Source organism: Rhinoderma darwinii, unplaced genomic scaffold (assembly GCF_050947455.1).
Source record: "Rhinoderma darwinii isolate aRhiDar2 unplaced genomic scaffold, aRhiDar2.hap1 Scaffold_43, whole genome shotgun sequence".
Taxonomy (NCBI): domain Eukaryota; kingdom Metazoa; phylum Chordata; class Amphibia; order Anura; family Rhinodermatidae; genus Rhinoderma; species Rhinoderma darwinii.
This window is the reverse complement of record NW_027463817.1, coordinates 114,571-186,659: the sequence shown is the minus strand read 5'-3', so window position 1 is coordinate 186,659 and position 72,089 is coordinate 114,571. Positions and strand designations below refer to the sequence as shown.

At 46.7% G+C, this 72,089-nt stretch overlaps 1 protein-coding gene across 1 annotated transcript; it reads right to left on the bottom strand.

Moving 5' to 3' along the window:
- Positions 1 to 21,646: 21,646 nt before the first annotated feature.
- Positions 21,647 to 33,630, bottom strand: LOC142711566 (kazal-type serine protease inhibitor domain-containing protein 1-like). Its single transcript, XM_075848590.1, has 4 exons — positions 33,247 to 33,630; positions 23,105 to 23,265; positions 22,487 to 22,634; positions 21,647 to 22,375 (listed from the first exon to the last, which is right to left on the bottom strand). The coding sequence occupies exons 1-4, from the start codon at positions 33,575 to 33,577 to the stop codon at positions 22,269 to 22,271; spliced, it is 747 nt and encodes a 248-aa protein (XP_075704705.1). The 5' UTR covers positions 33,578 to 33,630; the 3' UTR covers positions 21,647 to 22,268.
- Positions 33,631 to 72,089: the final 38,459 nt, after the last annotated feature.

Sequence of the window (72,089 nt, the reverse complement as noted above, 5' to 3'; positions counted from 1 at the left end):
CTCATTCCCAAACCTCATAAGGATCATACAGATCAGGCTAACTACCGCCCGATATCCCTTCTCGATGTGGATCTTAAGATTATGACAAAAATTCTGGCGGTTAGATTGAATTCCTTCCTCGCCACATATATACATAAGGACCAGGCGGGATTTATACCCCTCCGCCAGGCGGAGGACCAGACGAGACGGGCTGTGGATATTATCTCAGCAGTCCGCTCGGGGTGGGATGGCACTTCCGGACATCAAAGTATGTTATTAAGCCTTGACCTCCAGAAAGCCTTTGACTCGCTATCCTGGGACTATTTGTTTTATGTCCTTGGAAGGATGGGCTTTGGTTCCGGCTTTTTGTCTATTCTTAAGATCTTATATTGTCTTCCTACAGCAAAAATAAATTCTAGGGGATTTATGTCGGGAGCTTTTCCAATATGCAGAGGAACGCGACAGGGGTGCCCGCTATCGCCTTCCCTGTTTGCGCTGGCTATTGAGCCGCTGGCCAATCTCATACGAGATTCTCCCGACATTAGGGGGGTGAAGGTGGGGGGAGTAGAACATAAATGTGCCTTGTTTGCGGATGACATTCTGCTTTTCATATCGACACCTCTCACATCATTGCCGAATCTCTTTCATATTCTTGATCAGTTTGGCAAGCTGTCTGGGCTTAAGGTCAATCACTCCAAGTCGGTGGCAATGAATCTTACATTGCCAATAGGGGTAGTGAAGCTCCTAAAACTTAACTTTGATTTTCATTGGGATGCACGTAGATTGACGTATTTAGGTATCAAATTGACGCCCACCATAGAGTCCCTCTACAGGGACAACTTCCCTCCACTTTTTCAACAAATAGCTACAGACCTCACTAGATGGTCCCCTCTTAATCTTTCATGGTTTGGCCGCATTGCCTCCATCAAAATTACGATTTTGCCCAGATTGCTCTATTTTTTTCGCACGCTCCCTATCGTGGTCCCTCAGAAGGCGCTTAGACAAATCCAAGGGCTCATTATGTCGTTTATTTGGGGTTCTAAAAGACCGAGAATACAGAGACAAACATTATTTACCCCTAAAACTGCGGGGGGTCTGGGGGTTCCCAATATCCAACATTACTACCATGCAGCACATCTGGCGCAGTTTACAGATATTTATGTGAGGCCGCACTGCCCCCAGTGGACGCAAATTGAGACGGCCGCATGTACCAGTTTCCCGCTGGAAACGCTACTGTGGATGGAGTCCTCGGACAGGCCTCCGGTTCTCTCCCCTGTGCTTTCTCAGATGTTACAGCTGTGGGACTCGCTTAGAAAGAGATTTCATATTAAATCACCCCATAATCCGCTTATGACTATCACGGGTAATTCTGCCTTTCCTCCGGGTCTGCGTAGAATGGAATTCCGGTGGTGGCTCAATAAGGGGTTTTACAGGATTAAGGACTACTTTATAGGGGGGGACATTAGAACTTTGGATTACTTTAAGGACTCACACTCGATGCCCCCATCGGAGCATTTTAGATACATCCAGATACACCATTTCTTGTTGGACTGGAAATCCAGGCGGGGGGACATCAGTACATTGACCACTTTTGAACGGCTGTGCTGGCTCTCTGGCCTACGACGTAAAATATCCACGATATATTCCGATCTGGTTACTCGGGAAGGTAAACTCCCTTACATGACACGATGGGAACACGATTTAGGTACGGGATTGGAATTGGAGCAGTGGCGGGAGATGGCATGTACGACCTCAAAACTATCTATCAATACATCCTTGGTGGAAGCGGGTTATAAAGTATTAATGAGATGGTATATGGTCCCCACTCGTATAGCTCGATTTAACCCATCGGTGGATATTCACTGCTTTAGACAATGTGGCGCGGAGGGCACGCTAATGCATATTCTATGGGAGTGTCCAATGGTTGCCGCCTTTTGGAACCAGGTATACCAGCTTATTAACACAGTGATCCAAGTCAAACCCCACAAGGATGTGATTACGGCACTGCTATGTGGTCCTATACCGGAGGTTAGGGCCCCCGCACGTAAATTTCTCCGATATGTGTTCCTGGCAGCTAAAATAACTATTGCTAGGGCCTGGCGAACACCCACGTTGTCTATGGATATGTTGATCGCTAAGATCTCATGGATAATGGTTAATGACCGCCTAACACATCTGCTGGCTGGTACATTAGACAAATTTGGGACCCATGGAGGAATCGCACACTTTCGTGAATACATAGAGATGGTTATGAAACCCTTCTACCCTACACCTTTCCTTCCCCCCCTCCCTCTCCTTCTTTTGGTTATTGTGTGTGGTTTTTTTTTCTCTCTCTTATATTTCTTCCATAGAGGCCATGTTAAGGTACTCTATAAAGTAATGTGATGTCAAGGATAGTTACCTATGTTAGCAATGTAGACATTTATATACTATATATTTGGCAGGAGTGTTGACATCATGACAGATATATAATGTGAGATTTATTGGAGACCATGTTGGTCTAATACTTTGTTTAATCGTATTACTGAAATGCAAAAGCTGAGACTCTGCGAGTCTGTGTTATTATTATATTACAAAAAACTGTTTAATAAAAAACTATTGAAAACAAAATGATCACTAACACCCCAGGTATTTTTCATTATTACTTATATTCGCTTCTCTTGGACACAGCCGGGTCTTTGATGCTGGGAGCGCATGGTGTGTTGTTGTTTGGCATAGCAAGCAGGGTAGCCCGCTCTATGAATTATCAAGGCGGCACAAATAGGCTTCTACCTGGCTATACACGTTGCGCCTCATGACGTACACACTATCCCTCCATGTTTCACACACTTGTATCCCATTATTCATTTATTTCTATTGAGGCACTTCACTCATTACTGCCCCCTATAGTTCACTTATAGTATTACACTTGCACATACACTATTCTTTTCTTACTACACATCCCATGCACCACACGCCACTCCCCTCAAGACCAGTGGGAGTGGCTATTATTATTTAAAGCACCTGCTCACTCTCCTCCATCAGCGTTTCTGACCTGGCTGTGTCCATTTGTAAGTATGGCCTTTTTCGGTGTTTTAGTATAAGTAGTAGTAGTAGAAGTATTATTATTATTATTAGTAGTAGTATTATATTATTATTAGTATTATTACTATTATTAGTAGTAGTAGTAGTAGTAGTGCTGTGTAGTAGTAGTGCTGTGTAGTGAGTAGTAGTAGTAGTAGTGCTGTGTAGTGAGTAGTAGTAGTAGTGCTGTGTAGTGAGTAGTAGTAGTAGTGCTGTGTAGTGAGTAGTAGTAGTAGTAGTAGTGCTGTGTAGTGAGTAGTAGTAGTAGTAGTGCTGTGTAGTGAGTAGTAGTAGTAGTAGTAGTAGTGCTGTGTAGTGAGTAGTAGTAGTAGTAGTGCTGTGTAGTGAGTAGTAGTAATAGTGCTGTGTAGTGAGTAGTAGTAGTAGTAGTGCTGTGTAGTGAGTAGTAGTAGTAGTGCTGTGTAGTGAGTAGTAGTAGTAGTGCTGTGTAGTGAGGAGTAGTAGTAGTAGTAGTAGTGCTGTGTAGTGAGTAGTAGTAGTAGTAGTGCTGTGTAGTGAGTAGTAGTAGTAGTAGTAGTAGTGCTGTGTAGTAGTAGTAGTAGTGCTGTGTAGTGAGTAGTAGTAGTAGTAGTAGTGCTGTGTAGTGAGTAGTAGTAGTAGTAGTAGTAGTGCTGTGTAGTGAGTAGTAGTAGTAGTAGTGCTGTGTAGTGAGTAGTAGTAGTAGTAGTGCTGTGTAGTGAGTAGTAGTAGTAGTGCTGTGTAGTGAGTAGTAGTAGTAGTGCTGTGTAGTGAGTAGTAGTAGTAGTAGTAGTGCTGTGTAGTAGTAGTGCTGTGTAGTAGTAGTAGTGCTGTGTAGTAGTAGTAGTAGTAGTAGTGCTGTGTAGTGAGTAGTAGTAGTAGTGCTGTGTAGTGAGTAGTAGTAGTAGTGCTGTGTAGTGAGTAGTAGTAGTAGTAGTGCTGTGTAGTGAGGAGTAGTAGTGCTGTGTAGTGTGTAGTGAGTAGTAGTAGTGCTGTGTAGTGAGTAGTAGTAGTGCTGTGTAGTGAGTAGTAGTAGTAGTAGTGCTGTGTAGTGAGTAGTAGTAGTAGTGCTGTGTAGTGAGTAGTAGTAGTAGTGCTGTGTAGTGAGTAGTAGTAGTGCTGTGTAGTAGTAGTAGTAGTAGTGCTGTGTAGTGAGGAGTAGTAGTAGTGCTGTGTAGTGAGTAGTAGTAGTAGTAGTAGTGCTGTGTAGTATTAGTAGTAGTAGTGCTGTGTAGTGAGTAGTAGTAGTAGTGCTGTGTAGTGAGTAGTAGTAGTAGTGCTGTGTAGTGAGTAGTAGTAGTAGTGCTGTGTAGTGAGTAGTAGTAGTAGTGCTGTGTAGTGAGTAGTAGTAGTAGTGCTGTGTAGTGAGTAGTAGTAGTGCTGTGTAGTAGTAGTAGTAGTAGTGCTGTGTAGTGAGGAGTAGTAGTAGTAGTGCTGTGTAGTGAGTAGTAGTGCTGTGTAGTGAGTAGTAGTAGTAGTAGTGCTGTGTAGTGAGTAGTAGTAGTAGTGCTGTGTAGTGAGTAGTAGTAGTAGTAGTAGTAGTAGTGCTGTGTAGTGAGTAGTAGTAGTAGTAGTGCTGTGTAGTGAGTAGTAGTAGTAGTAGTAGTAGTAGTGCTGTGTAGTGAGTAGTAGTAGTGCTGTGTAGTGAGTAGTAGTAGTAGTGCTGTGTAGTGAGTAGTAGTAGTAGTGCTGTGTAGTGTGTAGTAGTAGTGCTGTGTAGTGAGTAGTAGTAGTAGTAGTAGTGCTGTGTAGTGAGTAGTAGTAGTGCTGTGTAGTGAGTAGTAGTAGTAGTGCTGTGTAGTGAGTAGTAGTAGTAGTGCTGTGTAGTGAGTAGTAGTAGTGCTGTGTAGTGAGTAGTAGTAGTAGTGCTGTGTAGTGAGTAGTAGTAGTGCTGTGTAGTGAGTAGTAGTAGTAGTAGTGCTGTGTAGTGAGTAGTAGTGCTGTGTAGTGAGTAGTAGTAGTAGTGCTGTGTAGTGAGTAGTAGTAGTAGTAGTAGTGCTGTGTAGTGAGTAGTAGTAGTAGTAGTACTGTGTAGTGAGGAGTAGTAGTGCTGTGTAGTGTGTAGTGAGTAGTAGTAGTGCTGTGTAGTGAGTAGTAGTAGTAGTAGTAGTAGTGCTGTGTAGTGAGTAGTAGTAGTAGTGCTGTGTAGTGAGGAGTAGTAGTGCTGTGTAGTGTGTAGTGAGTAGTAGTAGTGCTGTGTAGTGAGTAGTAGTAGTGCTGTGTAGTGAGTAGTAGTAGTAGTAGTGCTGTGTAGTGAGTAGTAGTAGTAGTAGTGCTGTGTAGTGAGTAGTAGTAGTAGTAGTGCTGTGTAGTGAGTAGTAGTAGTAGTGCTGTGTAGTGAGTAGTAGTAGTAGTAGTGCTGTGTAGTGAGTAGTAGTAGTGCTGTGTAGTAGTAGTAGTAGTGCTGTGTAGTGAGTAGTAGTAGTAGTAGTAGTGCTGTGTAGTGAGTAGTAGTAGTGCTGTGTAGTGAGTAGTAGTAGTAGTAGTAGTGCTGTGTAGTGAGTAGTAGTAGTAGTGCTGTGTAGTGAGTAGTAGTAGTAGTGCTGTGTAGTGAGTAGTAGTAGTAGTGCTGTGTAGTGAGTAGTAGTAGTGCTGTGTAGTGAGTAGTAGTAGTGCTGTGTAGTGAGTAGTAGTAGTAGTGCTGTGTAGTGAGTAGTAGTAGTGCTGTGTAGTAGTAGTAGTAGTAGTGCTGTGTAGTGAGGAGTAGTAGTAGTGCTGTGTAGTGAGTAGTAGTAGTAGTAGTAGTGCTGTGTAGTATTAGTAGTAGTAGTGCTGTGTAGTGAGTAGTAGTAGTAGTGCTGTGTAGTGAGTAGTAGTAGTAGTGCTGTGTAGTGAGTAGTAGTAGTAGTGCTGTGTAGTGAGTAGTAGTAGTAGTGCTGTGTAGTGAGTAGTAGTAGTAGTAGTGCTGTGTAGTGAGTAGTAGTAGTAGTAGTAGTAGTGCTGTGTAGTGAGTAGTAGTAGTGCTGTGTAGTGAGTAGTAGTAGTAGTGCTGTGTAGTGAGTAGTAGTAGTAGTGCTGTGTAGTGAGTAGTAGTAGTAGTAGTAGTGCTGTGTAGTGAGTAGTAGTAGTAGTAGTACTGTGTAGTGAGGAGTAGTAGTGCTGTGTAGTGTGTAGTGAGTAGTAGTAGTGCTGTGTAGTGAGTAGTAGTAGTAGTAGTAGTGCTGTGTAGTGAGTAGTAGTAGTAGTGCTGTGTAGTGAGGAGTAGTAGTGCTGTGTAGTGTGTAGTGAGTAGTAGTAGTGCTGTGTAGTGAGTAGTAGTAGTGCTGTGTAGTGAGTAGTAGTAGTAGTAGTGCTGTGTAGTGAGTAGTAGTAGTAGTAGTAGTAGTGCTGTGTAGTGAGTAGTAGTAGTAGTAGTGCTGTGTAGTGAGTAGTAGTAGTGCTGTGTAGTGAGTAGTAGTAGTAGTAGTGCTGTGTAGTGAGTAGTAGTAGTGCTGTGTAGTGAGTAGTAGTAGTGCTGTGTAGTGAGTAGTAGTAGTAGTAGTAGTAGTGCTGTGTAGTGAGTAGTAGTAGTAGTGCTGTGTAGTGAGTAGTAGTAGTGCTGTGTAGTGAGTAGTAGTAGTAGTGCTGTGTAGTGCTGTGTAGTAGTAGTAGTGCTGTGTAGTGAGTAGTAGTGCTGTGTAGTGAGTAGTAGTAGTAGTAGTAGTAGTAGTGCTGTGTAGTGAGTAGTAGTAGTAGTAGTGCTGTGTAGTGAGTAGTAGTAGTAGTGCTGTGTAGTGAGGAGTAGTAGTAGTGCTGTGTAGTGAGGAGTAGTAGTAGTAGTGCTGTGTAGTGAGTAGTAGTAGTAGTAGTAGTACTGTGTAGTGAGTAGTAGTAGTAGTGCTGTGTAGTGAGTAGTAGTAGTAGTAGTGCTGTGTAGTAGTAGTAGTGCTGTGTAGTGTGTAGTAGTAGTAGTAGTGCTGTGTAGTGAGTAGTAGTAGTAGTGCTGTGTAGTGAGTAGTAGTAGTAGTGCTGTGTAGTGAGGAGTAGTAGTGCTGTGTAGTGAGTAGTAGTAGTAGTGCTGTGTAGTGAGGAGTAGTAGTGCTGTGTAGTGAGTAGTAGTAGTAGTGCTGTGTAGTGAGTAGTAGTAGTAGTGCTGTGTAGTGAGTAGTAGTAGTAGTGCTGTGTAGTGAGTAGTAGTAGTGCTGTGTAGTGAGTAGTAGTAGTGCTGTGTAGTAGTAGTAGTAGTAGTAGTGCTGTGTAGTGAGTAGTAGTAGTAGTGCTGTGTAGTGAGTAGTAGTAGTAGTAGTAGTAGTGCTGTGTAGTGAGTAGTAGTAGTAGTAGTGCTGTGTAGTAGTAGTAGTAGTAGTGCTGTGTAGTGAGTAGTAGTAGTGCTGTGTAGTAGTAGTAGTAGTAGTAGTAGTAGTGCTGTGTAGTAGTAGTAGTAGTAGTGCTGTGTAGTGAGTAGTAGTAGTGCTGTGTAGTGAGTAGTAGTAGTAGTGCTGTGTAGTGAGTAGTAGTAGTGCTGTGTAGTGAGTAGTAGTAGTAGTGCTGTGTAGTGAGTAGTAGTAGTAGTAGTGCTGTGTAGTGAGTAGTAGTAGTGCTGTGTAGTGAGTAGTAGTAGTGCTGTGTAGTAGTAGTAGTAGTAGTGCTGTGTAGTGAGTAGTAGTAGTAGTGCTGTGTAGTGAGTAGTAGTAGTGCTGTGTAGTGAGTAGTAGTAGTAGTGCTGTGTAGTGAGGAGTAGTAGTAGTGCTGTGTAGTAGTAGTAGTAGTAGTAGTGCTGTGTAGTGAGTAGTAGTAGTAGTAGTAGTGCTGTGTAGTGAGTAGTAGTAGTAGTAGTAGTAGTGCTGTGTAGTGAGTAGTAGTAGTGCTGTGTAGTGAGTAGTAGTAGTAGTAGTAGTGCTGTGTAGTGAGTAGTAGTAGTAGTGCTGTGTAGTAGTAGTAGTAGTAGTGCTGTGTAGTGAGTAGTAGTAGTAGTGCTGTGTAGTAGTAGTAGTAGTGCTGTGTAGTGAGTAGTAGTAGTAGTGCTGTGTAGTAGTAGTAGTAGTAGTAGTGCTGTGTAGTGAGTAGTAGTAGTAGTAGTAGTGCTGTGTAGTGAGTAGTAGTAGTAGTAGTGCTGTGTAGTAGTAGTAGTAGTAGTAGTGCTGTGTAGTGAGTAGTAGTAGTAGTAGTAGTGCTGTGTAGTGAGTAGTAGTAGTAGTAGTGCTGTGTAGTGAGTAGTAGTAGTAGTAGTGCTGTGTAGTGAGTAGTAGTAGTAGTGCTGTGTAGTGAGTAGTAGTAGGTGCGCTGTACTGAGTAGTAGTAGTAGTGCTGTGTAGTGAGTAGTAGTAGTGCTGTGTAGTGAGTAGTAGTAGTAGTGCTGTGTAGTGAGTAGTAGTAGTAGTAGTAGTGCTGTGTAGTGAGTAGTAGTAGTAGTAGTGCTGTGTAGTGAGTAGTAGTAGTAGTGCTGTGTAGTAGTAGTAGTAGTAGTGCTGTGTAGTGAGTAGTAGTAGTGCTGTGTAGTGAGTAGTAGTAGTGCTGTGTAGTGAGTAGTAGTAGTGCTGTGTAGTGAGTAGTAGTAGTGCTGTGTAGTGAGTAGTAGTAGTAGTGCTGTGTAGTGAGTAGTAGTAGTAGTGCTGTGTAGTGAGTAGTAGTAGTAGTAGTAGTGCTGTGTAGTGAGTAGTAGTAGTAGTAGTAGTAGTAGTAGTGCTGTGTAGTGAGTAGTAGTAGTAGTAGTAGTGCTGTGTAGTGAATAGTAGTAGTAGTAGTAGTGCTGTGTAGTGAGTAGTAGTAGTAGTGCTGTGTAGTGAGTAGTAGTAGTAGTAGTAGTGCTGTGTAGTGAGTAGTAGTAGTAGTAGTAGTGCTGTGTAGTGAGTAGTAGTAGTAGTAGTGCTGTGTAGTAGTAGTAGTAGTAGTAGTGCTGTGTAGTGAGTAGTAGTAGTAGTAGTAGTAGTGCTGTGTAGTGAGTAGTAGTAGTAGTAGTGCTGTGTAGTGAGTAGTAGTAGTAGTAGTGCTGTGTAGTGAGTAGTAGTAGTAGTGCTGTGTAGTGAGTAGTAGTAGGTGCGCTGTACTGAGTAGTAGTAGTAGTGCTGTGTAGTGAGTAGTAGTAGTGCTGTGTAGTGAGTAGTAGTAGTAGTGCTGTGTAGTGAGTAGTAGTAGTAGTAGTGCTGTGTAGTGAGTAGTAGTAGTAGTGCTGTGTAGTGAGTAGTAGTTGTAGTGCTGTGTAGTAGTAGTAGTGCTGTGTAGTGAGTAGTAGTTGTAGTGCTGTGTAGTAGTAGTAGTGCTGTGTAGTGAGTAATAGTAGTAGTGCTGTGTAGTGAGTAGTAGTGCTGTGTAGTGAGGAGTAGTAGTAGTGCTGTGTAGTGAGTAGTAGTAGTAGTGCTGTGTAGTAGTAGTAGTAGTAGTAGTGCTGTGTAGTGAGTAGTAGTAGTGCTGTGTAGTGAGTAGTAGTAGTGCTGTGTAGTGAGTAGTAGTAGTAGTAGTGCTGTGTAGTGAGTAGTAGTAGTAGTAGTGCTGTGTAGTGAGTAGTAGTAGTAGTAGTGCTGTGTAGTGAGTAGTAGTAGTAGTGCTGTGTAGTGAGTAGTAGTAGTAGTAGTAGTGCTGTGTAGTGAGTAGTAGTAGTAGTAGTAGTAGTAGTAGTAGTAGTAGTAGTGCTGTGTAGTGAGTAGTAGTAGTAGTGCTGTGATGTGAGTAGTAGTAGTAGTAGTGCTGTGTAGTGAGTAGTAGTAGTGCTGTGTAGTGAATAGTAGTAGTAGTAGTAGTGCTGTGTAGTGAGTAGTAGTAGTAGTGCTGTGTAGTGAGTAGTAGTAGTAGTAGTAGTGCTGTGTAGTGAGTAGTAGTAGTAGTAGTGCTGTGTAGTGAGTAGTAGTAGTAGTAGTGCTGTGTAGTGTGTAGTAGTAGTAGTAGTGCTGTGTAGTGAGTAGTAGTAGTAGTGCTGTGTAGTGAGTAGTAGTAGTGCTGTGTAGTGAGTAGTAGTAGTGCTGTGTAGTGAGTAGTAGTAGTGCTGTGTAGTGAGTAGTAGTAGTGCTGTGTAGTGAGTAGTAGTAGTAGTAGTGCTGTGTAGTGAGTAGTAGTAGTGCTGTGTAGTGAGTAGTAGTAGTAGTAGTAGTAGTAGTAGTAGTAATAGTGCTGTGTAGTGAGCAGTAGTAGTGCTGTGTAGTGAGTAGTAGTAGTAGTGCTGTGATGTGAGTAGTAGTAGTAGTAGTAGTGCTGTGTAGTGAGTAGTAGTAGTGCTGTGTAGTGAATAGTAGTAGTAGTAGTAGTGCTGTGTAGTGAGTAGTAGTAGTAGTGCTGTGTAGTGAGTAGTAGTAGTAGTAGTAGTGCTGTGTAGTGAGTAGTAGTAGTAGTAGTGCTGTGTAGTGAGTAGTAGTAGTAGTGCTGTGTAGTGAGTAGTAGTAGTAGTGCTGTGTAGTGAGTAGTAGTAGTAGTGCTGTGTAGTGAGTAGTAGTAGTAGTAGTAGTAGTGCTGTGTAGTGAGTAGTAGTAGTAGTGCTGTGTAGTGAGTAGTAGTAGTAGTGCTGTGTAGTGAGTAGTAGTAGTAGTAGTGCTGTGTAGTGAGTAGTAGTAGTAGTAGTGCTGTGATGTGAGGAGTAGTAGTAGTGCTGTGTAGTGAGTAGTAGTAGTAGTCCTGTGTAGTGAGTAGTAGTAGTAGTAGTAGTGCTGTGTAGTGAGTAGTAGTAGTAGTGCTGTGTAGTGAGTAGTAGTAGTAGTGCTGTGTAGTGAGTAGTAGTAGTAGTAGCAGTAGTGCTGTGTAGTGAGTAGTAGTAGTAGTAGTAGTAGTGCTGTGTAGTGAGTAGTAGTAGTAGTAGTAGTAGTATTGGTAGTAGTATTATTAGCAGTAGTAGTAGTAGTAGTAGTATTGGTAGTAGTATTATTAGCAGTAGTAGTAGTAGTAGTAGTAGTATTGGTAGTAGTATTATTAGCAGTAGTAGTAGTAGTAGTAGTGCTGTGTAGTGAGTAGTAGTAGTAGTGCTGTGTAGTGAGTAGTTGTAGTGCTGTGTAGTAGTAGTAGTAGTGCTGTGTAGTGAGTAGTAGTAGTAGTAGTAGTAGTGCTGTGTAGTGAGTAGTAGTAGTAGTAGTAGTGCTGTGTAGTGAGTAGTAGTAGTGCTGTGTAGTGAGTAGTAGTAGTAGTAGTGCTGTGTAGTGAGTAGTAGTAGTAGTAGTAGTGCTGTGTAGTGAGGAGTAGTAGTAGTGCTGTGTAGTGAGTAGTAGTAGTAGTAGTAGTGCTGTGTAGTGAGTAGTAGTAGTGCTGTGTAGTGAGTAGTAGTAGTAGTGCTGTGTAGTGAGTAGTAGTAGTGCTGTGTAGTGAGTAGTAGTGCTGTGTAGTGAGTAGTAGTAGTAGTAGTGCTGTGTAGTGAGTAGTAGTAGTAGTGCTGTGTAGTGAGTAGTAGTAGTAGTGCTGTGTAGTAGTAGTAGTAGTAGTAGTAGTAGTAGTAGTAGTAGTGCTGTGTAGTGAGTAGTAGTAGTAGTGCTGTGTAGTGTGTAGTAGTAGTAGTAGTAGTAGTGCTGTGTAGTTAGTAGTAGTGCTGTGTAGTGAGTAGTAGTAGTGCTGTGTAGTGAGTAGTAGTAGTAGGAGTAGTAGTGCTGTGTAGTGAGTAGTAGTAGTAGTGCTGTGTAGTGAGTAGTAGTAGTGCTGTGTAGTGAGTAGTAGTAGTAGTGCTGTGTAGTGAGGAGTAGTAGTAGTGCTGTGTAGTGAGTAGTAGTAGTAGTGCTGTGTAGTGTGTAGTAGTAGTAGTAGTAGTAGTGCTGTGTAGTGAGTAGTAGTAGTAGTAATAGTGCTGTGTAGTGAGTAGTAGTAGTAGTAGTGCTGTGTAGTAGTAGTAGTAGTAGTGCTGTGTAGTGAGTAGTAGTAGTAGTAGTAGTGCTGTGTAGTGAGTAGTAGTAGTAGTAGTGCTGTGTAGTGAGTAGTAGTAGTAGTAGTAGTGCTGTGTAGTAGTAGTGCTGTGTAGTGAGTAGTAGTGCTGTGTAGTGAGTAGTAGTAGTGCTGTGTAGTGAGTAGTAGTAGTGCTGTGTAGTTAGTAGTAGTAGAAGTATTAGTATTATTATTAGTAGTAGTAGTAGAAATATTATTAGTATTAGTAGTAGTAGTAGTAGAAATATTATTATTATTATTATTAGTAGTAGTAGTATAAGTATTAGTAGTAGTAGTAGAAGTATTAGTAATATTAGTATAAGTATTATTATTAGTAGTAGTAGTGTAAGTATTAGTAGTAGTAATAGTAGTAGTAGAAGTTTTTAATTTTATATATATATATATATATATATATATATATATATATATATATTACAACCAGCCGCGGTTTGTAGATTATATCAAGACAACCATCCTGTATCCAGAGGAGAATAGGGACAGTTAGGACCATTCAGAAACCTTGGAAGTCCAGGTACAAAGGGGGGTTACTTATAAGGAGTAGCTCGTCTCAAGCTGGTGAAGAAATCCAAAACCCCTACCCGCCTGGTTCGAGTGGTCAGTGGTAGGTTGATAGGCAAGACTCAGGGATAGAATAATAATAATATTTTTAGGGGGGACTGTCAGGGATCATTACTATGTATATTGTTTGAAAAATATTATCCTTACACATATATATATATATATATATATATATATTCAGTATATTACACAAAGAGATTGGATTCATGGAGCACAAAGAGCCTGCATAACACGCCTATGGAAGACACCGCCCCCTGGAATGCAAAGAGGAGTGTGCAGAAGAATGTACAGGAAAACTTACAGCAGAGGAGCCAATGGGACTTAAGCAAGTCCCACATCTCGAGGGAGGGGCATGTGTCTCCTCTGTCTGTTTCTTTGTTCTGAATAAAGTTCAGTTCTCCTCTTTTCTGATGAAGGGAAAGTTGTGTAGCAAACATTTCTGACTGGTTCACTTCTTTCCAGGCATGCCTTCAGCTTTCAATTTACAGAGGTGTTTATTCGGTGTGAAATGACAGGGAGAAAGAAGCTTCCCTGATATACGGACCTGACAATGCCACACAGCCCCCTGTAGGTAATGCCACCCAGCCCCCTGTAGGTAATGCCACCCAGTCCCCTGTAGGTGATGCCACACAGCCCCCTGTAGGCGATGCCACCCTGCCCCATATATGGACAGTGTAGTCACTGACTTCTCCTGAAGAGGAATTCCCTGCCACAGGTTGGGAATTCCGCTTCAGAAGTGAGTGACGTGCATATATGGACAGTGTAGTCACTCACTTCTCCTGTAGCGGAATCCCCAATCCCCGGCCTGGGATTGGGGATTCCGACTCCTACAGGGAGCAAAAAAAGACCCTCCTCCTCCTCCTCACATGCACTCTGCACTGTGAGGAGGAGGAGAGAGAGTGCGCGAGCGACGGTAGACCCGGCCATCACTCGGGACATATTCCGGTGATGGCCGTGTATTACCCGGCCCCATAGACTTCTAGGTTTTCCCGGCCGTCAAAAAATCGGTCGTGTGAATAGCCCCATTAGGGGTCTATTATTCCTAATGCAGCCGGGTGTTGGCCGATTTATGTACGGCCGGCACCCGGCCGGGAAACCCTGTCGTGTGAATCCCGCCTCAGTGTATGACTCTGATGTTCTCATGTATTTACAAATGTTTATTGTACTAGTTGTCTTTACTATCTCATGCCATGTACTTCTCATATGTCTAACACCCTGAAATTAGTGGCACTTAAAAAAATAAATACAATACTATTATTACTTTTATTATTAGAATTATTACTATTATTATATTACTAGTATAATTAAAGTATATTATTATTATTATTATTATTATTATTATTATATTTATTGTATTATACGATAATATTTATGTGTATATTATTACTATAACTAATACTAATAGTGATATTAGGAGTATTTTAATATTATAATTATTATTTAGAAGTATTATTTTTATTACAAATCTTAGGAGCAGTATTAATAATATTCTTTGTATTACTATTAGCAGTAGGAGGAGTAAAAGCAGTACAAATAGTTTTTAGATTAGGTTTATTATATTATGATTATTATTACTATTAGTAGGAGTTTTAGTATAATTTGTATTATTGTATTATAACGATTATTAAGATCAGGAATTGTATTATTATTTGTTATTATTACATTTATGTTATTATTATTATTACTATTATTACTATCATTAGGAATGGTCGTATTATTTTCATATTATTATGTTGTCATTATTATTATCACTATTCACAGTAGTTAAAGTATTACTATTGCTATTAAAATAATCATCATATTAATAGTAATTTGAGTACTCATTTTATTATATATTTTTTTTTAATTTTGATTTTTATATGATCATCACTATTATATTATTATTATTACTACCAGTATTATTGCTATTTATAGTAATACAATTATCATCATCGTCCTTATTACATTATTATTATTGTTATTATTATTCTTTTATTATTATAATTATATCATCATTATCATTATCTTTATATTATCTTTTTTATCCTTATTATATTATCATCATTATTATTATTATTATTATATTATCATCATTATTATTATATTATTATTATTATTATTTCATCATTATATTTTCTTTTTTATCTTTTTTATCCTTATTATTATTATTATTACTATATTATCATTGTAGTCATTTAATGCTTGTGATCTTCTCCCGTTTCTCTTTCGGGCAGCGTGATGTTGTGCAGGTAGTGATGGTCTATAGACGGTTATCCCACCAGTCAGTATTCGGGGCTGTTGGCATTTGTAGTCAGTCTCATATTATTTACCCCCCTCCCCCCGCTCGGGGTCACCATGGAGGATAATGGATTCCTACTCTCCCTTCAAAAATGACCTCATGCAATGTAAAATAAACCATATATTTACCCCCTTAAAGTCACAGCATTTTTTGATTTTTGGTTTTTCACTCCCCGCCTTCTGAGTCAAACCTTTCTTTATTTCTCCATCTATGGAGCGGGTGAGACTTGTTTTTTTGCAGGGGGAGTTGTAGTTTCTATTGGCACCATTTAAAGGGCAATATAATGTACTGGGAAAAAATTCTATGTGGGGTGGAATTGGAAAAAACTGCGATTCCTCCATTTTCTTTTGGGTTTGGTTTTTATGTATTTCACCGTTCAGTAAAAACAACAAATGAACTTTATTCTGCGGCTCAATACGATTACGGTGACACCAAGTTTATTTAGGTTTATAATGTTTTACTCCTTCTACAAAGTAAAAATTGAGAGGCAGAACTTTTTCATTTTTTTATCGCCGTGTGAGGGCTGATGTTTTGCGGCACGAGCTGTAGATTTTATTGGTACCATTTTCTACATACAACGTCTTGATCACTTTTTATGAAAAAAATTTTTTTACCGCTACAAGATACAAGAGTTACGTAGTGCAGCATATCGTCATTTCTACAGAGGCAGAGTGAAGGCAGTCGTGGGGTCCTTCATTAGGCCCCTGGGCTGCCTTGACAACAATCGGCACCCCACAATCGCATCGTGGGGGGGCTAACCTCATCTTTATAACACCTCAGATGGTGCGGTCGTGATTCACTGTCCCTGACCGATAGTCCCATGTGTCGGCTGTAACGCACAGCTGAAACCCACAGCCCGTGAGCCCGCACCGTACATCACCCCCTGCACCAGTTACGTCATGGTGCGTTAGGAGGTTAAAGAGGCTGTCACCAGATTATAAGTGTCCGGTCTCCTACATAATGTGATCAGCGCTGTAATGTAGAGAACAGTGGTCCTAGTAATAAAGAGGCTCTGTCACCAGATTATAAGCGCCCTGTCTCCTACATAATGTGATCAGCGCTGTAATGTAGAGAACAGTTGTCCTAGTAATAAAGAGGCTGTCACCAGATTATAAGTGTCCGGTCTCCTACATAATGTGATCAGTGCTGTAATGTAGAGAACAGTGGTCCTAGTAATAAAGAGGCTCTGTCACCAGATTATAAGCGCCCTGTCTCCTACATAATGTGATCAGCGCTGTAATGTAGAGAACAGTTGTCCTAGTAATAAAGAGGTTGTCACCAGATTATAAGTGTCCTGTCCCCTACATAATGTGATCAGTGCTGTAATGTAGAGAACAGTTGTCCTAGTAATAAAGAGGCTGTCACCAGATTATAAGTGTCCGGTCTCCTACATAATGTGATCAGTGCTGTAATGTAGAGAACAGTGGTCCTAGTAATAAAGAGGCTCTGTCACCAGATTATAAGCGCCCTGTCTCCTACATAATGTGATCAGCGCTGTAATGTAGAGAACAGTTGTCCTAGTAATAAAGAGGTTGTCACCAGATTATAAGCGCCCTGTCTCCTACATAATGTGATCAGCGCTGTAATGTAGAGAACAGTTGTCCTAGTAATAAAGAGGCTGTCACCAGATTATAAGTGTCCGGTCTCCTACATAATGTGATCAGTGCTGTAATGTAGAGAACAGTGGTCCTAGTAATAAAGAGGCTCTGTCACCAGATTATAAGCGCCCTGTCTCCTACATAATGTGATCAGCGCTGTAATGTAGAGAACAGTTGTCCTAGTAATAAAGAGGTTGTCACCAGATTATAAGTGTCCTGTCCCCTACATAATGTGATCAGCGCTGTAATGTAGATAATAGTGGTCCTAGTAATAAAGAGGCTGTCACCAGATTATAAGTGCCCTGTCTTCTACATAATGTGATTGGCGCTGTAATGTAGATAACAGTGGTCCTAGTAATAAAGAGGATGTCACCACATTATAAGTGTCCTGTCTCCTACATAATGTGATCAGTGCTGTAATGTAGAGAACAGTGGTCCTAGTAATAAAGAGGCTGTCACCACATTATAAGTGCCCTGTCTCCTACATAATGTGATCGGCGCTGTAATGTAGATAACAGTGGTCCTAGTAATAAAGAGGCTGTCACCAGATTATAAGTGTCCTGTCCCCTATATAATGTGATCAGTGCTGTAATGTAGATAATAGTGGTCCTAGTAATAAAGAGGCTGTCACCAGATTATAAGTGTCCTGTCTCCTACATAATGTGATCAGTGCTGTAATGTAGATAACAGTGGTCCTAGTAATAAAGAGGCTGTCACCAGATTATAAGTGTCCTGTCTCCTACATAATGTGGTCAGCGCTGTAATGTAGATAACAGTGGTCCTAGTAATAAAGAGGCTGTCACCAGATTATAAGTGTCCTGTCTCCTACATAATGTGATCAGTGCTGTAATGTAGATAACAGTGGTCCTAGTAATAAAGAAGCTGTCACCAGATTATAAGTGTCCTGTCTCCTACATAATGTGATTAGCGCTGTAATGTAGAGAACAGTCATCCTAGTAATAAAGAGGCTGTCACCAGATTATAAGTGTCCTGTCTCCTACATAATGTGATCAGTGCTGTAATGTAGATAACAGTGGTCCTAGTAATAAAGAGGCTGTCACCACATTATAAGTGTCCTGTCTCCTACATGATGTGATTGGCGCTGTAATGTAGAGAACAGTGGTCCTAGTAATAAAGAGGCTGTCACCAGAATATAAGTGTCCTGTCTCCTACATGATGTGATCGGCGCTGTAATGTAGATAACAGTGGTTTTTATTTTGAACATTTTTGAGCAAGTTATGAGAAATTTGAGATTTATGCTAATTAATTTCAAAATAGACAACTGGGCGTGTTTTTACTTTTTACCAACTGGGCGTTGTACAGAGGAGTGTATGAGGCTGACCAATCCGTGACCAATCAGCGTCATACACGTCTCATTGTTCCAGACCATTGTTAGGGTATGTTCACACGTACACGTCCGATACGCCTGAAATCACTGAGCTGTTTTCAGGAGAAACCAGCTCCAGAATTTCAGACGTAATGGCGAGTGCAGGCTTTTTTCGCTGCGTCCATTACGGACGTATTTGGAGCTGTTTTTCTATGGAGTCAATGGAAAACGGTTCCAATTACGTCCCAAGAAGTGACAGGCACTTCTTTGACGCGGGCGTCTTTTTTACGTGGCGTCTTTTGACAGCGGCGCGTAAAAAAATGACCATCGGCACAGAACATCATAACCCCATTCAAATGAATGGGCAGATGTTTGACGGCGCTTTGGAGCCGTATTTTCGGACGTAATTCGAGGTTAAAACGCCCGAATTACGTCCGTAAATAAGGTGTGTGAACCCAGCCCAACTGTGTTATTGTGAAGTGAAAGAAGCTGGGCTGGAACAATGAGACGTGTATGACACCGATTGGTCACTGATTGGTCAGCATCAAACACTCCTCTGTACAACACCCAATTGGTAAAAAGTAAAAACACGCACAATTTTCTATTAAGAAACTAATTAGCATAAATCTAAAATTGCTCATGACTTGATCAAAAATGATAGTTTTTCAAAATAAAAACCACTGTTATCTACATTACAGCGCTGATCACATTATGTAGGAGACAGGGCACTTATAATATGGTGACAGCCTCTTATTACTTGGACCACTGTTATCTACATTACAGCACTGATCACATTATGTAGGGGATAGGACACTAATAATCTGGTGACAGAGCCTCTTTAAGGTTTTCTTACACGTAAGGTCTGCAGGGAGCTCCCACATTCCTTGCATCTGCAGGGAGCTCCCACATTCCTTGCATCTGCAGGGTGTTCCCACATTCCTTGCATCTGCAGGGTGTTCCCACATTCCTTGCATCTGCAGGGAGCTCCCACATTCCTTGCATCTGCAGGGTGTTCCCACATTCCTTGCATCTGCAGGGTGTTCCCACATTCCTTGCATCTGCAGGGAGCTCCCACATTTCTCGTATCTGCAGGGAGCTCCCACATTTCTCGTATCTGCAGGGAGCTCCCACATTTCTCGTATCTGCAGGGAGCTCCCACATTTCTCGTATCTGCAGGGAGCTCCCACATTTCTTGTATCTGCAGGGAGCTCCCACATTTCTTGTATCTGCAGGGAGCTCCCAAATTTCTTGCGTCGGTCTGCAGTCACCGTAGATCAGCACCTACACATTTATGTCCTTTGTTAGGCGGTGCTGATTATACACAATGTACCTTAGATGAATGGGGAGGTGATGAATGTGATGTGGGGGAATGGGGAGGTGATGAATGTGATGTGGGGGAATGGGGAGGTGATTACTATGTGGGGGAATGGGGAGGTGATTAATGTGATGTGGGGGAATGGGGAGGTGATTACTATGTGGGGGAATGGGGAGGTCATGTGGGGGAATGGGGAGGTGATGAATGTGATGTGGGGGAATGGGGAGGTGATGAATGTGATGTGGGGGAATGGGGAGGTGATTACTATGTGGGGGAATGGGGAGGTCATGTGGGGGAATGGGGAGGTGATGAATATGATGTGGGGGAATGGGGAGGTGATGAATGTGATGTAGGGGAATGGGGAGGTGATGAATGTGATGTGGGGGAATGGGGAGGTGATGAATGTGATGTGGGGGAATGGGGAGGTGATGAATGTGATGTGGGGGAATGGGGAGGTGATGAATGTGATGTAGGGGAATGGGGAGGTGATGAATGTGATGTGGGGGAATGGGGAGGTGATGAATGTGATGTGGGGGAATGGGGAGGTGATGAATATGATGTGGGGGAATGGGGAGGTGATGAATATGATGTGGGGGAATGGGGAGGTGATGAATATGATGTGGGGGAATGGGGAGGTGATGAATGTGATGTAGGGGAATGGGGAGGTGATTACTATGTGGGGGAATGGGGAGGTGATGAATATGATGTGGGGGAATGGGGAGGTGATGAATGTGATGTGGCGGAATGGGGAGGTGATGAATATGATGTAGGGGAATGGGGAGGTGATGAATGTGATGTAGGGGAATGGGGAGGTGATGAATGTGATGTGGGGGAATGGGGAGGTGATTACTATGTGGGGGAATGGGGAGGTCATGTGGGGGAATGGGGAGGTGATGAATATGATGTGGGGGAATGGGGAGGTGATGAATGTGATGTAGGGGAATGGGGAGGTGATGAATGTGATGTGGGGGAATGGGGAGGTGATGAATGTGATGTGGGGGAATGGGGAGGTGATGAATATGATGTGGGGGAATGGGGAGGTGATGAATATGATGTGGGGGAATGGGGAGGTGATGAATATGATGTGGGGGAATGGGGAGGTGATGAATGTGATGTAGGGGAATGGGGAGGTGATTACTATGTGGGGGAATGGGGAGGTGATGAATGTGATGTGGGGGAATGGGGAGGTGATTACTATGTGGGGGAATGGGGAGGTCATGTGGGGGAATGGGGAGGTGATGAATGTGATGTGGGGGAATGGGGAGGTGATGAATGTGATGTGGGGGAATGGGGAGGTGATTACTATGTGGGGGAATGGGGAGGTCATGTGGGGGAATGGGGAGGTGATGAATATGATGTGGGGGAATGGGGAGGTGATGAATGTGATGTAGGGGAATGGGGAGGTGATGAATGTGATGTGGGGGAATGGGGAGGTGATGAATGTGATGTGGGGGAATGGGGAGGTGATGAATGTGATGTGGGGGATTGGGGAGGTGATGAATGTGATGTAGGGGAATGGGGAGGTGATGAATGTGATGTGGGGGAATGGGGAGGTGATGAATGTGATGTGGGGGAATGGGGAGGTGATGAATATGATGTGGGGGAATGGGGAGGTGATTACTATGTGGGGGAATGGGGAGGTCATGTGGGGGAATGGGGAGGTGATGAATGTGATGTGGCGGAATGGGGAGGTGATGAATATGATGTAGGGGAATGGGGAGGTGATGAATGTGATGTAGGGGAATGGGGAGGTGATGAATGTGATGTAGGGGAATGGGGAGGTGATGAATGTGATGTGGGGGAATGGGGAGGTGATTACTATGTGGGGGAATGGGGAGGTCATGTGGGGGAATGGGGAGGTGATGAATGTGATGTGGGGCAATGGGGAGGTGATGAATATGATGTGGGGGAATGGGGAGGTGATGAATATGATGTGGGGGAATGGGGACGTGATGAATGTGATGTGGGGGAATGGAGAGGTGATGAATGTGATGTGGGGGAATGGGGAGGTGATGAATATGATGTGGGGGAATGGGGAGGTGATGAATATGATGTGGGGGAATGGGGACGTGATGAATGTGATGTGGGGGAATGGGGAGGTGATGAATGTGATGTGGGGGAATGGGGAGGTGATGAATGTGATGTGGGGGAATGGGGAGGTGATGAATGTGATGTGGGGGAATGGGGAGGTGATGAATATGATGTGGGGGAATGGGGACGTGATGAATGTGATGTGGGGGAATGGGGAGGTGATGAATGTGATGTGGGGGAATGGGGAGGTGATGAATGTGATGTGGGGGAATGGGGAGGTGATGAATGTGATGTAGGGGAATGGGGAGGTGATTACTATGTGGGGGAATGGGGAGGTCATGTGGGGGATGGCGGGATCAGTGATGACCCTGGTAGAGTAATAAACATAGTGATAGGTCTGGGCAGGCGCCAGGCACAGACAATCAAAAACAGGCAGAAGGTTGGTAGACAAGGATTCAGAAAACAAGACTACAGGGGCAGTAGGAACCAGTGAAGCTTGTCAGCAGCTGAAGCGAGGAGGAAGAGGGAGGACGCGTGGACCGGGACACCGAGGACAGGGGAGTATAGAGCGCTGGGGGCAGACGGAGGCCCTTACAACGATGAGGGAAATGATTATTGGGATGAGGGGGGGACATCGATGTTTAGTTTCTTATAATTGTCAGACAATCCTGTTCATAAGGTAAAAGCTCAAGTAAAAATCAAGCCACGCCCACCCAACAAATTTCATGCGATTCCATTATAATTCTGTTTATATATTTATTTGTGTGGATAGTAAACATTTTCTATATACAGCCCCTCACCCCACCCCGGAGAAGCAGCAGACGCTCAGTGACACCCCCAGGTGACGGACAGATGTACCTCTAGGGTTGTCCCCACGATCCTCGATCACAGTCGGGAAGAATGAAGGCAATTCTGTCTGTGATAGGATAAGACATGTGATAGGATAAGACGCCCCGCCCCTTTGGGTTCAGTACGCATTTAGGTGGGACGTTAGTTTCCGGTGATAAATATGGGGCCCATTTGACCCGGTATTTGTGCCCCTTTCAGTTGTAATAATATTGATATATGAACCCCAATATGTGTTAAAACCCCCTGCAGACTGGCGGAGCCGTGACATCATCGGTGCATCCGGTCTGTTCTCTGATTATTTACAACATAATACATCAAATCTACAATCCTCCAGTTATGTCACGTGTCCAGCATTAAATGCCACGGAGAAGAATGGGTCAGTGGCTTCTGAATGAACCGGCTGTTCACCCAACGCTGGAGCGGCTCGTCCATTAATGGTGACATCACTGACCCATCTCAGAAGCTCCTCCCCACTAACATGATGGACACACAACGTGTCAGGATGTTCATGTCCTCTGCCCCTCTTCACTCATGTGACCCTGAAGGCCCCTCTCTAGACGGGTCATCTTCATCATCTGACACATCAAACACCCCGACCAGGTGGTGCGTGACTTCCGAGGCCAGTGGAGAATCTGAAAAACAAATATTTTCACATTTCTATAGCGATGAATGACCATTGTGTCCCATGTGTACGGCCAACGCTGGTGACATTCCCATCCTGTAACCAGCAGGGGACCTCTCACCTGGTGAAATGACTCGCAGTCTCCCTGAGCCGGACACCTCTCCAAACATGTTCCAGGCCCGGCACGTGTATAAGCCGTCATCCCTCTGCTTGACCTGATGAATCTGCAGCCAACCGGTCACCTGACGCCGCTGGGGACCACCTCGAGACTGCACAGAGAAAAGGTCACATCACGAATGAGGCCAGAGTATATAAGTAGGCTATATGTGATGGTCATGTAGGGTGGGTGTACACATTGGGGGTAATGGTTGGATGGGGTTGAGGTCTCAGACTGGTCCACCTACATTACATGGGGCTTGGGTGTATAGAATATATACAGGGGCCAGTACGGGGTATGGGGTTGAGGTTTTACACTGGTCCACCTACATTACATGGGGCTGGGGTGTATAGAATATATACAGGGGCCAGTACGGGGTATGGGGTTGAGGTTTTACACCGGTCCACCTACATTACATGGGACTGGGGTGTATATAATATATATAGGGGGGCCAGTATGGGTGATGGGGTTGAGGTTTTACACCGGTCCACCTACATTACATGGGGAGGTCAGTATGGGGCTTGTAAGGTTTCTAGATCTATCACACATGTTGAATTCAGGATTATTGGGTTATAATGGTACCTGGACGATGATATGGCTCTGCTCCCCCGGCAGGGGTCTTTCCATCCCCTCCTTCCTCCACTCCATCTCCGCTATTGGTTGTGCAGAAACTTCACAGCCTAGAATTACACTCTGACCAATCACAGCCACCGTATCCCGAGGAGAACTGAGCAGAATAGGAGCTGTGGAGACAATGTATATTATAATCACCTCCCCTGTAATATAGGGACCGGCACCTCCAGTGCACAGTCCACCCCAACCACTAACACTCAATTAGAGTCCATATAAAATGAGCCCGAGGCCCGGTGCAGCACAGGAGGAGGTTGGGATAAACAAGGACCAAAGCTGTAGCTCATTGGCCAATGTAAGGCTGGGGGAGGGGGGTACAGAGGTGTTTAGGGAGGCGCAGCATGGTAGAGGATTGTAACATGTTCTCATTTTGATATACACAGAACACGTGAGCTGTGGACTCTCCACCATGCTGCACCTTCCCTCATGTCTGTCCACCCAGACCTCCTCCCCGTCTCCTCAAGACCACCTCCCCGTCTCCTCAAGACCTCCTCCCCGTCTCCTCAAGACCTCCTCCCCGTCTCCTCAAGACCACCTCCCCGTCTCCTCAAGACCTCCTCCCCGTCTCCTCCAGACCTCCTCCCCGTCTCCTCCAGACCTCCTCTCTGTCTCCTCCAGACCTCCTCCCTGTCTCCTCCAGACCTCCTCTCTGTCTCCTCCAGACCTCCTCTCTGTCTCCTCCAGACCTCCTCTCTGTCTCCTCCAGACCTCCTCTGTCTCCTCCAGACCTCCTCTGTCTCCTCCAGACCTCCTCTGTCTCCTCCAGACCTCCTCTCTGTCTCCTCCAGACCTCCTCTCTGTCTCCTCCAGACCTCCTCTCTGTCTCCTCCAGACATCCTCTCTGTCTCCTCCAGACCTCCTCTCTGTCTCCTCCAGACCTCCTCTCTGTCTCCTCCAGACCTCCTCTCTGTCTCCTCCAGACCTCCTCTCTGTCTCCTCCAGACCTCCTCTCTGTCTCCTCCAGACCTCCTCTCTGTCTCCTCCAGACCTCCTCTCTGTCTCCTCCAGACCTCCTCTGTCTCCTCCAGACCTCCTCTCTGTCTCCTCCAGACCTCCTCTCTGTCCCCCTTTAGACCTGCTCTCTATCCCCTTTTAGACCTGCTCTGTCTCCAACAGACCCTGGGGAATGTTATTATTTACCAGGCAAATAAACTGTAAAATATTTCCATTTAAGAACAGGATCTGAACAGAAATCTGCCCATAGACATCTGCTAATTTACACTGGTTAGGCAAACCTTTCAATATGTATGAGGTCCTGCCCGATAGTCCCTCAACGTCAACAACAGTAAGGCTCAAAGACCATGGAGACTTGGATGAGAGACACTTCTGGAGTTTATTACCGATCACTAACCCCATTCCCAACTAAACCCGTGTGTATTTGGCCAAACTCAACATATATGTTAATGAGGGACTAATAAATATCAGGGACTAGATTAAGGCTGTCACCCATGATAAGAGACTAGTCACAGTATAGGAAGTATCTCTAATACAGAGAGACGAGATGGAACAGAAGGGCAAAATTACCAATCCTCCTCCTAATACACAGACATCAGGACACCGACCTCTCCTCCTCCTAATACACAGACATCAGGACACCGACCTCTCCTCCTCCTAATACACAGACATCAGACATCAGACACCGACCTCCCATCCTCCTAATACACAGACATCAGACACCGACCTCCCGTCCTCCTAATACACAGATATCAGGACACCGCCCTCTCCTCCTCCTAATACACCGACATCAGGACACCGACCTCCCCTCCTCCTAATACACAGACATCAGGACCCCGACATCTCCTCCTCCTAATACACAGACATCAGGACACCGACCTCCCGTCCTCCTAATACACAGACATCAGGACACCGACCTCCCCTCCTAATACACAGACATCAGGACACCGACCTCTCCTCCTCCTAATACACAGACATCAGACAACGACCTCTTCTCCTCCTAATACACAGACATCAGGACACCGACCTCTCCTCCTCCTAATACACAGACATCAGGACACCGACCTCTCCTCCTCCTAATACACAGATATCAGACACCGATCTCTCCTCCTCCTAATACACCGACATCAGGACACCGACCTCTCCTCCTAATACACAGACATCAGACCCCGACCTCCTCCTCCTAATACACAGACATACGGACCCCGACCTCTCCTCCTCCTAATACACAGACATCAGGACCCCGACCTCTCCTCCTCCTAATACACAGACATCAGGACACCGACCTCCCCTCCTCCTAATACACAGACATCACGACACCGACCTCCCCTCCTCCTAATACACAGACATCACGACACAGACATCACGACACCGACCTCTCCTCCCCCTAATACACAGATATCAGGACACGACCTCTCCTCCTCCTAATACACAGACATCAGACCACGACCTCTCCTCCTCCTAATACACAGACATCAGACCACGACCTCTCCTCCTCCTAATACACCGACATCAGGACACCGACCTCTCCTCCTCCTAATACACAGACATCAGACCACGACCTCTCCTCCTCCTAATACACAGACATCACGACACAGACATCACGACACCGACCTCTCCTCCCCCTAATACACAGATATCAGGACACGACCTCTCCTCCTCCTAATACACAGACATCAGACCACGACCTCTCCTCCTAATAACCCCATTCCCAACTAAACCCGTGTGTATTTGGCCAAACTCAACATATATGTTAATGAGGGACTAATAAATATCAGGGACTAGATTAAGGCTGTCACCCATGATAAGAGACTAGTCACAGTATAGGAAGTATCTCTAATACAGAGAGACGAGATGGAACAGAAGGGCAAAATTACCAATCCTCCTCCTAATACACAGACATCAGGACACCGACCTCTCCTCCTCCTAATACACAGACATCAGGACACCGACCTCTACTCCTCCTAATACACAGACATCAGGACACCGACCTCTCCTCCTCCTAACACACAGACATCAGGACACCGACCTCTCCTAATACACAGACATCAGGACACCGACCTCTCCTCCTCCTAATACACAGACATCAGGACACCGACCTCTCCCCTCCTAATACACAGACATCAGGACACCGACCTCCTCCTCCTAATACACAGACATCAGGACACCGACCTCTCCTAATACACAGACATCAGGACACCGACCTCTCCTCCTCCTAATACACAGACATCAGGACACCGACCTCTCCTCCTCCTAATACACAGACATCAGGACACCGACCTCTCCTCCTCCTAATACACAGACATCAGGACACCGACCTCCCCTCCTCCTAATACACAGACATCAGGACACCGACCTCTCCTCCTCCTAATACACAGACATCAGGACACCGACCTCTCCTCCTCCTAATACACAGACATCAGGACACCGACCTCTCCTAATACACAGACATCAGGACACCGACCTCTCCTCCTCCTAATACACAGACATCAGGACACCGACCTCTCCTCCTCCTAATACACAGACATCAGGACACCGACCTCTCCTCCTCCTAATACACAGACATCAGGACACCGACCTCTCCTAATACACAGACATCAGGACACCGACCTCTCCTCCTCCTAATACACAGACATCAGGACACCGACCTCTCCTCCTCCTAATACACAGACATCAGGACACCGACCTCTCCTCCTCCTAATACACAGATATCAGACACCGATCTCTCCTCCTCCTAATACACCGACATCAGGACACCGACCTCTCCTCCTAATACACAGACATCAGACCCCGACCTCCTCCTCCTAATACACAGACATCACGACACCGACCTCCCCTCCTCCTAATACACAGACATCACGACACCGACCTCCCCTCCTCCTAATACACAGACATCACGACACAGACATCACGACACCGACCTCTCCTCCCCCTAATACACAGATATCAGGACACGACCTCTCCTCCTCCTAATACACAGACATCAGACCACGACCTCTCCTCCTAATACACAGACATCATGACACCGACCTCTCCTCCTCCTCCTAATACACAGACATCAGGACACCGACCTCTCTTCCTAATACACAGACATCAGGACACCGACCCCTCCTCCTCCTAATACACAGACATCAGGACACCAACCTCTCCTCCTCCTAATACACAGACATCACGACACCGACCTCTCCTCCCCCTAATACACAGATATCAGGACACGACCTCTCCTCCTCCTAATACACAGACATCAGGACACCGACCTCTCCTCCTCCTAATACACAGACATCAGGACACCGACCTCTCCTAATACACAGACATCAGTACACCGACCTCTCCTCCTCCTAATACACAGACATCAGACACCGACCTCCCGTCCTCCTAATACACAGACATCAGACACCGACCTCCCGTCCTCCTAATACACAGATATCAGACACCGATCTCTCCTCCTCCTAATACACCGACATCAGGACACCGACCTCTCCTCCTAATACACAGACATCAGACCCCGACCTCCTCCTCCTAATACACAGACATACGGACCCCGACCTCTCCTCCTCCTAATACACAGACATCAGGACCCCGACCTCTCCTCCTCCTAATACACAGACATCAGGACACCGACCTCCCCTCCTCCTAATACACAGACATCACGACACCGACCTCCCCTCCTCCTAATACACAGACATCACGACACAGACATCACGACACCGACCTCTCCTCCCCCTAATACACAGATATCAGGACACCGACCTCTCCTCCTAATACACAGACATCAGGACACCGACCTCTCCTCCTAATACACAGACATCAGACCCCGACCTCTCCTCCTAATACACAGACATCAGGACCCCGACCTCTCCTCCTCCTAATACACAGACATCAGGACACCGACCTCTCCTCCTCCTCCTAATACACAGACATCAGGACACCGACCTCTCCTCCTCCTAATACACAGACATCAGGACACCGACCTCCCCTCCTCCTAATACACAGACATCAGGACACCGACCTCCCCTCCTCCTAATACACAGACATCAGGACACCGACCTCTCCTCCTCCTAATACACCGACATCAGGACACCGACCTCCCCTCCTCCTAATACACAGACATCAGGACACCGACCTCCCCTCCTCCTAATACACAGACATCAGGACACCGACCTCTCCACCTCCTGATACACAGACATCAGGACACCGGACTCTCCTCCTCCTAATACACAGACATCAGACACCGACCTCCCGTCCTCCTAATACACAGATATCAGACACCGATCTCTCCTCCTCCTAATACACCGACATCAGGACACCGACCTCTCCTCCTAATACACAGACATCAGACCCCGACCTCCTCCTCCTAATACACAGACATACGGACCCCGACCTCTCCTCCTCCTAATACACAGACATCAGGACCCCGACCTCTCCTCCTCCTAATACACAGACATCAGGACACCGACCTCCCCTCCTCCTAATACACAGACATCACGACACAGACATCACGACACCGACCTCTCCTCCCCCTAATACACAGATATCAGGACACGACCTCTCCTCCTCCTAATACACAGACATCATGACACCGACCTCTCCTCCTCCTAATACACAGACATCAGGACACCGACCTCCCCTCCTCCTAATACACAGACATCAGGACACCGGCCTCCCCTCCTCCTAATACACAGATATCAGGACACGACCTCTCCTCCTAATACACAGACATCAGGACACCGACCTCTCCTCCTAATACACAGACATCAGTACACCGACCTCTCCTCCTCCTAATACACAGACATCAGGACACCGACCTCCCCTCCTCCTAATACACAGACATCAGGACACCGGCCTCCCCTCCTCCTAATACACAGACATCAGGACACCGACCTCTCCTCCTAATACACAGACATCAGGACACCGACCTCTCCTCCTAATACACAGACATCAGTACACCGACCTCTCCTCCTCCTAATACACAGACATCAGGACACCGACCTCCTCCTCCTAATACACAGATATCAGGACACGACCTCTCCTCCTCCTAATACACAGACATCATGACACCGACCTCTCCTCCTCCTAATACACAGACATCAGGACACCGACCTCCCCTCCTCCTAATACACAGACATCAGGACACCGGCCTCCCCTCCTCCTAATACACAGACATCAGGACACGACCTCTCCTCCTCCTAATACACAGACATCAGGACACCGACCTCTCCTCCTAATACACAGACATCAGGACACCGACCTCTCCTCCTAATACACAGACATCAGTACACCGACCTCTCCTCCTCCTAATACACAGACATCAGGACACCGACCTCTCCTCCTCCTAATACACAGACATCAGACACCGACCTCTCCTCCTAATACACAGACATCAGGACACCGACCTCCCCTCCTCCTAATACACAGACATCAGGACACCGGCCTCCCCTCCTCCTAATACACAGATATCAGGACACGACCTCTCCTCCTCCTAATACACAGACATCAGGACACCGACCTCTCCTCCTAATACACAGACATCAGACCCCGACCTCCTCCTCCTAATACACAGACATCACGACACCGACCTCCCCTCCTCCTAATACACAGATATCAGACACCGATCTCTCCTCCTCCTAATACACCGACATCAGGACACCGACCTCTCCTCCTAATACACAGACATCAGACCCCGACCTCCTCCTCCTAATACACAGACATCACGACACCGACCTCCCCTCCTCCTAATACACAGACATCACGACACCGACCTCCCCTCCTCCTAATACACAGACATCACGACACAGACATCACGACACCGACCTCTCCTCCCCCTAATACACAGATATCAGGACACGACCTCTCCTCCCCCTAATACACAGATATCAGACCACGACCTCTCCTCCTAATACACAGACATCATGACACCGACCTCTCCTCCTCCTCCTAATACACAGACATCAGGACACCGACCTCTCTTCCTAATACACAGACATCAGGACACCGACCCCTCCTCCTCCTAATACACAGACATCAGGACACCAACCTCTCCTCCTCCTAATACACAGACATCACGACACCGACCTCTCCTCCCCCTAATACACAGATATCAGGACACGACCTCTCCTCCTCCTAATACACAGACATCATGACACCGACCTCTCCTCCTCCTAATACACAGACATCAGGACACCGACCTCTCCTCCTCCTAATACACAGACATCAGGACACCGACCTCTCCTAATACACAGACATCAGTACACCGACCTCTCCTCCTCCTAATACACAGACATCAGGACACCGACCTCTCCTCCTAATACACAGACATCAGGACACCGACCTCTCCTCCTAATACACAGACATCAGACCCCGACCTCTCCTCCTAATACACAGACATCAGGACCCCGACCTCTCCTCCTCCTAATACACAGACATCAGGACACCGACCTCTCCTCCTCCTCCTAATACACAGACATCAGGACACCGACCTCTCCTCCTCCTAATACACAGACATCAGGACACCGACCTCCCCTCCTCCTAATACACAGACATCAGGACACCGACCTCCCCTCCTCCTAATACACAGACATCAGGACACCGACCTCTCCTCCTCCTAATACACCGACATCAGGACACCGACCTCCCCTCCTCCTAATACACAGACATCAGGACACCGACCTCCCCTCCTCCTAATACACAGACATCAGGACACCGACCTCTCCACCTCCTGATACACAGACATCAGGACACCGGACTCTCCTCCTCCTAATACACAGACATCAGACACCGACCTCCCGTCCTCCTAATACACAGATATCAGGACACCGACCTCTCCTCCTCCTAATACACAGACATCAGGACACCGACCTCTTCTCCTCCTAATACACAGACATCAGGACACCGACCTCTCCTCCTAATACACAGACATCAGGACACCGACCTCTCCTCCTAATACACAGACATCAGGACACCGACCTCTCCTCCTCCTAATACACAGACATCAGACACCGACCTCCCGTCCTCCTAATACACAGACATCAGACACCGACCTCCCGTCCTCCTAATACACAGATATCAGACACCGATCTCTCCTCCTCCTAATACACCGACATCAGGACACCGACCTCTCCTCCTAATACACAGACATCAGACCCCGACCTCCTCCTCCTAATACACAGACATACGGACCCCGACCTCTCCTCCTCCTAATACACAGACATCAGGACCCCGACCTCTCCTCCTCCTAATACACAGACATCAGGACACCGACCTCCCCTCCTCCTAATACACAGACATCACGACACCGACCTCCCCTCCTCCTAATACACAGACATCACGACACAGACATCACGACACCGACCTCTCCTCCCCCTAATACACAGACATCAGGACACGACCTCTCCTCCTCCTAATACACAGACATCATGACACCGACCTCTCCTCCTCCTAATACACAGACATCAGGACACCGACCTCCCCTCCTCCTAATACACAGACATCAGGACACCGGCCTCCCCTCCTCCTAATACACAGATATCAGGACACGACCTCTCCTCCTCCTAATACACAGACATCAGGACACCGACCTCTCCTCCTAATACACAGACATCAGGACACCGACCTCTGCTCCTAATACACAGACATCAGTACACCGACCTCTCCTCCTCCTAATACACAGACATCAGGACACCGACCTCCCCTCCTCCTAATACACAGATATCAGGACACGACCTCTCCTCCTCCTAATACACAGACATCATGACACCGACCTCTCCTCCTCCTAATACACAGACATCAGGACACCGACCTCCCCTCCTCCTAATACACAGACATCAGGACACCGGCCTCCCCTCCTCCTAATACACAGATATCAGGACACGACCTCTCCTCCTCCTAATACACAGACATCAGGACACCGACCTCTCCTCCTAATACACAGACATCAGGACACCGACCTCTCCTCCTAATACACAGACATCAGTACACCGACCTCTCCTCCTCCTAATACACAGACATCAGGACACCGACCTCTCCTCCTCCTAATACACAGACATCAGACGCCGACCTCTCCTCCTAATACACAGACATCAGGACACCGACCTCCCCTCCTCCTAATACACAGACATCAGGACACCGGCCTCCCCTCCTCCTAATACACAGATATCAGGACACGACCTCTCCTCCTCCTAATACACAGACATCAGGACACCGACCTCTCCTCCTAATACACAGACATCAGGACACCGACCTCCCCTCCTAATACACAGACATCAGTACACCGACCTCCCCTCCTCCTAATACACAGACATCAGGACACCGACCTCTCCTCCTCCTAATACACAGACATCAGGACACCGACCTCCCCTCCTAATACACAGACATCAGACACCGACCTCTCCTCCTCCTAATACACAGACATCAGGACACCGACCTCCCCTCCTAATACACAGACATCAGACACCGACCTCTCCTCCTCCTAATACACAGACATCAGGACACCGACCTCTCCTCCTCCTAATACACAGACATCAGGACCCCGACATCTCCTCCTCCTAATACACAGACATCAGGACCCCGACCTCTCCTCCTCCTAATACACAGACATCAGACACCGACCTCTCCTCCTCCTAATACACAGACATCAGGACACCGACCTCCCCTCCTAATACACAGACATCAGGACACCGACCTCTCCTCCTCCTAATACACAGACATCAGACACCGACCCCTCCTCCTCCTAATACACAGACATCAGACACTGACCTCTCCTCCTAATACACAGACACCGACCTCTCCTCCTCCTAATACACAGACATCAGACACCGATCCCTCCTCCTCCTAATACACAGACATCAGACACCGACCTCTCCTCCTAATACACAGACATCAGGACACCGACCTCTCCTCCTCCTAATACACAGACATCAGGACACCGACCTCTCCTCCTCCTAATACACAGACATCAGGACACCGACCTCTCCTCCTCCTAATACACAGACATCAGGACATGGACCTCTCCTTTCAGTGGCTCTCATCCTGCCGATGATATGGGAGGGACATGGTAGTCGGTGGGACATCTATGGCCCCCGGGGTTTGGGTTTCTATTCACTGCTCAGTTTTCAGGTTTTATATGGCGTTGATTTGGGACTCACCTTCTTGGCATGGTCCAGTATGCGCCAAGTTCAGGACTATCCTCCTGCGGGTGCGTGCGGCCTCCAGTAAACGGCAGATGTTTTTGTAGGTCCGGCGGTCGGTTCCACATACGCTCTCCTGAGTGGGGCAGACACACTGGGGTTCATTACTGTGTCCGGCCATCACCTGGCATTGCAGCTCCCCTCCGCATGTGCCATAATGGTGCCTCTGCCATGGCAGGTCACACATCTGCCCCTCCACATTGGCGCACTCCCAGCAGCAGCCACAATGATCCTTCACTCTGCCAGCGGGACAACGTTGGGGAACGGAGGGGCAGCCGTCTCCTGGCATAGTGGGCAATTCTCTTTAGCCTCGACCTCATTGGTCCAACCTCTATGGGGTAAAATATGAAACACGGCTGGTGAGGGAAAAAATAGGAGCAAAGATATCAGCAGCAGAGACTGGACAGAAGACATGTGGTCCGTGGTGGTCAGTGGAGGTCTGAGAGGGGCTTCCAGGCTTTTATAGAGCCCAGGGGTGTTACATTAACCCCGTCCCACCTGCATTAGGACATGAAGGCTTTTATGTGACCTCCAGGAATAAAAAAAAAGTTTGTTACCCCACCCCCTACCTTCCATTGTGCCCCCTCAGGCTTTTTCCCTTTGGACTGCTCATTTGCACATGGTTTATGGTGGAGGAGGGATGCATTCAATACAGAAGAGCTGACACTCAAATACCCTACTAAGGCAAACCCCAAACTGCTGGACACAAGGGCACGTCCTGACATGACGTCCTGACTTATACCTCTGCATGGGATAGAACAATCATTATTAGTACGGACAGTTGTTTCGCTGGTTCCAGTCCATTGGACATCAGATAGACTTCAGGTCCACTCAGTGTATTCTATGGACTGGTGCAACCATCCGCTCATTTCTACAATGAGAACCACTTGACCGGTGCCTCCAGAATAGTGTGGGTGCGCTGTGGGAGGGGCACTGAGCTGCTGCTGGATCACATCTACAGGGCTTGTCCATGACAATGACATGGCGCAGCCTTCAATCATCCAGAACTGAACCCATGCAAGAACCAGCAGGACCACCACTTCTGCCCTTCCTGCTGGGCTTGGATTATTATTTTTTTAGTACATTTCACATTCACTGTTAGTCAGTCTAACATTTCTTTCTCTACTGATATATTTTCATGGATTTATTGCCTCTCCTGCTCCATGTGACCTTGCATTAGTGACACATGGCGACCTTTCATTATAACAAGATTACATGTAAGGTGAGGATGGACGGCCGGTGGAGGGAAGATGAGCACTTCATGTAAGGGGAGAACGGACGGCCGGTGGAGGGAAGATGAGCAATCCGTGTAAGGAGAGGATGGACGGCCGTTGGTGGTGGGGGATGACCACCTCGTGTAAGGGGAGGTTGGATGGCTGGTGGTGGGGGGTGACCACTTAGTGTAAGTGGGAGGATGGACGCCCGGTGGTGGTGGGGGGTGACCACTTCATGTAAGGGGAGGAAGGACGGACAGTGGTGGTGGGGGGTGACCACTACATGTAAGGGGAGGATGGACAGCCGATGGTGGTGGGGGGTGACCACTTCATGTAAGGGGAGGATGGATGGCCGGTGGAGAGAAGATGAGCAATTGATGTAGTAGGAGAATACTTGGCCGGTGGAGGAAAAATCAGCATTTCATGTAGTGGGGATACACTGGGGGAGGAAAGCACTTCATGTAAGGGGAGGATGGACGGCCGGTGGTGGGAGGATGACCACTTCATGTAAGAAAAGGAGGAACGGCCGGTGGAGGGAAGACTACCACTTCATCTAAGGAGAGATGGACGGCTGGTGGTGGGAGGGTGACTAGTTCATGTAAGGGGAGGATGGATAGCTGGTGGAGAGAAGATGAGCACTTCATGTAAGGGGAGGATGGACAGAAGATGAGCACTTCACGTAAGGCGAGCATGAATGGCCGGTGGTGGGGGGATGACCACTTCATGTAAGGGGAGAACGGACGGCCGGTGGAGAGAAGATGAGCACTTCATGTAAGGGGAGGATGGACGTCCGGTGGAGGAAAGATGAGCACTTCATGTAGTGGGAGAATACACAGCCGGTGGAGGAAAGATGAGCAATCCGTGTAAGAAGAGGTTGGACGGCTGGTGGTGGGGGCATGACTACTTTGTGTAAGGGCAGCATGGACGGCCGGTGGTGGGGGGAGTGACCACTTAATTTAAGGGGAGGATGGATGGCCGGTGGTTTGGGGGGGGTGACCACTTAGTGTAAGGGGAGGATGGACAGCCGGTGGTGGTGGGGGATGACTACTTAGTGTAAGGGGAGGATGGATGGCTGGTGGTGGGGTGACCACTTCATGTAAGGGGAGGATGGACGGCCGGCGGTGAGGGATGACCACTTCATGTAAGGGGAGGATGGACGGCCGGTGGAGAGAAGATGAGCACTTGATGTAGTGGGAGAATACTGGGCCGGTGGAGGAAAAATGAGCATTTCATGTAGTGGGGATACACGGGTGGCGGAAAGATGAGCAGTTTATGTAAACGGAGGATGGACAGCCAGTGGAGGGAAGATGAGCACTTCATGTAGTGGAAGAATACACAGCCGGTGGAGGAAAGATGAGCACCTCATGTAAGGAGAGGATGGACGGCTGGTGGTGGGAGGGTGACCACTTCATGTAAGGGCATCATGGACGGCCGGTAGAGGGAAGATGAGCACTTCATGAGGATGGATTGTCGGTGGTGGGAGGATGACCACTTCATGTGAGGGAAGGATTGTCGACTGGTGGCAGGAAGTTGACCACTTGATGTAAGGGGAGGATGGACAGCCTGTTCTGACAGCTGGGTGGGTATGAAGCTATGTGTGGGGGAAAAAAAAGGACCACTTCAGACAGGTGGGTTGGTATAGGGGAGAAAATTATCCATTCTGATAGGTGGGTGGGTATGGAGCTATGTATGTAGGAGACAATGATTACTTCTCGCAGATGGGTGGGTACGAATCTTTGTACGGGGGAGACTATGATCAGTTCTGACAGCTGGGTGGGTATGGGGCTATGTATGGGGGAGACTATGAACAGCTCTGACTGGTGGGTATGGGGCTATATATGGGGGATACTATGACCACTCCTGACAGCTGGGTGGGTATGGAGCTATTTATGAGGGAGATAATGATCAGTTCTGACAGCTGGGTGGGTATGGAGCCATGTATGGGGGGGGGGGAACTATGATCACTTCTGACAGCTGGGTGGGTATGGTGCTATTTAAGGGGGAGACAATGATCAGCTCTGACAGCTGGGTGGGTATGGAGCTATATATGAGGGGACTAAGATCAGTTCTGACAGCTGGGTGGGTGTGAGCTGATGTATGAGGACAATTATCAGTTTTAGCTATTTATGAGGGAGATAATGATCACTTCTAACAGCTGGGAGGGTATGGAGCCATGTATGGGGGGACTATGATCACTTCTGATAGCGGAGTTGGTATGGAGCTATATACGGGGTACAAAATGATCAGTACTGACAGCTGGGTGGGTATGGAGATATTTAAGGGGGATATAATGATCAGTTCTGACAGCTGGGTGGGTATGGAGCTATATATGGGGTTTACAATGATCAGCTGACAGCTGGGAGGGTATGGAGCTATATATTGAGGAGACAATGATCAGCTCTGACAGCTGGGTGGGTATGGAGCTATATATGGGGGAGACAATGATCAGTTCTGACAGCTGGGTGGGTTTGGAGCTATATACAGGGTACACAATGATCAACTCTGACAGCTGGGTGTGTATGGAGCTATATATTGAGGAGACAATGATCCGCTATGACAGCTGGGAGGGTATGGAGCTATATATTGAGACGACAATGATCAGCTATGACAGCTGGGTGAGTATGGAGCTATATATTGAGACGACAATGATCAGCTATGACAGCTGGGTGGGTATGGAGCTATATATTGAGGAGACAATGATCAGCTATGACAGCTGGGTGGGTATGGAGCTATATATGGGGTTTACAATGATCAGCTGACAGCTGGGAGGGTATGGAGCTATATATTGAGACGACAATGATCCGCTGTGACAGTTGGGTGGGTATGGAGCTATATATGGGGTTTACAATGATCAGCTGACAGCTGGGTGGGTATGGAGCTATATATGGGGTTTACAATGATCAGCTGACAGCTGGGAGGGTATGGAGCTATATATTGAGACGACAATGATCAGCTATGACAGCTGGATGGGTATGGAGCTATATACGGGGTACAAAATGATCAGTACTGACAGCTGGGTGGGTATGGAGATATTTAAGGGGGATATAATGATCAGTTCTGACAGCTGGGTGGGTATGGAGCTATATATTGAGGAGACAATGATCAGCTCTGACAGCTGGGTGGGTATGGAGCTATATATGGGGTTTACAATGATCAGCTGACAGCTGGGAGGGTATGGAGCTATATATTGAGGAGACAATGATCAGCTCTGACAGCTGGGTGGGTATGGAGCTATATATGGGGGAGACAATGATCAGTTCTGACAGCTGGGTGGGTCTGGAGCTATATATGGGGGAGACAATGATCAGCTCTGACAGCTGGGTGGGTATGGAGATATATATGGGGGAGACAATGATCAGCTCTGACAGCTGGGTGGGTATGGAGATATATATGGGGGAGACAATGATCAGTTCTGACAGCTGGGTGGGTATGGAGCGATATAAGGGGGAGACAATGATCAGTTCTGACAGCTGGGTGGGTTTGGAGCAATATACAGGGTACACAATGATCAACTCTGACAGCTGGGTGTGTATGGAGCTATATATTGAAGAGACAATGATCAGTTCTCACAAGTGGGTGGGTTTGGGGCAATACATGGGGGGACAATGATCAGTTCTGACAAGTGGGTGGGTTTGGGGGAATACATGGGGGGACAATGATCAGTTCTGACAAGTGGGTGGGTTTGGGGCAATACATGGGGGGACAATGATCAGTTCTGACAAGTGGGTGGGTTTGGGGGAATACATGGGGGGACAATGATCAGTTCTGACAAGTGGGTGGGTTTGGGGCAATACATGGGGGGACAATGATCAGTTCTGACAGGTGGGTGGGTTTGGGGCAATACATGGGGGGACAATGATCAGTTCTGACAGATGGGTGGGTTTGGGGCAATACATGGGGACAATGATCAGTTCTGACAGCTGGGTGGGTATGGAGCTATATATGGGGGAGACTATAATCAGTTCTGACAGGTGGTGGGTTTGGGGCTATATACGGGGTACACAACGATCAGTTCTGACAGATGGGTGGGTTTGGGGCAATACATGGGGACAATGATCAGTTCTGACAGGTGGGTGGGTTTGGGGCTATATACGGGGTACACAATGATCACTTCTGAGCTCTGGGTGGGTTTGGGGCTATGTATGATGATTGGTGCTCATCGTTGTATTACAAGGACTCCATTTCTTCACCTATGAGATGATGTGAGGCCCATTTTTGGTCAGGTGAATATTTGGTCCAAACGTCACGCTGTCGGTGGAGTTGCGCCTTCTATTTGAGCAGCTTGGAGATTGTATGTGTAACAGGGAGCGAGGTCTGAGGTGTCCCCCACCTCATTGTGCTGCCGCCTGGCCGGCCGTGTTTGGGCCGGGGCCGGTCTTGTATTGTGTTTGTGGACACCTTTGTGTTTAGAGAGTAAAGTGCTATAAACGGAGTGCAAAAAACACACAAACATAAGAGCAGCTGGGAATAAATGCTCCATGGGGGGAGGCGAGACAAAGGGGTCGGGTGGACCCTCCATAATAAAGCCCTATATTTACATTCTGCACAGAGGGACCATTGCTATGAAAAGGACATGATGTTTTGTAATCTCAGAGGAGCTCATTCTGTTATAAGGGTAAACGGTTGTACAATAGCGGAGTGTAATGAGGAGGGGGATGAATAGCGATACTGTTATCTGCTTAACGAGGGTCCTTGTCCTCACACCGAACAATGGCCGGAACCCATCACATTCCAAAGAGCCATAACCCTGGGGGCCGCTCCTCTATTGTAACTCATATGTCGTTATATGGTTCATAGACATTGCTGGGCCTTGACTCTAGACACGGCCATACATGTCAAGAACGCGTCGTGCACCGTCCCGTGACTTCTTACAATATCGTTTGTAGACAGTGGCACGTTGTCATACCGTGCAATCACAGCCTCGTTTATGAGTCCAAACAAGACACCTTCACGATAAATACTTTCATAACCCCCACCAGTATGAGCCTCAGAGGGACAACCGGTAATAGCTATGAGGCCTGTGATGTCACCGACCGTACACAATGTCCACCACCTGACCACGTGCCCATCCTCGAGCGCAACGTGCTGACCATTATTACCATGAAGACCTCCATGTACGTGCTGCTCATCTGATGTTCCTCTGCAAAGAGTGGACACATGGAGTACAGGTCCATCGAAATCAACGGGACTTTAGAAGTGTTGAAGACATTTCCGCACTCACCCAAGTGGTTTCTTCCATTCCAACCAATAGAACTGCGAAAACCACTTAGACAGCCATACATAAAGGTGCCCATACACATTAAACAAAACAGTGTATTAGGGCGGCTCAACTCTCCCCTACCAACTGATGTCGGGAGAAAGAAGGATCGGGCATGTCGGCTTTCACGTCTGGCAGCGGCATATTCCCCTCTCTCCATTGACGTAAACCTGCACGAATGATCATAGATGGTCCCAGCCGAACTTCATGTAAAGAGAATTCAAAGTCTATTAAAGGGGCTGCCTGGTGCAGATAACCCCTATCTATATGCTCTACTAGATGGGGGGGATGTCATGTAATATAGTGGGGTACCCTGCTACAGAATAGCCAGAACCACTACAAGGAAAACAAGTCCTCTGGAGGTCCCAACTTTTCAATACACTACACAGAGTTCATTCCACCGGGCGCCATGTAAGACTTGATTTCTCCTGAGGAGACATGAGGAGTTGCTGTCAAGTTCTGGGGCGATCATGAGGCCCTGCAATTAGGTCCTGTTCACATCAGGTTCTTCTACTACGTTTAGCTTGTATGGCAGAAAATCTCCTGACGTAGACCCTAAACACGTCCGCGGGGCTCCATTAGCCTTTCGGCCTGTGTCGGGCTGGTATACGTCGCTATACCTTTTCTCTAGGTATGGCATAGTGTAGTAGACTGCGCTATTCCATGCAAAAAATTATACCGCGTGGTTGAAGTTTTCCGACATGGGATCCCATTAGTGATGTGTGTCACTGTATGGCAGATGTCACAGGCATCCGTCTAACGTATATGTAATGAGCCTTTCCATAGCTTATCACGACGTATACGTTACAACGGACGCCATGACAGACTATGAATCACAGATACCACTGATGGGTGTAACGTTAAACGAAGGCCAAAAAACGTCTTGTAAACAGGACCTTATAGTGGGTTTATATGGGCCATAACGATCTCCGATTGGGGAGATGCGATGCCGACGATGAGGATTTTACCGGCTGCATAAAAGATGCGAGCAGCTGATAAAGGGGGCAGTTTGTCGGCTGATATGATACGCGGACCAGTGTTCGGGAACGAGCGCTCGTACGGACACTAATTCGCCTGATCATTAGTCCGTGTAAATTGGTCTTTAGTGTCCTACGGAAATAAGTGGCACCAGACTCGCGTAGCATCTGACGGCCATATAACCCCCCCCACCCCCCCCCCCCACTATAATGATATAATTACATGCACTATCGGGAAATCGGACTGTGGGATCAAGTTCTGACACACGACAAACCCTCATCAGAAAGACCTTCATATCCCATTATCTAAAGACGGCCGGGATCGGGGGAGGGTTACTCCTCTGGCGGACCCTCATTTGTGTCTCAATGCAGTGTGTGCTGCAAGAATATGGTAATCCCTCCCCATTGTGAGAGCCCCAGCGCCTTCATGATGAGATTACAATTATCTCATGAATACATGATGACGGCGAGGTGTCCACATAACAATGACCCTCGATCTGCTCACCTCTGATTACACAAACACACATTTCACAAATTAACAGGAAAAATCAATCCCAAAGAGGAAAAACAGGGTCTTCTCAGAGACCACCGTATACAGACTACACATAGAGATGATGAGGGTCTTCTCAGAGACCACCGTATACAGACTACACATAGAGATGATGAGGGTCTTCTCAGAGACCACAGTATATAGACTACACATAGAGATGATGAGGGTCTTCTCAGAGACCACCGTATATAGACTACACATAGAGATGATGAGGGTCTTCTCAGAGACCACAGTATATAGACTACACATAGAGATGATGAGGGTCTTCTCAGAGACCACCGTATACAGACTACACATAGAGATGATGAGGGTCTTCTCAGAGACCACAGTATATAGACTACACATAGAGATGATGAGGGTCTTCTCAGAGACCACCGTATACAGACTACACATAGAGATGATGAGGGTCTTCTCAGAGACCACAGTATATAGACTACACATAGAGATGATGAGGGTCTTCTCAGAGACCACTGTATATAGACTACACATAGAGATGATGAGGGTCTGCTCAGAGACCACAGTATATAGACTACACATAGAGATGATGAGGGTCTTCTCAGAGACCACTGTATATAGACTACACATAGAGATGATGAGGGTCTTCTCAGAGACCACCGTATACAGACTACACATAGAGATGTTGAGGGTCTTCTCAGAGACCACCGTATATAGACTACACATAGAGATGATGAGGGTCTTCTCAGAGACCACCGTATATAGACTACAGTCATAGAGATCATGAGGGTCTTCTCAGAGACCACAGTATATAGACTACACATAGAGATGATGAGGGTCTTCTCAGAGACCACAGTATATAGACTACACATAGAGATGATGAGGGTCTTCTCAGAGACCACAGTATATAGACTACAGCCATAGAGATGATGAGGGTCTTCTCAGAGACCACAGTATATAGACTACACATAGAGATGATGAGGGTCTTCTCAGAGACCACAGTATATAGACTACAGCCATAGAGATGATGAGGGTCTTCTCAGAGACCACAGTATATAGACTACACATAGAGATGATGAGGGTCTTCTCAGAGACCACAGTATATAGACTACAGTCATAGATGATGAGGGTCTTCTCAGAGACCACAGTATATAGACTACACATAGAGATGATGAGGGTCTTCTCAGAGACCACAGTATATAGACTACAGTCATAGATGATGAGGGTCTTCTCAGAGACCACAGTATATAGACTACAGTCATAGAGATGATGAGGGTCTTCTCAGAGACCACAGTATATAGTGTACAGCCATAGATGATGAGGGTCTTCTAAGAGACCACAGTATATAGACTACAGCCATAGAGATGATGAGGGTCTTCTCAGAGACCACAGTATATAGACTACAGCCATAGAGATGATGAGGGTCTTCTCAGAGACCACAGTATATAGACTACAGCCATAGATGATGAGGGTCTTCTCAGAGACCACAGTACATAGACTACAGCCATAGATGATGAGGGTCTTCTCAGAGACCACAGTACATAGACTACAGCCATAGATGATGGGGTCTTCTCAGAGACCACAGTACATAGACTACAGCCATAGATGATGAGGGTCTTCTCAGAGACCACAGTACATAGACTACAGTCATAGATGATGAGGGTCTTCTCAGAGACCACAGTATATAGACTACAGTCATAGATGATGAGGGTCTTCTCAGAGACCACAGTATATAGACTACAGTCATAGATGATGAGGGTCTTCTCAGAGACCACAGTATATAGACTACAGCCATAGATGATGAGGGTCTTCTCAGAGACCACAGTATATAGACTACACATAGAGATGATGAGGGTCTTCTCAGAGACCACAGTATATAGACTACACATAGAGATGATGAGGGTCTTCTCAGAGACCACAGTATATAGACTACAGTCATAGATGATGAGGGTCTTCTCAGAGACCACAGTACATAGACTACACATAGAGATGATGAGGGTCTTCTCAGAGACCACAGTACATAGACTACACATAGAGATGATGAGGGTCTTCTCAGAGACCACAGTACATAGACTACAGTCATAGATGATGAGGGTCTTCTCAGAGACCACAGTACATAGACTACAGTCATAGATGATGAGGGTCTTCTCAGAGACCACAGTATACAGACTACACATAGAGATGATGAGGGTCTTCTCAGAGACCACAGTATATAGACTACACATAGAGATGATGAGGGTCTTCTCAGAGACCACAGTATACAGACTACACATAGAGATGATGAGGGTCTTCTCAGAGACCACTGTATATAGACTACACATAGAGATGATGAGGGTCTTCTCAGAGACCACAGTATACAGACTACACATAGAGATGATGAGGGTCTTCTCAGAGACCACAGTATACAGACTACACATAGAGATGTTGAGGGTCTTCTCAGAGACCACCGTATATAGACTACACATAGAGATGATGAGGGTCTTCTCAGAGACCACCGTATATAGACTAGTCATAGAGATCATGAGGGTCTTCTCAGAGACCACAGTATATAGACTACAGTCATAGATGATGAGGGTCTTCTCAGAGACCACAGTATATAGACTACACATAGAGATGATGAGGGTCTTCTCAGAGACCACAGTATATAGACTACAGTCATAGATGATGAGGGTCTTCTCAGAGACCACAGTATATAGACTACACATAGAGATGATGAGGGTCTTCTCAGAGACCACAGTATATAGACTACACATAGAGATGATGAGGGTCTTCTAAGAGACCACAGTATATAGACTACAGCCATAGAGATGATGAGGGTCTTCTCAGAGACCACAGTATATAGACTACACATAGAGATGATGAGGGTCTTCTCAGAGACCACCGTATATAGACTACAGTCATAGAGATGATGAGGGTCTTCTCAGAGACCACAGTACATAGACTACACATAGAGATGATGAGGGTCTTCTAAGAGACCACAGTATATAGACTACAGCCATAGAGATGATGAGGGTCTTCTCAGAGACCACAGTATATAGACTACAGCCATAGAGATGATGAGGGTCTTCTCAGAGACCACAGTATATAGACTACAGCCATAGATGATGAGGGTCTTCTCAGAGACCACAGTACATAGACTACAGCCATAGATGATGAGGGTCTTCTCAGAGACCACAGTACATAGACTACAGTCATAGATGATGAGGGTCTTCTCAGAGACCACCGTATATAGACTACACATAGAGATGATGAGGGTCTTCTCAGAGACCACAGTATATAGACTACAGTCATAGATGATGAGTGTCTTCTCAGAGACCACAGTATATAGACTACAGCCATAGAGATGATGAGGGTCTTCTCAGAGACCACAGTACATAGACTACACATAGAGATGATGAGGGTCTTCTAAGAGACCACAGTATATAGACTACAGCCATAGAGATGATGAGGGTCTTCTCAGAGACCACAGTATATAGACTACAGCCATAGAGATGATGAGGGTCTTCTCAGAGACCACAGTATATAGACTACAGCCATAGATGATGAGGGTCTTCTCAGAGACCACAGTACATAGACTACAGCCATAGATGATGAGGGTCTTCTCAGAGACCACAGTACATAGACTACAGTCATAGATGATGAGGGTCTTCTCAGAGACCACCGTATATAGGACTACACATAGAGATGATGAGGGTCTTCTCAGAGACCACAGTATATAGACTACAGTCATAGATGATGAGTGTCTTCTCAGAGACCACAGTATATAGACTACACATAGAGATGATGAGGGTCTTCTCAGAGATCACAGTATATAGACTACACATAGAGATGATGAGGGTCTTCTCAGAGACCACCGTATATAGACTACACATAGAGATGATGAGGGTCTTCTCAGAGACCACAGTATATAGACTACACATAGAGATGATGAGGGTCTTCTCAGAGACCACAGTATATAGACTACACATAGAGATGATGAGGGTCTTCTCAGAGACCACAGTATATAGACTACACATAGAGATGATGAGGGTCTTCTCAGAGACCACAGTATATAGACTACACATAGAGATGATGAGGGTCTTCTCAGAGACCACAGTATATAGACTACACATAGAGATGATGAGGGTCTTCTCAGAGACCACCGTATACAGACTACACATAGAGATGTTGAGGGTCTTCTCAGAGACCACCGTATATAGACTACACATAGAGATGATGAGGGTCTTCTCAGAGACCACAGTATATAGACTACAGTCATAGATGATGAGGGTCTTCTCAGAGACCACCGTATACAGACTACACATAGAGATGATGACGGTCCTTCTCAGAGACCACCGTATACAGACTACACATAGAGATGATGAGGGTCTTCTCAGAGACCACAGTATATAGACTACACATAGAGATGATGAGGGTCTTCTCAGAGACCACAGTATATAGACTAAACATAGAGATGATGAGGGTCTTCTCAGAGACCACAGTATATAGACTACACATAGAGATGATGAGGGTCTTCTCAGAGACCACAGTATATAGACTACAGCCATAGAGATGATGAGGGTCTTCTCAGAGACCACAGTATATAGACTACACATAGAGATGATGAGGGTCTTCTCAGAGACCACTGTATATAGGACTACACAAAGAGATGATGAGGGTCTTCTCAGAGACCACAGTATATAGACTACACATAGAGATGATGAGGGTCTTCTCAGAGACCACAGTATATAGACTACAGCCATAGAGATGATGAGGGTCTTCTCAGAGACCACAGTATACAGACTACACATAGAGATGATGAGGGTCTTCTCAGAGACCACAGTATACAGACTACACATAGAGATGATGAGGGTCTTCTCAGAGACCACAGTATATAGACTACACATAGAGATGATGAGGGTCTTCTCAGAGACCACAGTATATAGACTAAACATAGAGATGATGAGGGTCTTCTCAGAGACCACAGTATATAGACTACACATAGAGATGATGAGGGTCTTCTCAGAGACCACAGTATATAGACTAAACATAGAGATGATGAGGGTCTTCTCAGAGACCACAGTATATAGACTACACATAGAGATCATGAGGGTCTTCTCAGAGACCACAGTATATAGACTACAGTCATAGATGATGAGGGTCTTCTCAGAGACCACAGTATATAGACTACAGCCATAGATGATGAGGGTCTTCTCAGAGACCACAGTATATAGACTACACATAGAGATGATGAGGGTCTTCTCAGAGACCACAGTATATAGACTACACATAGAGATGATGAGGGTCTTCTCAGAGACCACAGTATATAGACTACACATAGAGATGATGAGGGTCTTCTCAGAGACCACAGTATATAGACTACAGTCATAGATGATGAGGGTCTTCTCAGAGACCACAGTACATAGACTACACATAGAGATGATGAGGGTCTTCTCAGAGACCACAGTATATAGACTACACATAGAGATGATGAGGGTCTTCTCAGAGACCACAGTACATAGACTACAGTCATAGATGATGAGGGTCTTCTCAGAGACCACAGTACATAGACTACACATAGAGATGATGAGGGTCTTCTCAGAGACCACAGTATATAGACTACACATAGAGATGATGAGGGTCTTCTCAGAGACCACAGTATATAGACTACACATAGAGATGATGAGGGTCTTCTCAGAGACCACAGTATATAGACTACACATAGAGATGATGAGGGTCTTCTCAGAGACCACAGTATATAGACTACACAGAGATGATGAGGGTCTTCTCAGAGACCACAGTATACAGACTACACATAGAGATGATGAGGGTCTTCTCAGAGACCACTGTATATAGACTACACATAGAGATGATGAGGGTCTTCTCAGAGACCACCGTATACAGACTACACATAGAGATGATGAGGGTCTTCTCAGAGACCACAGTATACAGACTACACATAGAGATGATGAGGGTCTTCTCAGAGACCACAGTATACAGACTACACATAGAGATGTTGAGGGTCTTCTCAGAGACCACCGTATATAGACTACACATAGAGATGATGAGGGTCTTCTCAGAGACCACCGTATATAGACTAGTCATAGAGATCATGAGGGTCTTCTCAGAGACCACAGTATATAGACTACAGTCATAGATGATGAGGGTCTTCTCAGAGACCACAGTATATAGACTACACATAGAGATGATGAGGGTCTTCTCAGAGACCACAGTATATAGACTACAGTCATAGATGATGAGGGTCTTCTCAGAGACCACAGTATATAGACTACACATAGAGATGATGAGGGTCTTCTCAGAGACCACAGTATATAGACTACACATAGAGATGATGAGGGTCTTCTAAGAGACCACAGTATATAGACTACAGCCATAGAGATGATGAGGGTCTTCTCAGAGACCACAGTATATAGACTACACATAGAGATGATGAGGGTCTTCTCAGAGACCACCGTATATAGACTACAGTCATAGAGATGATGAGGGTCTTCTCAGAGACCACAGTACATAGACTACACATAGAGATGATGAGGGTCTTCTAAGAGACCACAGTATATAGACTACAGCCATAGAGATGATGAGGGTCTTCTCAGAGACCACAGTATATAGACTACAGCCATAGAGATGATGAGGGTCTTCTCAGAGACCACAGTATATAGACTACAGCCATAGATGATGAGGGTCTTCTCAGAGACCACAGTACATAGACTACAGCCATAGATGATGAGGGTCTTCTCAGAGACCACAGTACATAGACTACAGTCATAGATGATGAGGGTCTTCTCAGAGACCACCGTATATAGACTACACATAGAGATGATGAGGGTCTTCTCAGAGACCACAGTACATAGACTACAGTCTTAGATGATGATGAGGGTCTTCTCAGAGACCACAGTATATAGACTACACATAGAGATGATGAGGGTCTTCTCAGAGACCACAGTACATAGACTACAGCCATAGATGATGAGGGTCTTCTCAGAGACCACAGTACATAGACTACAGTCATAGATGATGAGGGTCTTCTCAGAGACCACAGTACATAGACTACAGCCATAGATGATGAGGGTCTTCTCAGAGACCACCGTATATAGACTACACATAGAGATGATGAGGGTCTTCTCAGAGACCACAGTATATAGACTACACATAGAGATGATGAGGGTCTTCTCAGAGACCACAGTATATAGGACTACACATAGAGATGATGAGGGTCTTCTCAGAGACCACAGTATATAGACTACACATAGAGATGATGAGGGTCTTCTCAGAGACCACAGTATATAGACTACAGTCATAGATGATGAGGGTCTTCTCAGAGACCACAGTATATAGACTACAGGTTAAGAATTTGTAGTCGGCACACCTTGCTTGTGTTACAAAAATATATATCTTTATTGGATGGATGCCATCTAGAGCGGTAAGCCGCCCAGTACTCACTATAGCAGCGCTACATACGAATTATATTTTGCACCGATCCAGTCACCAGCACGGCTCAGGTAAGTGCCCGACGAAGGTCTTATCGACCGAAACGTCGACATCGCACATGTAGCCTCTGGCATCCATCCAATAAAGATATATATTTTTGTAACACAAGCAAGGTGTGCCGACTACGAATTCTTAACCTATACCCTGGTTGGGACCCTACCTCGAGCACCGAAAAGAAACCAGTGCCATCTGAACACATTGATATAATACTATCTCACTGATAACCAAGGTTTTCGTTCCGTTAAATTGTAAATATGACTGCCTGATTTGAACGATTAAAATAAATTTATTAAGATATTCTTAAAATTGGGCCCTTAGAGCCAAATTAACAGGCTCAATCATTAGGTCAGCTATTATAATATATATGCTGAATCCCAATGATTGACTAGTAATAGCGCCGTACCACGCTACACCTTGCGCTATGTTGCGCTCGTCCGGCTCTTAAAGCCACGTACAATACTCTGGTCAGCAATAGGGTCAAAACCTCCAAGGTTTGGTAGCAAGCCCCCTATTACAAGATCACTGACCAGTATTATTCTCAAAGGAACAAACGGCCCAAAACCCCCACTACTACTACCAGATTGCAGAGTGAACACAGTACACCCTAGAAGACCTTGTAGATGTCTGTGGAGGTTTAAACATCTCGATATCGTTGAGGAGTGGCGTTGCATGCTTGTAACCTACCCAGTGATATGTATGCGTCCGGTGGTCGTCATAACAACGAGACGCAACTGTGGTGTCATTCAGACGATCTTATGCCGTGCACTGTGTTCACTCTGCAATCTGGTAGTAGTAGTGGGGGTTTTGGGCCGTTTGTTCGGCGCATTGTCCTCTGCTTAGGACATTGCATCCACTCACAGTTTAATGTTCCCCATTGAAGTATTAGATCCGCTTTTGGATCTCCAGCGTTACTAGGGACGCTAGTCGTCTTACATATACCCTATTGGCTGCCGAAAATTGGAGGCGTGCCACAATCCTGACAGGTCCTGAGTGACGTGTCGGATGTGGATTGGTGGTACGCCGGGGGCATGTCAGTATGGGGGGCGGGCCCTAGCCGCTTAAAAGACCGGCACCTCGCCGGCTCGTGTGCGACCATTATATCTTGATCGTGCACGGGCCGGGAGGTTCATTAATGCACACAACCGTGCGCTCCGGCATTTAAATCAAAAATTATCGTTTAACACTAATAATCCCTGAAGAGGTTCCACCAGTAACGGTGGTTCTGAAACGCGTAGGATTAACGATAGAGTATCACAACTAACAATTTAACTTTGAGAATAATACTGGTCAGTGATCTTGTAATAGGGGGCTTGCTACCAAACCTTGGAGGTTTTGACCCTATTGCTGACCAGAGTATTGTACGTGGCTTTAAGAGCCGGACGAGCGCAACATAGCGCAAGGTGTAGCGTGGTACGGCGCTATTACTAGTCAATCATTGGGATTCAGCATATATATATAATAGCTGACCTAATGATTGAGCCTGTTAATTTGGCTCTAAGGGCCCAATTTTAAGAATATCTTAATAAATTTATTTTAATCGTTCAAATCAGGCAGTCATATTTGCCATCTGAACACAACCAAGTATATAGACTACAGTCGTGGAGATGATGAGGGTCTTCTCAGAGACCACAGTATATAGACTACACATAGAGATGATGACGGTCTTCTCAGAGACCACAGTATATAGACTACAGCCATAGAGATGATGAGGGTCTTCTCAGAGACCACAGTATATAGACTACACATAGAGATGATGAGGGTCTTCTCAGAGACCACCGTATACAGACTACACATAGAGATGATGAGGGTCTTCTCAGAGACCACAGTATATAGACTACACATAGAGATGATGAGGGTCTTCTCAGAGACCACAGTATATAGACTACACATAGAGATGATGACGGTCTTCTCAGAGACCACAGTATATAGACTACAGTCATAGAGATGATGAGGGTCTTCTCAGAGACCACAGTATATAGACTACACATAGAGATGATGAGGGTCTTCTCAGAGACCACCGTATACAGACTACACATAGAGATGATGAGGGTCTTCTCAGAGACCACAGTATATAGACTACACATAGAGATGATGAGGGTCTTCTCAGAGACCACAGTATATAGACTACACATAGAGATGATGAGGGTCTTCTCAGAGACCACAGTATATAGACTACACATAGAGATGATGAGGGTCTTCTCAGAGACCACAGTATATAGACTACAGCCATAGAGATGATGAGGGTCTTCTCAGAGACCACAGTATATAGACTACAGCCATAGATGATGAGGGTCTTCTCAGAGACCACAGTACATAGACTACAGCCATAGATGATGAGGGTCTTCTCAGAGACCACAGTACATAGACTACAGTCATAGATGATGAGGGTCTTCTCAGAGACCACCGTATATAGACTACACATAGAGATGATGAGGGTCTTCTCAGAGACCACAGTATATAGTGTACAGTCATAGATGATGAGTGTCTTCTCAGAGACCACAGTATATAGACTACAGTCATAGATGATGAGTGTCTTCTCAGAGACCACAGTATATAGACTACAGTCATAGATGATGAGGGTCTTCTCAGAGACCACAGTATATAGACTACACATAGAGATGATGAGGGTCTTCTCAGAGACCACAGTACATAGACTACAGTCATAGATGATGATGAGGGTCTTCTCAGAGACCACAGTATATAGACTACACATAGAGATGATGAGGGTCTTCTCAGAGACCACAGTACATAGACTACAGCCATAGATGATGAGGGTCTTCTCAGAGACCACAGTACATAGACTACAGTCATAGATGATGAGGGTCTTCTCAGAGACCACAGTACATAGACTACAGCCATAGATGATGAGGGTCTTCTCAGAGACCACCGTATATAGACTACACATAGAGATGATGAGGGTCTTCTCAGAGACCACAGTATATAGACTACACATAGAGATGATGAGGGTCTTCTCAGAGACCACAGTATATAGACTACACATAGAGATGATGAGGGTCTTCTCAGAGACCACAGTATATAGACTACACATAGAGATGATGAGGGTCTTCTCAGAGACCACAGTATATAGACTACACATAGAGATGATGACGGTCTTCTCAGAGACCACAGTATATAGACTACACATAGAGATGATGAGGGTCTTCTCAGAGACCACAGTATATAGACTACACATAGAGATGATGAGGGTCTTCTCAGAGACCACAGTATATAGACTACACATAGAGATGATGAGGGTCTTCTCAGAGACCACAGTATATAGACTACACATAGAGATGATGAGGGTCTTCTCAGAGACCACAGTATATAGACTACACATAGAGATGATGAGGGTCTTCTCAGAGACCACAGTATATAGACTACAGCCATAGAGATGATGACGGTCTTCTCAGAGACCACAGTATATAGACTACAGCCATAGAGATGATGACGGTCTTCTCAGAGACCACAGTATATAGACTACAGTCTGCCATGAAGGGTCTGTGGACCCACTGGGCTGTACCGCCTTGGCGGTAAGGCAGCTGGCCAATAGGGAGAAGGTGATTGTCTATAGTTCTATAGGAACCTGTGGCAGCTCAGACAGCGGCAGGGCAGGCTCGGCTTGGACTAGGTAGCAGGCGGACCTCAGGCGAGGTGAAGCAGGTCAGATATGGATGCAGCACGGCACGACTTTGGCACGGCTCTGTGCTAGACCAGGAAGGTATGGATTGCTAGGAACAAGAACTGGAAACAAGTATAGGTACAGGGACTGGAACAAGGAACACACTAGGAGGCCATCACATAGACAAACTATAGGGAACACAACAACGCTCAGGCATAGAACTAGGGGGCTGGACCCCTCTTATAGTCCAGGGTACTCACGGGTCAAAGTTCGTCCATGAGGTCCGGTGTGCGCGCTGCCCCTTTAAGAGCGGCAACGAGTGTGCGCGTGGACCCTACGGGATCCGGCAGAGGTGAGTGGACGCGAGCGCTGGCGTCTCCTGAGGAGGAGGCTGGGGTCAGCGCTTGCCAACTCGTGGCTGCGGCTGACAGGGGGAGGTTGAAGCTGACAGCCCGCAGCCACGGACATTACACAGTCATAGTTGATGAGGGTCTTCTCAGAGACCATAATATATAATGTACAGTCATAGAGAATGATGAGGGTCTTCTCAGAGACCACAGTATATAGACTACAGTCATAGAGATGATGAGGGTCTTCTCAGAGACCACAGTATATAGACTACAGTCATAGAGATGATGAGGGTCTTCTCAGAGACCACCGTATATAGACTACAGCCATAGAGATGATGAGGGTCTTCTCAGAGACCACAGTATATAGACTACACATAGAGATGATGAGGGTCTTCTCAGAGACCACAGTATATAGACTACACATAGAGATGATGAGGGTCTTCTCAGAGACCACAGTACATAGACTACAGTCATAGATGATGAGGGTCTTCTCAGAGACCACCGTATACAGACTACACATAGAGATGATGAGGGTCTTCTCAGAGACCACAGTATATAGACTACACATAGAGATGATGAGGGTCTTCTCAGAGACCACAGTATACAGACTACACATAGAGATGATGAGGGTCTTCTCAGAGACCACAGTATATAGACTACAGCCATAGAGATGATGAGGGTCTTCTCAGAGACCACAGTATATAGACTACACATAGAGATGATGAGGGTCTTCTCAGAGATCACGGTATATAGACTACACATAGAGATGATGAGGGTCTTCTCAGAGACCACAGTATATAGACTACACATAGAGATGATGAGGGTCTTCTCAGAGACCACAGTACATAGACTACACATAGAGATGATGAGGGTCTTCTCAGAGACCACAGTACATAGACTACACATAGAGATGATGAGGGTCTTCTCAGAGACCACAGTATATAGACTACAGTCATAGAGATGATGAGGGTCTTCTCAGAGACCACAGTATATAGACTACAGTCATAGAGATGATGAGGGTCTTCTCAGAGACCACCGTATATAGACTACACATAGAGATGATGAGGGTCTTCTCAGAGACCACAGTATATAGTGTACAGTCATAGATGATGAGGGTCTTCTCAGAGACCACCGTATATAGACTACACATAGAGATGATGAGGGTCTTCTCAGAGACCACAGTATATAGACTACACATAGAGATGATGAGGGTCTTCTCAGAGACCACAGTATATAGACTACACATAGAGATGATGAGGGTCTTCTCAGAGACCACAGTATATAGACTACAGCCATAGAGATGATGAGGGTCTTCTCAGAGACCACCGTATATAGACTACACATAGAGATGATGAGGGTCTTCTCAGAGACCACAGTATATAGACTACACATAGAGATGATGAGGGTCTTCTCAGAGACCACAGTATATAGACTACAGTCATAGAGATGATGAGGGTCTTCTCAGAGACCACAGTACATAGACTACACATAGAGATGATGAGGGTCTTCTCAGAGACCACAGTATATAGACTACAGCCATAGAGATGATGAGGGTCTTCTCAGAGACCACCGTATATAGACTACAGTCATAGAGATGATGAGGGTCTTCTCAGAGACCACAGTATATAGACTACACATAGAGATGATGAGGGTCTTCTCAGAGACCACAGTATATAGACTACACATAGAGATGATGAGGGTCTTCTCAGAGACCACTGTATATAGACTACACATAGAGATGATGAGGGTCTTCTCAGAGACCACAGTATATAGACTACACATAGAGATGATGAGGGTCTTCTCAGAGACCACCGTATATAGACTACACATAGAGATGATGAGGGTCTTCTCAGAGATCACAGTATATAGACTACACATAGAGATGATGAGGGTCTTCTCAGAGACCACCGTATACAGACTACACATAGAGATGATGAGGGTCTTCTCAGAGACCACCGTATATAGACTACAGTCATAGAGATGATGAGGGTCTTCTCAGAGACCACAGTATATAGACTACAGCCATAGAGATGATGAGGGTCTTCTCAGAGACCACAGTATATAGACTACAGTCATAGAGATGATGAGGGTCTTCTCAGAGACCACAGTATATAGACTACACATAGATGATGAGGGTCTTCTCAGAGACCACAGTATATAGACTACAGCCATAGAGATGATGAGGGTCTTCTCAGAGACCACAGTATATAGACTACAGTCATAGAGATGATGAGGGTCTTCTCAGAGACCACAGTATATAGACTACACATAGAGATGATGAGGGTCTTCTCAGAGACCACAGTATATAGACTACAGCCATAGAGATGATGACGGTCTTCTCAGAGACCACAGTATATAGACTACACATAGAGATGATGAGGGTCTTCTCAGAGACCACCGTATATAGACTACACATAGAGATGATGAGGGTCTTCTCAGAGACCACAGTATATAGACTACACATAGAGATGATGAGGGTCTTCTCAGAGACCACAGTATATAGACTACACATAGAGATGATGAGGGTCTTCTCAGAGACCACAGTATATAGACTAGTCATAGAGATGATGAGGGTCTTCTCAGAGACCACCGTATATAGACTACACATAGAGATGATGAGGGTCTTCTCAGAGACCACCGTATATAGACTACACATAGAGATGATGAGGGTCTTCTCAGAGACCACAGTATACAGACTACACATAGAGATGATGAGGGTCTTCTCAGAGACCACAGTATATAGACTACACATAGAGATGATGAGGGTCTTCTCAGAGACCACAGTATATAATGTACAGCCATAGAGATGATGAGGGTCTTCTCAGAGACCACTGTATATAGACTACAGCCATAGAGATGATGAGGGTCTTCTCAGAGACCACAGTACATAGACTACAGTCATAGATGATGAGGGTCTTCTCAGAGACCACAGTATATAGACTACAGTCATAGATGATGAGGGTCTTCTCAGAGACCACCGTATATAGACTACAGCCATAGAGATGATGAGGGTCTTCTCAGAGACCACAGTGTACAGTCGTGGAGATGATGGGGGTTATTTACACCTCACCTTTTTGCGGCTCTTGAGGACACGGCTGTTTTTTCCTCTCTGCGTTGCTGGAACTTCTTCATTTTCCGCTCGATGTAACGGCACAGGGACTGGTTTACGTGGGGACTGGTTTACGTGGGGACTGGTTTACGCGGGGACTGGTTTACGCGGGGACTGGTTTACGCGGGGACTGGTTTACGCGGGGACTGTTGTATTTAAATGGCATTAGAAAAAAAATACATCTCCGCTATTGTTTTTTTTCTTTTCCTACAGCATTCAACGTGTCGCAGCAATAACGTATCACTTATTCTGCCGTCAGCTCCGTTACGCCGGTTTTTAAAATAATTTTACTAAAATGATAAATAAAAACCCTTTTCTAAAAAAGTATTTTTCTTTTTGTGTTGCCGCATCATTTTTTTCCCGTCGAGGGTGATCGCGGGGCGAGGGTGATCGCGGGGCGAGGGTGATCGCGGGGCGAGGGTGATCGCGGGGCGAGGGTGATCGCGGGGCGAGGGTGATCGCGGGGCGAGCGGTCCATTTCGGTCTTTTTTTTAATCTTTCCTTCACCGTCTTCGTGGGATAAAACTTTGCACGTTTCCGTTACAGTTTCAGAAATCCCATCTGTGTGAACTTTGTCACATTGATATTTGAAAGTCGTTTGGAAGAAGAAAAATACGTTTTCTTTCGGAACATTTTATTTAATGTCATTTTTTTATTTTATGTAAATCGATTTGGTAACCGATGACGACGCTTCTGTATTTCAGCGTATTACGCCTGTCAGTGGAAGGCCGAGTTCACACGTTGCGGCAGTTCTGCGAGTTTTCTGCAATGTATTTTGTTGCGGAAAAGCCGCAGCATTAGGCCTTGTTCACACTCTTGTAAAAAGGGCCAGAAAGAATCTGCCAAAGAATTCCTTCAGGAATTTTGGGGCAGATTTTGGACTGCCTGCACGTATTTGTCGGTGTTTGTTCGTGGCGTTTTTCAGGGAAAAAAAAATTAATAAATCTTATACTTACCTAGAAGTTTGTGCTATCTCATGTGACTGCAGCAGCCAATCACAGGCCAATCACAGGCTGCAGCGATCACATGGGATGAAACGTCATCTAAGGGCTGCAGAACGTCAGGAGGACGTGTCACCACGGTAAGTATAGCCGGTTTTTTTTCATTGCAGGATTTCCACAGTGGACATTCTGAGCGAAAAACTGCAACACAATTTGGTGCGGTTTCTCGGTCGGAATTCCCTGCGGGCAACAGGGCGGATACGTGGTCTACCTTCACGCAGCATATCCGCCCTGTGTGAACATGCCCTAAAAGAGACAAGGATCCTGACAAGGCTTGATGGTGAAAAATGATGTTCATTGGTGTCAGCAGCTCTTTAACCCCTTTGAGATCACGGCACTGACACCGAGGACCCCCTTTGTCTGGACACTTCACCATTTTGATCACCTAGAACAGATTTCCGCACACGGAGGCCGCGCGGCCCGATACTGAGCATCCGTACCGCCTCGGTGTACACAGCTCTCAGCTGAACAATTCACAGAAATGATGTACCCCAAAATGTAACCTAACAAACGTACAACAGGTAACAGCATGCCCTCTGGCCTGGAGGCTAAAATTGGCTTTGTCATTAAAAGGTTAAAAGTAATAGAGCGGAGCCGTCAGCAGAAGTAGTGGCGTACCCGCTCATCCAGAGGCTGCCGTCACGGAGGAGGGTGAGGGAAGGGGCAGCGGGGGTCATGTATACAGCAGACTCCATTACAGTTTATAGTGGACATCGTTTTGTGGACTTGTACCTAGGACCAGTGCTCAATGACGGCAGCGTTTTAAAGTGACGGAGCCGCTTTCAATCTCCTATTTACTATTAATAAACGTAGCTGCCCGCAGGGGAGACGCACACCCCAAGAGATAGGACCCTCCGCTGGAGAGCCGCTCGGTCAAGTGGGATCATGTCATGGTCTGCGGATGGCGTGGGCGGCAGCGCATCGCTCATCTGATGGATGTAATTATTTGTCTTTCATGAGCCGGTAATTGTCTGGAAAGTTGGAAGACGTACGGCCCCATTGTATGACTGGAGCAGCCATGACGTGTGCCATGCTCTGCAGGAAAGACTATAATCTCATTACAGAGGAGCCAAACCATTCCCGGATTGATCTGAGCACAAATACAACACTCAAAGCAATTCACTATTTACACCAGAAGCAAATCACAAACATAAAAAGGTCCAGCGATTCATAAAGTGTCCAAAAATCATCAGCTTCAAGTCAGAGGACTAACTAGCAGGAGCAGCTAAGCGAGTGTGGGAGCTGGGGAACGCGGGAACTAAGGACCGTGGGATCTGGGGAGCGCAGGAGCTGGGGAGCGCGGGATCTGGGGAGCGTGGGAACTAAGGAGCGTGGGATCTGGGGAGCGCAGGAGCTGGGGAGCCCGGGAGCGCAGGAGCTGGGGAGCGCGGGAACTACGGAGTGGGGGAATTGGGGAGCGCGGGAGCTGGGGAGCGCGGGAACTAAGGAGCGTGTGATCTGGGGAGCGCAGGAGCTGGGGAGCGTGGGATCTGGGGAGCGCGGGAACTAAGGAGCGTGGGATCTGGGGAGCGCAGGAGCTGGGGAGCCCGGGAGCGCAGGAGCTGGGGAGCGCGGGAACTAAGGAGTGCGGGAACTGGGGAGTGCGGGAACTAAGGAGTGCGGGAACTGGGGAACGCGGGAACTAAGGAGCGTGTGATCTGGGGAGCCCAGGAGCGCAGGAGCTGGGGAGCGCGGGAACTAAGGAGTGCGGGAACTGGGGAGCGCGGGAGCTGGGGAGCACGGGAACTAAGGAGTGCGGGAACTGGGGAGCGCGGGAGCTGGGGAACGCGGGAACTAAGGAGCGTGTGATCTGGGGAGCGCGGGATCTAAGGAGCGCGGGATCTGGGGAGCGCAGGAGCTGGGGAGCGCGGGAACTAAGGAGTGCGGGAACTGGGGAGCGCGGGAACTGGGGAGCGCGGGAACTAAGGAGTGCGGGAACTGGGGAGCGCGGGAACTAAGGAGCGTGGGATCTGGGGAGCGCGGGAGCTGGGGAGCGCGGGATCTGGGGAGCGCAGGAACTAAGGAGTGCGGGAACTGGGGAGCGCGGGAACTAAGGAGCGTGGGATCTGGGGAGCGCGGGATCTGGGGAGCGCAGGAACTAAGGAGTGCGGGAACTGGGGAGCGCGGGAACTAAGGAGCGCGGGATCTGGGGAGCGCGGGAGCTGGGGAGCGCGGGAACTAAGGAGTGGGGGAACTGGGGAGCACGGGAACTAAGGAGTGCGGGAGCTGGGGAGCGCGGGAACTAAGGAGCGCGGGAACTGGGGAGCGCAGGAGCTGGGGAGCACGGGAACTAAGGAGCGTGTGACCTGGGGAGCGCGGGAGCTGGGGAGCGCGGGAACTAAGGAGCGTGGCAGCTGGGGAGCGCAGGAACTAAGGAGTGCGGGATATGGCGAGCGCAGGAGGAGCTGGGGAGCGTGGCAGCTGGGGAGCGCAGGAACTAAGGAGTGCGGGATATGGCGAGCGCAGGAGGAGCTGGGGAGCGCAGGAGCTGGGGAGCGCAGGAGCTGGGGAGCGCGGGAACTAAGGAGCGTGGCAGCTGGGGAGCGCAGGAACTAAGGAGTGCGGGATATGGGGAGCGCAGGAGGAGCTGGGGAGCGTGGGAACTAAGGAGCGTGGGATCTGGGGAGCGCGGGATCTGGGGAGTTCAGGAGCTGGGGAGCGCAGGGCGAGGGGGGCGTACTGCTGTGCAGGGCGAGGGGGCGTACTGCTGTGCAGGACGAGGGGGGCGTACTACTGTGCAGGGCGAGGGGGGCGTACTACTGTGCAGGGCGAGGGGGGCATACTGCTGCGCAGGGTGAGGGGGTACTGCTGCGCAGGGCGAGGGGGTACTGCTGCGCAGGGCGAGGGGGCACTGCTCAACTTGAAGCCCAGATTATAGATCTGAATGAACTATAAACACTGCAGGAAATTGGGAACAAGGAGAAGAGTTTGCTTCTCACGGAGCGGGATCTCACTGGGGCACATACGGGGGATGGTAGCATGGAGGTGCAGGAAATTACGGTAACTAGCGGGAGACAGGTAGAGAATTAGAGAGAAGCATATGAGGGAGACTAATCCTGATCTAGAACACCCCAATAAGTCAGCCAGGTTGGTGGATGAGGGGGGACGTCAGGTCAGGGGTTGCACTGCTGTAGCTGAACACCTCCTCTAGTAACCAGGGGAATGTCCGCTCCAGAAAGGAGGGGGATGGGAGCCCAGGAAAGACTAGACAGGTCCTGGAAGCGGGAGACACTATTATTAGGGGAGCAGATCGGGAAATCTGTCACAAAGACCGGGATTGTCGGACAGTGTGTGGCCCTCCTGGCGCTCAAGTTTGACGTACCGCAGATCAAGTTGGTCGATTACTGCGAGGAGTTGGTGAGGACACAGTGGTCAGGGTGCATGATGGCACCTATGAAAAAGTTACGGGTAGGTGGAAGGTCCTTAAACATAATTTCAGCGACTTGGATAGTAAACTAAACTTTAAGCAAGGACCTCATATGTATTATTTTCTAAAATTCTTCCTGTACCACGTGCCACGCCAGAGACAGCGGGAGATTAGGGAGGAGATCAAGTGGCTCAAGAATTAGATGATGGCTATAGACGTGGCCGGGTGATGGCTCTAGATGTGGCTGGATAATGGTTACAGACGTGGCTAGATGATGACTATGGACATGGCAGCCATGTGTAGAGCCATCACCCGGCCACGTCTAGAGCCATCATCCACGCACGGGGATGGAATCTCATCACTAGACGTAATATTCAGGCTGGCATCTGTCATGTGTAGGCACAAGATATCAGGCTGGGCATAGTGGTGGCATCGCTCATCTGTACAAGAAGGTAGAGAAACCGAGGCACAACCTTTATCCAGCTATCAAAAACAGGTGTCTTTATTTCACCATAAAAAGCAACGTTTCGACCCCAGTGAGGGTCTTTGTCAAGGCTTGAGACACCTCTTTTTGATACCTGGATAAAGTGTGGGCTGCGGTTTCTCTACCTTCTTGTGCCTGTTTTGGAGTTGTTTGGCTGCGACTCGACATTGCCTGCACCGATCAAAATCTTATCCTGTTTATTAAATGCTCCCTGTGAATGCTCTCTGGGACTGTGATGTGCTGCTGATCTCATTCTTTTGGATCTCTCATCTGTAGACGCAAATTGCCAGGCTGGGTATGGTTGTGGCATCTCTCATAACTAGAGGTAAGATATCAGGCTGGGCATGGTGATGGTAACGCTCATAACTAGAGGTAAGATATCAGGTTGGGCATAGTGGTGGCAACTCTCATAACTAGAGGTAAGATATCAGGCTGGGCATAGTGGTGGCACCTCTCATTACTAGAGGTAAGATATCAGGTTGGGCATGGTGATGGTAACGCTCATAACTAGAGGTAAGATATCCGGCTGGGCATGGTGATGGCACCTCTCATAACTAGAGGTAAGATATCCGACTGGGCATGGTGATGGCACCTCTCATAACTAGAGGTAAGATATCAGGCTGGGCATGGTGATGGCACCTCTCATAACTAGAGGTAAGATATCAGGCTGGGCATAGTGGTGGCACCTCTCATAACTAGAGGTAAGATATCAGGCTGGGCATAGTGGTGGCACCTCTCATTACTAGGGGTAAGATATCAGGCTGTGCATGGTGATGGCCCCTCTCATAACTAGAGGTAAAATATCAGGCTGGGCATGGTGATGGTAACGCTCATAACTAGAGGTAAGATATCAGGCTGGGCATGGTGGTGGCACCTCTCATAACTAGAGGTAAGATATCAGGCTGGGCATAGTGGTGGCACCTCTCATAACTAGAGGTAAGATATCAGGCTGGGCATAGTGGTGGCATCTCTCATAACTAGAGGTAAGATATCAGGCTGGGCATGGTGAGGGCACCTCTCATAACTAGAGGTAAGATATCAGGCTGGGCATAGTGATGGCACCTCTCATAACTAGAGGTAAGATATCAGGCTGGGCATAGTGGTGGCATCTCTCATAACTAGAGGTAAGATATCAGGCTGGGCATGGTGATGGCACCTCTCATAACTAGAGGTAAGATATCAGGCTGGGTATAGTTGTGGCACCTCTCATTACTAGGGGTAAGATATCAGGCTGGGCATAGTGATGGCACCTCTCATAACTAGAGGTAAGATATCAGGCTGGGCATAGTGGTGGGACCTCTCATTACTAGGGGTAAGCTATCAGGCTGGGCATGGTGATGGCACCTCTCATAACTAGAGGTAAGATATCAGGCTGGGCATGGTGATGGTAACGCTCATAACTAGAGGTAAGATATCAGGCTGGGCATAGTGGTGGCACCTCTCATTACTAGGGGTAAGATATCAGGTTGGGCATGGTGAGGGCACCTCTCATAACTAGAGGTAAGATATCAGGCTGGGCATAGTGGTGGCATCTCTCATAACTAGAGGTAAGATATCCGGCTGGGCATAGTGGTGGCACCTCTCATAACTAGAGGTAAGATGCCAGGCTGGGCATAGTGGTGGCATCTCTCATAACTAGAGGTAAGATATCAGGCTGGGCATAGTGGTGGCACCTCTCATTACTAGAGGTAAGATATCAGGCTGGGCATGGTGATGGTAACGCTCATAACTAGAGGTAAGATATCAGGCTGGGCATAGTGGTGGCAACTCTCATAACTAGAGGTAAGATATCAGGCTGGGCATAGTGGTGGTAACTCTCATAACTAGAGGTAAGATATCAGGCTGGGCATGGTGGTGGCACCTCTCATAACTAGAGGTAAGATATCAGGCTGGGCATAGTGGTGGCACCTCTCATAACTAGAGGTAAGATATCAGGCTGGGCATAGTGGTGGCACCTCTCATTACTAGAGGTAAGATATCAGGCTGGGCATGGTGATGGTAACGCTCATAACTAGAGGTAAGATATCAGGCTGGGCATAGTGGTGGCATCTCTCATAACTAGAGGTAAGATATCAGGCTGGGCATAGTGGTGGCACCTCTCATAACTAGAGGTAAGATATCAGGCTGGGCATAGTGGTGGTAACTCTCATAACTAGAGGTAAGATATCAGGCTGGGCATGGTGGTGGCATCTCTCATAACTAGGGGTAAGATATCAGGCTGGGCATAGTGGTGGCACCTCTGATAACTAGAGGTAAGATATCAGGTTGGGCATGGTGATGGCACCTCTCATAACTAGAGGTAAGATATCAGGCTGGGCATGGTGGTGGCATCTCACATGAGGACAGATGGCAGAGCAATGTTTTGTACATTCCTCCATTCTTGGTAAACCCTAGGAGGGTAATGATTATAAAGGAAACTGGTAAGGCCAACATTGTACAACCAACAACTAAATGATGGCAGGTGCGATGATGTCTACAGGACAACGGATGAGACCGGTGAAATCCCGCATGGCCGATCCCTCAGAAGGACGTTGAGGGGCTGTTGGTGATGATCACTCCCCTCCCCTGGCAATACGGGCATGCTAATAGAGAACCAGACATTTTAGTGCTGCCACAATGATTTAATGTCTATGGCCATAAAAAAGTGTGACCCTTTAGAACAATGACCTCTGGAAAACAGGGCCGAAAACTGCAATTCAGATCTGAAGCCACGGAAAGAAAAGATGTAAAATCCCCCCAGAACCCTCGTATCGCCCCTCAAAGGTATTTCCCATCTTACACATCCCGGACCATCGATCCATCTCGGATAGCTTGAGGGGGTCGCACTTATGGTAGCCACATCAAACAAGTGATTGGTGGCCCTGCGGAGCTGAACAATGGGTCCCTGATGGTCCCGGTAACTTCCATTCACTTCAGTAGACGGTGATAGCGTCTATGGGGCCACTTCTCCGTTGAAGGTCAGTATAGTCTGGTCTTGGGATTAGTGGTGGTCCCAGGAAACGGGCTCCAAATGATTCCACTCATGTCAAAGACCCCTGAGATGCGCAGTCCACATATTCCTCAGTACAGCGTGAGGCTAGGAAGAGGTTAACAGACTGCAATAAGCGGCATCATATTCCCCAGGCGTCGCTTGCGGAGCAGAACGAGCTATTAAACTGTGATTAGGGCAGTAATGAGACGTTGCTTCTAATTATCTCTCTGCTCAGTCTCCTCCAGTCTGTAATGACATCGAGACCCATTATCCAGGCTCCAACCTGACGGAGAGCAGAAAGCAACATCCAGAGACCCCCCGCATCATTACCTGATAATACCCCAAGTGCCCCCAAACCTGTGATCTCACATGTCATAATACAGCCCCCTGTAACATCTCACATGTCATAAAACACCCCCCTGTAACATCTCACGTGTCATCATACACCCCCCCTGTAACATCTCACATATCATACACCCCCTGTAACATCTCACGTGTCATCATACACCCCCCCTGTAACATCTCACGTGTCATCATACACCCCCCTGTACCATCTCACATGTCATAATACACTCCCTGTAACATCTCACATGTCATAATACACCCCCCCTGTAACATCTCACGTGTCATCATAAACCCCCCTGTAACATCTCACGTGTCATCATACACCCCCCTGTAACATCTCACGTGTCATCATACACCCCCCTGTAACATCTCACGTCATAATACAGCCCCCTGTAACATCTCACGTGTCATCATACACCCCCCTGTAACATCTCACATGTCATAATACACCCCCCTGTAACATCTCACGTGTCATCATACACCCCCCTGTAACATCTCACACGTCATCATACACCCCCTTGTAACATCTCACACGTCATCATACACCCCCCTGTAACATCTCACATATCATACACCCCCTGTAACATCTCACACGTCATCATACACCCCCCTGTAACATCTCACATGTCATAATACAGCCCCCTGTAACATCTCACGTGTCATCATAAACCCCCCTGTAACATCTCACGTGTCATCATACACCCCCCTGTAACATCTCACGTGTCATCGTACACCCCCCTGTAACATCTCACGTGTCATCATACACCCCCCTGTAACATCTCACACGTCATCATACACCCCCCTGTAACATCTCACATATCATACACCCCCTGTAACATCTCACGTGTCATCATACACCCCCCTGTAACATCTCACACGTCATACACCCCCCTGTAACATCTCACATATCATCATACACCCCCTGTAACATCTCACACGTCATCATACACCTCCCCCCTGTAACATCTCACGTGTCATCATACACCCCCCTGTAACATCTCACACGTCATCATACACCCCCCTGTAACATCTCACACGTCATCATACACCCCCCCCCTGTAACATCTCACGCGTCATCATACACCCCCCTGTAACATCTCACGTGTCATCATACACCCCCCTGTAACATCTCACACGTCATCATACACCCCCTTGTAACATCTCACACGTCATCATACACCCCCCTGTAACATCTCACATATCATACACCCCCTGTAACATCTCACACGTCATAATACACCCCCCTGTAACATCTCACATGTCATAATACAGCCCCCTGTAACCTCACATGTCATAATACAGCCCCCTGTAACATCTCACGTGTCATCATAAACCCCCCTGTAACATCTCACGTGTCATCATACACCCCCCTGTAACATCTCACACGTCATCATACACCCCCCTGTAACATCTCACACATCATCATACACCCCCCTGTAACATCTCACATATCATCATACACCCCCTGTAACATCTCACACGTCATCATACACCCCCCTGTAACATCTCACACGTCATCATACACCCCCTTGTAACATCTCACGTGTCATCATACACCCCCCCTGTAACATCTCACACCTCATCATACACCCCCCTGTAACATCTCACACGTCATCATACACCCCCCTGTAACATCTCACATATCATCATACACCCCCTGTAACATCTCACACGTCATCATACACCCCCCTGTAACATCTCACACGTCATCATACACCCCCCTGTAACATCTCACACGTCATCATACACCCCCCTGTAACATCTCACGTGTCATCATACACCCCCCTGTAACATCTCACACGTCATCATACACCCCCTTGTAACATCTCACACGTCATCATACACCCCCCTGTAACATCTCACATATCATACACCCCCTGTAACATCTCACACGCCATCATACACCCCCCTGTAACATCTCACATGTCATAATACAGCCCCCTGTAACATCTCACGTGTCATCATAAACCCCCCTGTAACATCTCACGTGTCATCATACACCCCCCTGTAACATCTCACGTGTCATCATACACCCCCCTGTAACATCTCACACGTCATCATACACCCCCCTGTAACATCTCACATATCATCATACACCCCCTGTAACATCTCACACGTCATCATACACCCACCCCTGTAACATCTCACGTGTCATTATACACCCCCCTGTAACATCTCACGTGTCATCATACACCCCCCTGTAACATCTCACACGTCATCATACACCCCCCCTGTAACATCTCACGTGTCATCATAAACTCCCCTGTAACATCTCACGTGTCATCATACACCCCCCCTGTAACATCTCACGTGTCATCATAAACCCCCCTGTAACATCTCACGTGCCATCATACACCCCCCTGTAACATCTCACGTGTCATCATACACCCCCCTGTAACATCTCACACGTCATCATACACCCCCCTGTAACATCTCACACGTCATCATACACCCCCTTGTAACATCTCACACGTCATCATACACCCCCCTGTAACATCTCACATGTCATCATACACCCCCCTGTAACATCTCACATATCATACACCCCCTGTAACATCTCACACGTCATCATACACCCCCCGGTAACATCTCACATGTCATAATACAGCCCCCTGTAACATCTCACATGTCATAATACAGCCCCCTGTAACATCTCACGTGTCATCATAAACCCCCCTGTAACATCTCACGTGTCATCATACACCCCCCTGTAACATCTCACACGTCATCATACACCCCCCTGTAACATCTCACACGTCATCATACACCCCCCTGTAACATCTCACATATCATCATACACCCCCTGTAACATCTCACACGTCATCATACACCCCCCTGTAACATCTCACACGTCATCATACACCCCCTTGTAACATCTCACGTGTCATCATACACCCCCCTGTAACATCTCACGTGTCATCATACACACCCCCCTGTAACATCTCACACGTCATCATACACCCCCTTGTAACATCTCACACGTCATCATACACCCCCTTGTAACATCTCACACGTCATCATACACCCCCCTGTAACATCTCACATATCATACACTCCCTGTAACATCTCACACGTCATCATACACCCCCCTGTAACATCTCACATGTCATAATACAGCCCCCTGTAACATCTCACGTGTCATCATAAACCCCCCTGTAACATCTCACGTGTCATCATACACCCCCTGTAACATCTCACGTGTCATCATACACCCCCCTGTAACATCTCACGTGTCATCATACACCCCCCTGTAACATCTCACACGTCATCATACACCCCCCTGTAACATCTCACACGTCATCATACACCCCCCTGTAACATCTCACACGTCATCATACACCCCCGTGTAACATCTCACATGTCATCATACACCCCCTGTAACATCTCACACGTCATCATACACCCACCCCTGTAACATCTCACGTGTCATTATACACCCCCCTGTAACATCTCACGTGTCATCATACACCCCCCTGTAACATCTCACACGTCATCATACACCCCCCCTGTAACATCTCACGTGTCATCATAAACCCCCCTGTAACATCTCACGTGTCATCATACACCCCCCCTGTAACATCTCACGTGTCATCATAAACCCCCCTGTAACATCTCACGTGCCATCATACACCCCCCGGTAACATCTCACATGTCATCATACACCCCCCTGTAACATCTCACACGTCATCATACACCCCCCCTGTAACATCTCACACGTCATCATACACCCCCCCTGTAACATCTCAAATGTCATCATACACCCCCCTGTAACATTACACATATCATCATACACCCCCTGTAACATCTCACACGTCATCATACACCCCCTTGTAACATCTCACGTGTCATCATACACCCCCCTGTAACATCTCACATATCATACACCCCCTGTAACATCTCACACGTCATCATACACCCCCTGTAACATCTCACATGTCATCATACACCCCCCCCTGTAACATCTCACACGTCATCATACACCCCTCTGTAACATCTCACGTGTCATCATACACCCCCCCCTGTAACATCTCACACGTCATCATACACCCCCCTGTAACATCTCACACATCATACACCCCCTGTAACATCTCACACGTCATCATACACCCCCCTGTAACATCTCACATGTCATAATACAGCCCCCTGTAACATCTCACGTGTCATCATAAACCCCCCTGTAACATCTCACGTGTCATCATACACACCCCCTGTAACATCTCACATGTCATAATACACCCCCTGTAACATCTCACGTGTCATCATACACCCCCCTGTAACATCTCACGTGTCATCATACACCCCCCTGTAACATCTCACACGTCATCATACACCCCCCTGTAACATCTCACACGTCATCATACACCCACCCCTGTAACATCTCACGTGTCATTATACACCCCCCTGTAACATCTCACGTGTCATCATACACCCCCCTGTAACATCTCACACGTCATCATACACCCCCCCCTGTAACATCTCACGTGTCATCATAAACCCCCCTGTAACATCTCACGTGTCATCATACACCCCCCCTGTAACATCTCACGTGTCATCATAAACCCCCCTGTAACATCTCACGTGCCATCATACACCCCCCTGTAACATCTCACATGTCATCATACACCCCCTGTAACATCTCACATGTCATCATACACCCCCTGTAACATCTCACACGTCATCATACACCCCCCCTGTAACATCTCACACGTCATCATACACCCCCCCTGTAACATCTCACAGTCACACTATGGAGCCTCTACTGTAAGAGCAGTCACACTATGGAACCTCTACTGTAAGAGCAGTCACACTATGGAACCTCTACTGTAAGATCAGTCACACTATGGAACCTCTACTGTAAGATCGGTCACACTATGGAACCTCTACTGTAAGAGCAGTCACACTATGGACCCTCTACTGTAAGAGCGGTCACACTATGGAGCCTCTACTGTAAGAGAAGTCACACTATGGAACCTCTACTGTAAGATCAGTCACACTATGGATCCTCTACTGTAAGATCAGTCACACTATGGAGCCTCTACTGTAAGAGCAGTCACACTATGGAGCCTCTACTGTAAGATCAGTCACACTATGGAACCTCTACTGTAAGATCAGTCACACTATGGAGCCTCTACTGTAAGATCAGCCACACTATGGAGCTTCTACTGTAAGAACAGTCACACTATGGAGCCTCTACTGTAAGATCAGTCACACTATGGAGCCTCTACTGTAAGATCAGTCACACTATGGAACCTCTACTGTAAGAGCAGTCACACTATGGAACCTCTACTGTAAGATCAGCCACACTATGGAACCTCTACTGTAAGATCAGTCACACTATGGAACCTCTACTGTAAGAGCAGTCACACTATGGAACCTCTACTGTAAGATCAGTCACACTATGGAGCCTCTACTGTAAGATCAGTGACACTATGGAACCTCTACTGTAAGAGCAGTCACACTATGGACCCTCTACTGTAAGATCAGTCACACTATGGAGCCTCTACTGTAAGATCAGTCACACTATGGAACCTCTACTGTAAGAGCAGTCACACTATGGAACCTCTACTGTAAGAGCGGTCACACTATGGAACCTCTACTGTAAGATCAGTCACACTATGAAGCCTCTACTGTAAGAGAAGTCACACTATGGAACCTCTACTGTAAGAGCAGTCACACTATGGAACCTCTACTGTAAGAGCGGTCACACTATGGAGCCTCTACTGTAAGAGCAGTCACACTATGGACCCTCTACTGTAAGATCAGTCACACTATGGAACCTCTACTGTAATAGCAGTCACACTATGGAGCCTCTACTGTAAGAGCAGTCACACTATGGAACCTCTACTGTAAGATCAGTCACACTATGGAGCCTCTACTGTAAGATCAGTCACATTATGGAACCTCTACTGTAAGATCAGTCACAATATGGAACCTCTACTGTAAGATCAGTCACACTATGGAACCTCTACTGTAAGAGCAGTCACACTATGGAGCCTCTACTGTAAGAACAGTCACACTATGGAACCTCTACTGTAAGATCAGTCACACTATGGAACCTCTACTGTAAGAGAGGTCACACTATGGAGCCTCTACTGTAAGAGCAGTCACACTATGGAGCCTCTACTGTAAGATCAGTCACACTATGGAGCCTCTACTGTAAGAGCAGTCACACTATGGAACCTCTACTGTAAGATCAGTCACACTATGGAACCTCTACTGTAAGAGCAGTCACACTATGGAACCTCTACTGTAAGAGCGGTCACACTATGGAGCCTCTACTGTAAGAGCAGTCACACTATGGAGCCTCTACTGTAAGATCAGTCACACTATGGAGCCTCTACTGTAAGAGCAGTCACACTATGGAGCCTCTACTGTAAGATCAGTCACACTATGGAACCTCTACTGTAAGAGCAGTCACACTATGGAACCTCTACTGTAAGATCAGTCACACTATGGAACCTCTACTGTAAGAGCGGTCACACTATGGAACCTCTACTGTAAGATCAGTCACACTATGGAACCTCTACTGTAAGAGCAGTCACACTATGGAACCTCTACTGTAAGAGCAGTCACACTATGGAACCTCTACTGTAAGAGCAGTCACACTATGGACCCTCTACTGTAAGAGCAGTCACACTATGGACCCTCTACTGTAAGAGCAGTCACACTATGGAACCTCTACTGTAAGATCAGTCACACTATGGAACCTCTACTGTAAGATCAGTCACACTATGGAACCTCTACTGTAAGAGCAGTCACACTATGGAGCCTCTACTGTAAGATCAGTCACACTATGGAACCTCTACTGTAAGATCAGTCACACTATGGAGCCTCTACTGTAAGAGCAGTCACACTATGGAGCCTCTACTGTAAGATCAGTCACACTATGGAACCTCTACTGTAAGATCAGTCACACTATGGAACCTCTACTGTAAGAACAGTCACACTATGGAACCTCTACTGTAAGAGCAGTCACACTATGGAACCTCTACTGTAAGAGCAGTCACACTATGGACCCTCTACTGTAAGAGCAGTCACACTATGGACCCTCTACTGTAAGAGCAGTCACACTATGGAACCTCTACTGTAAGATCAGTCACACTATGGAACCTCTACTGTAAGATCAGTCACACTATGGAACCTCTACTGTAAGATCAGTCACACTATGGAACCTCTACTGTAAGATCAGTCACACTATGGAACCTCTACTGTAAGATCAGTCACACTATGGAACCTCTACTGTAAGAGCAGTCACACTATGGAGCCTCTACTGTAAGATCAGTCACACTATGGAACCTCTACTGTAAAAGCAGTCACACTATGGAACCTCTACTGTAAGAGCAGTCACACTATGGAGCCTCTACTGTAAGATCAGTCACACTATGGAACCTCTACTGTAAGAGCGGTCACACTATGGAACCTCTACTGTAAGATCAGTCACACTATGGAGACTCTACTGTAAGAGCAGTCACACTATGGAGCCTCTACTGTAAGAGCGGTCACACTATGGAACCTCTACTGTAAGAGCAGTCACACTATGGAACCTCTACTGTAAGATCAGTCACACTATGGAGCCTCTACTGTAAGATCAGTCACACTATGGAACCGCTACTGTAAGATCAGTCACACTATGGAGCCTCTACCGTAAGAGCAGTCACACTATGGAGACTCTACTGTAAGAGCAGTCACACTATGGAGCCTCTACCGTAAGAGCGGTCACACTATGGAGCCTCTACTGTAAGAGCAGTCACACTATGGAACCTCTACTGTAAGAGCAGTCACACTATGGAACCTCTACTGTAAGAGCAGTCACACTATGGAACCTCTACAGTAAGATCAGTCACACTATGGAGCCTCTACTGTAAGATCAGTCACACTATGGAACCTGTACTGTAAGAGCAGTCACACTATGGAACCTCTACTGTAAGATCAGTCACACTATGGAGCCTCTACTGTAAGATCAGTCACACTATGGAACCTGTACCGTAAGAACAGTCACACTATGGAACCTCTACCGTAAGAGCAGTCACACTATGGAGCCTCTACCGTAAGAGCGGTCACACTATGGAACCTCTACTGTAAGAGCACTATGGAACCTCTACTGTAAGAGCAGT

Coding starts and splice junctions, on each gene's coding strand:
- LOC142711566 (XM_075848590.1), bottom strand. CDS start 33,577: ATGCCAGGAGACGGCTGCCCCTCCGTTCCCCAACGTTGTCCCGCTGGC. Junction 23,266..33,246: donor TACTGGACCATGCCAAGAAG/GTGAGTCCCAAA, acceptor TTGTCTCCACAG/CTCCTATTCTGCTCAGTTCT. Junction 22,376..22,486: donor ACTGCGAGTCATTTCACCAG/GTGAGAGGTCCC, acceptor TTTGTTTTTCAG/ATTCTCCACTGGCCTCGGAA.